We start from the raw sequence: 72,089 nt of genomic DNA, 5'->3' as shown, positions 1-72,089 counted from the left end.
ACAGAATGATGTCCTGCAACCTGTACACAAGCCTGTAGAGGGATGCCCTGCAGCCTGTATACAAGCCTGTAGAAGGAGGTCTTGGAGCCTTTACATGAACCTGCAGAAGGATGTCCTGCAGCCTATCCATGAGCCTGTAGAAGGATGTCCTGCAGCCTGTTCATGAGCCTGTATACCTTGCAGCCCATCCATGAGCCTGTAGAAGGATGTCCAGCAGACTGGCCATGAGCCTGCGGAAGGATGTCCGACAGCCTGACCACATGAGACTGTAGAAGGATGCCCTTCAGCGTGTGCATGAGTCTGTAGATTGATGCCCTGCCTGTTCATGAGCCTGTAGTGGGATATACTTCAGCTTTTACATTAGATTGCACAATAATTTCCTTAGGCCTGTACATGAGTCTGTAAAAGGGGGTCCTGCAGCCCGTCCAAAAACCTGTAGAAGGATGTTCTGCAGCCTATTCTAAAATTGGTAGAAGGATATCCCACAGCCTATACATGAGACTGCAGAATGATGTCCTGCAAAAAGTCCTCAAGCCTACAGAAGGATGTCCTGCAACCTGTACACAAGCCTGTAGAGGGATGCCCTGCAGCCTGTATACGAGCCTGTAGAAGGATGCCCCGTAGACTTTCCACAAACCCATAGAAGGATGCCTTGAAGTCTGTCAATGAACCTTTGGAATGATGTCCTGCAGCCTGTACATGAGCCTGTAAAAAGATCCAGTACAGCCTGGCCACAAGCCTGTACAAGAATGTCCTACAGCCCGTGTAGGAGTCTGTAGAAAGATGCCCTGCAGCCTGTGCATGAGACTGTAGAAGGATGCCTTGCAGCCTGTGCATAAGCCTGTACGCGGATATCCTGCAGCCTGTATAAGGATGTCCTGCAGCCCGTTAAGAGTCTGTAGAATGATGTCCTGCAGTCTGTCAACAAGCCTGTAGAATTATGTCCGGTAGCCTGAAAATATAAACACCAGTTATTATTTTCAGATTTTGTGGTCACGGAATGTATCTAAATGTCCTTCAAAAAGTCCATAATCCACCTGGAGGTAGCAAGAGGAATAAGCTAGTAGCTACTTTATATTCCAAATTAGTCACTTCTCCAGCATGAACAAATATGTAAGTTCACCTTTTGTGGCTCCTCCAAAGGAATAGTTGATCGACGTGTTTCGGCCTTTCTAGAATGGCGAAGCTCATCAGGACCGGCAGTTGACAAGTGACCATTTACTATAAACTCAAGAAATACTGGCGATAACAATTATCAGAATCCTCTTGTGCATTTCTACTTGACTTTAACCCAGAACATATGTAGCCTGAAGCCATTAGTGTCCAAAAGGAAGAAAAGGGAGACTAAGAGTCAGTGCCATCTTGACGCGCTTCTTAAAATGTACTCGCAGAATTTGCAGAAGGCTGTGCTGATATATCAAGCCTTGTTGTGCTATTAGAGCATAAGGCTGTAACTGCTTTTGCCCACCATGATAACGTTTCCTTGTATTTTCCAGAGCACACACGTGTCTATAATGAAAATAATGGCCCGCACAGGCATGCCTGCCCCAATAAGTCTATTCAAAGAGCCAAAGACATTTTTCCATTTTTACAAATCTTCTTGTGCTGATTTTTGGAAATGGAGATGTGCTAATGATCCTTTTCTGTGTAGTGTCACCGACAAGGACAAATATACCAATTTCCAGCCAAATGTCATGATTTTCTCATATTAATGCTGTAAAAAGATGGGCTAGAGTGCACGTATAAGCGCTGTATGTGTGGGCCAGCCACCATCTTAGAGGGGATATTTTTAAATGGCTAATGTATTGTACCACCACATAAAACAAGCATTTGCAATGCAATCGGTCTTGCATTTGGGACATTATAAGTATTTTATGATGCAGCATATTATCGCACATTAATGCAATGTAGATCTCCGTGGCTATAAATGTATCACTGTGTAAGCGTTCTGACAAATAATGAGATGCAGCCCCCTCTAAAAATCTATACCATGTGGTAGTTTAATGGCTAATTTAAAGTAAAATTGTACACCCATGGGGAGAGTAAATAAAGTGCAGAGGAGCTGTTGCCTAAGCTAAGCATAGATTTTCAGCTTAGGTGCCTTTAAGCCACACCCTTAATTACATTGGCCTTGCCCCTTTGCAAGACCCCCCAGTTTTACCATCCCACCTAAAGCCCTGTTTGTACACATATATATATATTACCTACTGGCGGTCGCCAGTAGGTAGTTATAGTTAGGACCCTGTTTCCATAGGAAATCCGCAACATTCTATTTTGAATAACTTTGGCGCCGGTCGACGAATCCTCGCAAATTTCTCAAAATAGGTGGGGCGCTACGCTCCGCTCCTACCCTGAAAGTCTCGGGGGGATTCGTCAAGCGGGGGCTGAGATAAAAGGGGGGTCCCAAAACGCGTTTTTCCCATGCATTTTTCCATAGGACCTTTAGACAGGGCTACAGCCCGAACGGCTGAACAGAATTACTAGAAATTTGGCAGAGAGGTAGTCCTCAGGTCAAGGAAGTGCCTTTTGTAGGTTTGGTGTAAATCTGTTCAGTAGATTCTGAGAAAATAGCCTTTAAATCAATATATATATCTGAGCCAGCTTACGGTACGCTTACCGTAAGCTTACCGTACGCGTACGGTGGCGTGCGCGAGCGCGATTCTGATTGGCTGTTAGATCTTAGTAAACATTCGAATCGGCCGAAACCAGGAAGCGGCGGCCGCCATTTTCTCTCTCGCACTCTGAGGGGGGGCTGTAAACAAAGGCAAAAAACATATAAAGGGGCTGTTTAGACAGCGCCCATGCACATAGCCATGTTAGTTGAGTCCTCAAAGATCCCCCAAGGCCAAAAACAGTAAATTTTTATTTTTTGAAAATTTCGCCGATTACGCTTACCGTACGCGTACGGTGCGCTTACGCTAAAAATGTTAATAAAAAAAAAAAAACACTCTCTGTGCATGGCATATTATTGTCATCACTTACAAATTAAATTTAACAGATTACCTATCACAAGGAAGCGCATAATATGTCCTCCATGTGCGCACGGTGCGTAACGTGGGCACGCGGTGCGCGTAGCGCACTGCGTGCCCACCTTGCGTGTACGGCACTAACTGCGTAAAGTGGGCGCGCGGTGCGTGAAGCGCACCGTGCGCGCACGGAACAAACTGCGTTAAGTGGGCGTGCACGCCACGAATGGCGTAAAGTAACTTAGCATTTAAAAAACCGTACAAATTCACTGAAAAAACCATAGGTTTCACACACGTTATAGTTAGGAATTAGCATTTAAAAAACCTTGCTAATTCAATGAAAAAACCATAGGTTTCACACATGTTATAGTTAGCTGGAAATTTTACTGATAAAAAACCAATGAAATTCCCCCGTTATAGTTACTGTAGGCAACTATAACTCACGCGACCGTAATCCTCTGGTGATGACATATGTGTCTTTATGAAAAAAAAAAATTTGTAAAATATGTATAGCTAAAATTTAATGGAAGAAGACATGGGCAAATAAGTGTCTAAATACAGTATTAGCATCAGCAGAGGATTACGGTCGCGTGAGTTATAGTTGCCTACAGTAACTATAACGGGGGAATTTCATTGGTTTTTTATCAGTAAAATTTCCAGCTAACTATAACATGTGTGAAACCTATGGTTTTTTCATTGAATATATATATATATAGTGACTATCCCACTTGGCGCAAATTCAATAATTAATTTTATCTAAAATTAATCAGATGGAAGAATTTAGGATTGCTATCTACCAATGAATTCAAATATATGAAAAATGACAAACCAGTAATTCCTATTTTATATTTTATTCCGAAGATTCATTAGGATGCCCGAGTGCCACCAGGCAGACCAATTATATCTGCGCGTAAAAGTCTACTTGAAAACACCTCCAGATACATTGACTTTTATTTACAAGAACATGTTCAAAATCTGGCTTCCTATATCCCTGATATCAAAACTGATTGACAATCCATGGCGCAAGAAATATCTTTTAATTACACTAGATGTAACCTCCTTGTATCCTTCCATAAACCACAGGGATGGAATGAGAGCTCTCAAATTTTATCTATCCAAGAGAGGAGTAGAATATACTCAACACAGTCAGATGCTTTTAAACATGGTAGAGTTTTGTTTGTGTAATAATTACTTTGTTTCAAAACACCCTATATCAGCAACTGCGAGGAGTAGCGATGGGGGTCAACTTTTCCCCCAGCTATGCCTGTCTACATATGGGCTGGTGGGAGGATCTGGTCCTGGCAAAAGAACACGAGTCAAGTATCAAGTGCAATGTAAAACCCTCTTTTTAATATGGCATGGGTCTACCAGTGAAGCACAGAAATGTGTACAGGCATTAAATACCAATTCTCTAAACCTACACTTTACTGCCTGCATTAGTGCAACCAGTGTTAACTTTTTAGATGTAGAGGTCTGTGTTGCAGATGACAAGCTTATAACTAAACTTCACAGAAAGCCAACAGCAGGCAACGCAGTATTACACGCTGGCAGTTCACACCCTAAGCATCTCATCCGAAGCATCCATTACGGTGAGATGCTCAGGCTCAGACGTATCTGCAGTAGCGAAAATGATCTAATTAGAGAACAAGAAAACAGCAAACAGCGTTTTATGGAAAGGGGATTTACAAAACAATGTATTGATTTGGCTATCCATAAGAGCAGAGCCCTTCCCAGAGAGACCCTCTTGAGAAAAGTCAGCGAGATATCCCGGTCCAACACAACAGAAACGACCAAATGCACTGTGGATGATGCTTTTAGATTCATCATACAGTACAACAAACAAGAAAGACAAATCAAAAAACTATTGACTAAAAACTGACCTTTGATCCTCAGTGACCCTATGATTGGACATCTACTCCCTAGGAAACCGGCTATCACGTATAGCAGAGCGATATCCATGAAGGATATTCTGGTTCAGAATGCTCCCATAGAGGCCAGTAAGAGTTCTTGGCTGACACAAAGGAAGGGTTTTTTCAAATGTCGGATCTATAAAGCTTGCCAGTACGGCAGTAATCAGACCACGTACGAAACTCCTTTCAGCAACAATGTGAATGAGATAGTCAAGTCACTCAATTGCAAGACTGATCATGCCGTTTATGTGATGGAGTGCCCTTGTTGGCTTCGCTACATTGGTAGCTCCATTCTACAAGCCCACAAAAGGGGTCTCCAGGACATAAGGGCGATAAAAAACCTAGATTTGACCTATCCAGTTGCACGGCATTTTAGTGAAGTACACCAAGCAGACCCCAGTAGTCTAAGATATTTTCTTATAGACACGGTCGCTCCCAATAAAAGGGGAGGTGACAGAGAAAGAGCTCTCAGACTACTCGAGGCACATTACATCACTAACCTCGATACTAAATTCCCTAAGGGTCTGAATGCCACTGAAGAATTACACACTTGTCTTTGAGATATTGTATCTGCAAGCTGATAGACTTTTACTTATGGAGTTTCAAAACAGTTTAATGATTACCATAGAAACTCATAAATTGTAAGACATCATTCAGTATTCTGATGAGTAATCAAAATATTCCAACCACCGCCTCCCATACAAATTCAAATTTATACACATTGGGTGAGTTAGTAGAAACGTTTTTATAGGGTTTTCTTATTTTAGAGGTTACATTTTTTTAACTACGCCTCTTTGCACAGCACTTGCACTTTTTTGGAACACAGAGGTGCCGATTCCGATCCGTTAAAAAAAATTCCCGTACGACTTGTATCCATATTTTTTTACGTACGAATCGTACAAGTCCCGTACAAACTGCGAAGTAAGATTGGTACATAAGAAATACATACGAGTCGTATCGGGAAAATGTCTCCGAGACGTACCCGGACAGTTTTACGTACGATTCGTAAAACTGAAGTCCGAGCGAGCTAGTCCGATCCGTACCGGCGTTCCAACTACTGAAGCGTATGGAGAACGTCCCGTACGACTCGAATGCCAGGTAGGCTTGTGCCCGGGTACGCGCCGTCCCCCCCCTATGTCTGCGCCGTACCCCCCCTATGTCCGCGCCGTACCCACCCCCCGTATGTCCGCGCCGTACACCCCCCCATGTCCGCGCCGTACACCCCCGTATGTACGGGCCGTACACCCCCGTATGCACGGGCCGTACACCCCCCCATATGTACGGGCTGTACACCCCCCTGTATGTATGGGCCGTACCCCAAGCGTACCCAAACCTTGTGTATGTACGGCCCGTACATACACGATTGTTGGGGTACGCTTGGGGTACGGCCCGTACATACGGGGGTGTACGGCCCGTACATATGGGGGGTGTACGGCACAGACATGGGGGGGACGGCACGGACATACGGGGGGTGTACGGCGCGGACATTGGTGGGGGGACGGCGCAGACCCCCTTATCGTCGTGCATCGCCGCGTACTTGGCTTTTCCGGCAGTTTTGGGCTCATGTAAAAAATGAGCCGTACGGACTGCTGTGGGTACGATTCGTACTTGCCGGTCCGAACAACGCTGCCTAGATCCATACAGACGTCGCGTTCACGCTGTCCCGGATCAGATTTGTACGTGTTTTTTAGCCGTACGGTCTTTTCTGCGGATCGTACAGAAACAGGTTTCCGTACGAATCGTACTTGCTAGTTTGTATGGGTTATTTACCGGGTATGAGTCGTACGGAGAAAACGCTCTGTACAACGATTCGTACCCGGTTTTTACAGGATCGGAATCGGCACCAGAATGTTTACATACAGTAACAGGAGATTTGTACAATACTTGCTAAATTTGCACAACAAATTAGGGACATGACTACCACAAAATTAGGTATTTATACCGAAATGTCCAATTTTTACATCATTTTAGATATATTTAAATTATTCCATTTTAAAATAACCAAGGAGATTGCCGCTATGGTATTTTACCGTAATGCAAGCACGAGGGTAATTATAATATTATAATATTCACTCTATGCATTGTCCTATGTCTTTGGTGCTATGGCATTCTCCTTCAGTGTTTCTAACTTTCGCAATGCACGTTTCACTTTAAAACACTGGTTGAGTAATGATATTAAATAAAGTTATTGTGAAATAATGGAGAAAAAAAGACAAAAAGAAATAAAGAGAGAGGAAAAAAATGCTTATAAAAAAACTGCTCACCTGACAGAGCGTGTCACGTGATCAAGGCCCAAGGTGGGCTGAAACGCGTCATGGCTGTAGAGGTCCTGGAGCAATAAAACTACAATTTGTCTGCACAGCGCTGTGGTCCATGCCCGTTTTTCCGAGAAGGAGTGTGTGAAACAGAGTAAAATGAATATATATATTATCTACTGGCAGTCGCCAGTAGATAGTTATAGTTAGGACCGTGTTTCCATAGCAAATCTTAAAATTCTATTTTGAATAACTTTGGCGCCGGTTGACGAATCTTCGCGAAATTTTAAAAACTAATGGGGCGCTCTGCTCATCTCCTACCCTGAAAGTCTCGGGGGGATTCGTCAAGCGGGGGCCGAGAAAAAATGGGGGTCCCAAAACGCGTTTTCCCCATGCATTTTCCCATAGGACCTTTAGTCGAAGGTACAGCCCGAACGGCTGAACAGAATTACTTGAAATTTGGTAGAGAGGTAGTCCTCAGGTCAGGGATGTGCCTTTTGCATATATGGAGTCAATCTGTTCAGTAGTTCCTGAGAAAATTGCATTTAAAAGCACATACATATCTATAGCCGCGCACCGTGCGTGCACCCTAACGTGCGCGAGCGTAATTCTGATTGGCTGTTACATGTCAGTCAACGTTCGAATCGGTCGAAATCAGGAAGTGTCGGCCGCCATTTTGTTTGTTTTCAGTGCGAGAGTGGAAAAGGAAGGTGGCGAACATGAAAAGGGGGCAGGGTAGAGAGTTCCTAACCCCCTAGCCTTTGTCAGAGGGTCCCTGAAGGACCCCGAAGGCAGAAAAAAACATTGACATATTTTTTTTTTAAATCGCGGGGGTGCGCGCACCGTGCGCGCACGGTGAAAAACCATTAAAAAATAAACAAAATGTTTTAATAAGAAATTTATTGAAAAATAAATATATAAAAAAAATAATACATTCATAACTTAGCATTTAAAAAAACATACAAATTCACTGAAAAAACCATAGGTTTCACACACGTTATAGTTAGGAATTAGCATTTAAAAAACATTGCAAATTCACTTAAAAAACCATAGGTTTCACACATGTTATAGTTAGGTGGATGTTTCACTCGTAAAAAACCAATGAAATTCCCCCGTTATAGTTACTTCAGATAACTATAACTCGCGCGACCGCCACTTTATCACAAGGATGATGTCATCAGTGATGTCCAGAGTGATGCCACTGACCATGTCATGAGTGATGTAATATGTGACGTCATGAGCAGAGGATTGTGGGCGCGCGAGTTATAGTTATCTGAACTAACTATAACGGGGGAATTTCATTGGTTTTTTACGAGTGAAATATCCACCTAACTATAACATGTGTGAAACCTATGGTTTTTTAAGTGAATATATACATATACACACACACACACACACATTAGCTAGGTTATTTATGTTAATGCGTGCCTGTGGCAGGATCGCCACCCTAAGCCCCCTGCCCTCTTCCCCACTCTGACTCCTCTGGAGCATGCAGCCAGCCTTCACCTGCGCTGTTCACAGTTAGAGGAAGTAGGAAAAGGGGTGCAAGCAGGGCCGGACTGCCTACAGTGCCTTTCTAAGTAAAGAATGGAAAACCAAATGATTTTAAAGTATGCTTTAAAACCATTTGTTTAGCTTTCTTTACTTAGAAGCAAATGCAGGTCCCCATCAACATAAATCAGCCCCCACTGCAGTAAAATCGGGCCCCAGCTTGGCAGCTGACCAAAATGCCCGGTAGCCAGTCCAGCCCTGGGGACAAGCAAGGAAAGAAAGGCAAGGGAGGCGAGGAAGAGGAGAGGAGCGAAAGCAGCAGAAGAGAGAAGAGGGGGCAGCGAAAGTGAAATGGGGTAAAGAAGAATTAGATCTGGAATGGGGCGAGGGGGTGAGTGATTGTAGGAGTGTAAATAGAATGAGAAGGCAGGCTGGGAGCATCTATAAGAGAATATTATATATATGTAATTTAGTAAAATCAAAAAGGTCTTGGCCAACGCCAGACTTATTAAACAAAGGCAAAATACTCTAATCTGCAAACATTTTGGCAGTGCGTATATGCAGATATGTGCACAGGGTAAACATAGGCTACTTGCGGACAAGGTACGTACACAGATTATTCTGCACAGTATGCATGCATTTTGATTATGCTGTGGAAATTGTACACATATGGCTGATGCTGTAAAGGAAACAAGTGCACAACTGGTTCTTCAAATGCTGTCGGTTCAGTACCTAAACTAATTGTGAACGGGTGTCCAAAATTAATTAAAGAGGGTCGGAGCTATACCAGATTTTCATGATATCCACTTGAATTTGGAGTGCATGTAAACCATCAATATTGGAATCATTCTTATATTCAGTGGTTGTCCTTAAACCCGGCATGGCTCCAGACCTTGTGGAGTAGCACTGTACATTGAGCTACATTCCTTTGCTGGGCTGGCGTACACGTTTCATGCTGAGCCTGTGCCTCTGGAGCTGGTTCTGCAGAGTGCGTGCCAGTGGTGGCTGGTGATATTTGGAAGTGGTAAGGCTTAAAAGTTGGGGACGAGTGTTAATCGCAAGGAAGCGACCTCAACTGGCATGGTGACATGACAAATGGTGCGTTTTAAAGCACATTTGAGAAAAACAGATTTATAAGGCATTTGTGAGACTTGTTTTTTGTGCTACCCTTTTTTCACAGTCCTTTTCATTTTAGTTATGTAACATTGATGGCAACACCCCCGATTGTTCCAGCACCACTTCAGCTTCCATAGCAGAGGAGAACGATAGACCGATGCACTTCCATACTGGGACTCATGGTGCTGTGAGTCCATCAGCAACATGAGGCTCAGAATGGAAGCTGCACATCTGCTAAATCCGAGATCACAAGAGCAGCGAGCGCATCAGAGGCAAGGCAGGGTTTCCTTCCCCGAAGTTTACAGCCTGAACCCATTGTTTATGTCCCGCAACCTGGATAAAACTGTGTTTTACCGAAAGCTGCCAGATGTAGGCAGTACAATGCAAATCATTTGTCAGGCCATAAACACAGGAATGGGTAAAAGATAAAATAAATATAAATTCCCAGTAGAAACAATAGAATAGCTGCATACACTTCCAGAATAAGTGTAAAGTCAAGGACCAGAGTTCACAAGAATAAATGAATTATGCAAGTATTAAACCACATGCAAAATAAGGGACATCTTTTGTGTTTAAATATCAAAACATCGCAGCCCCAGAAAATTGCAGTGTTGTTCAAATGTATGAGATGTAAGAGCACCAAGGTCAGCTCATTTAACAAATGATTCATATCTTTTAGAAAAACAATGAAGAGCCCAACATGGTCCATTGGCACATGTGCTCTTCATGCTTACTAGCACCACAAGATGTCGCTGCTGACCCCGTGTGAGCTCATCATGCACAGGTCCGAAGTGGCCCCGTGACATGCGTCCTTCAGACAGCCGCTTGTGTTCAGGAATACAGATGTATCCCTACCTGCTGTGAGAAAATGGTGTCGAAAACCTAATTGTCACCTCTTAAGCAGCACTCCCTGGATATGGGGGCAGTTTCAGGCATTACAAAGAAGGTCATTAGTGTGCGGCCTGAGAAATAGAATCTCCGGTTCTTGCTCAATGAGGGCTTCTCGTGCAGAGACTTTTCGGACCCTTTAGCGGCCTCGCTCAGGGCGGATGTATAATGGACCTGTGCTTTTGCACCCTGGATCCCCAGAACAACATACACACTTCACCCTATCTTTTCCTGTTCCAGTTTCTAGTTTTTTCCCCTGTACCCTTCTCTTTCATATCCTCCTCTCCCGACGCCACTCTTTTAAATGTTCCATCATCCTAAGTCCTACCTCCCTGTATACCGTTCCGTGCCTTAGCACCAGTTACATTACACAAGGTCACAAGCATGATTTGGCAGGAGGAGATTAAGGGATTTGCCCAGGGCCCAAGCAGAACCATAGGATGCTGAGCCCGCAGCCTCAAAGTCAGAGTCTGTGGCCGCAACGATATCCCCTGCCACCAACACTCACACCCTTCTCCCATTGTCCCTACTAAAATAAACATACACAGGCTGGCAGACATCAGACAAGGCCTCTGGCCCAGTTTACCTGACAGAAGTGGTAGGCTCAGCTCCCCATCCTAGTTTGGCACTGTGCAAAACGATGTGCAGCTGTCTATGCTGTGAACGGATATTCTGTACGTGCTGAAGTATGAGCAGAGCATCTTTTTACAGGATGCACGTGACCCGATTCTGTGACATCAGGTCACATGCCCTCAATCACTCACAGGCAGCATGTAGTAACCCCACCCTTTCCTTACTCGTCACCTTGTGACGACTTGAACAAGCATTTGCAATGCAATAGGTCTCGCATTTATGCGAGTTTAAGCTATTGGTATTATTTGCAATGTCAACAGCTCAAACTCGCGTAAATGCGAGACCTATTGCATTGCAAATGCTTGTTTTTAACATCAGTACCGGCACTTCTCTGTAGCCAGGGAGAGTGACGGTACCCTGATCGGCGGCACGGCAGGCTCAGGTTAGTTTTCTCCTCCAGTGCAGGGCAGTAATTAACTCGGCTGAAGCAGCCTTTGCAGATTTGCTGGCAAAGATTCCAGCAGCGCCCAGGTGAATGTCCCCAAACTGCAGGGGGGTGAGAGGGTTTGTGCCACGCTGTGATTAACAGGACAGGGTCTCTAGACAGACCCCGCACTGTCAATCGGGTGCGCAGCGACCATTCGGGTGAAAGTGCCATCATGACTTTCATTTTGTGTAATGAGTTAATCTGTTTTTTTTTTTTTTTTTGACAAACACATTTCTCATGTGTTTTATTTAGTATGTGCTGCAACTGGTACAGAATAATTATGCAGGATCATATTTTGCCCTTAACCCCGCCCCTAGCCCCGCCAACTTGCCACACCTCTATTTTAATGGCTACCTGCACTTATTTTTCCCCATTTAAAGCACTGGGTGACGTCAATCATGATGTATCTTCAGAGCGAGTTTGGGCTCAACTGTACTTTCCTCACCAGCCCTCATTCTAAAGAAACCAGGCTATTTATAGCTCATTCATTTCTCCCTCTCGAAGCACACAGCTCGCTGTCGTAGCTCCCATGTGTCTCTCTTTCTGCTTTGAATATGTTTGTTTCAGTCTCGTTGCCTCAGAGCTGGCCACAATGAGTTAAAGCCAGACCTGCCTGGATTGATTTCATGTTGAACGGTGTGCTTTGGGGTTCTCTCTTCTGCCCTGTTTGTTTGCATGTTTTTCGCCGCTCCTTTCTGTTCTCACGATAGAGAGAGTCTGTTGCTAACAGCCAGCATGAACAGACTCGCTTCTTTCATCTCCTCCTTCCTGTAGTCATGAGAGAGAAGCTGCCATTACTGCTTCGTATCGTTTCCGCCACAGTTAATTACGTAACGGAGGACGTTGCGCCGCGTACTTTATATAGGCAATGTCGACATTAAAAATGTATAATTTGTACTGAGATTTAAAAACATGGATCTATCCTTCTTTTCTTTATTAGATTTACAGTAGAGAGAAGTTTGGTGCTCTGATTCGGTCAACAAATGCTTCTGAAGAAGAGCATTCAATTACTGACACTGTCTCTTTCCTATAACTCCTCAAGGACTCGTCACTGGTAGGAAGCGCTATGTAAATGTAATTACAAAAGACTCAAGTGAGGGAGGGCGCTCTCGTGTGATTAAGCGCAGCCCACAGCTTTTATGGCCTTTAATTACCTCTGCTGGAGCCTGGAGTTTGAGACTCCTTTGACCCCTGGGAGGAGGAATGCTGCCCTGATGTCAGCTGAAGGGGGGGGGGGGGGAGGAGGTTGCAATCCTCTTTTAGGCTGTTGAGATGCTGGAGCTCCGAAGTGACTCCTAACTGAACCAAGTAACCTGGTGGGAGGGGTGAGGGACGAGAGCCCAAGGCAGAAGGAGGGAGGGGCTGCAATGCTTCGTGCCAGCTACTGCGCTGAAGCTGAATTAACAAGGAGAAATGAATTTGGCAGCTTTAGTGATGCTACAAACTGAGCGCGCTGGTGTGCCTCACTGCTGATCACACAAAGCAGGGGCTGGTACGGTGGTCTCCTGAAGCCATGTACTCGAGAGGAGAGGGCGTGGAAACCTTCAGAATAGCAGGCAGACCACCAGGAAATGACCGACCCCAGAAAGGTTTGAAGGGCGAGGCCCGCAGGACAAAGAGCAGAACCGAGCACTGCAGTTTACCTGATGCGAGAATAAAAATAACCTGCTGCGAGAATAAAAATAAAACACAAGTGGGGCAAGGGTGTTGTCAATGTTAAGGAGATAACCGTGTGATTACAGCCCAATTTACAGAAAGTGTTGTAGGGAAGGCAAGCTCAGAGCAAAAATGCTCTGCAAATGAAAAGGGAAGCTTGGCCAGAAACAAGCAGGAAATCAAGAGAAAACAAGCATTGGCCGTGAAACTGACACGACCGCGCAAATAAACAAGCCGAGGTGACAAGAAGGGCTGGGCAAGAAGGGGAGAATGCCAGCATCAAAGGAGCCTGAAGCTGACGAAAAGGGAGGGGGAGAAGGGAGGAGGGAGTGCGAGCAGCAGCTGTGTACGTGCACGTCATCGTGCACTCAAGCTTTAGGCCTGCCAAATCATGTGGGTAGCACTTTTGAAAGCCCACTTACAAAATGTCTCAAAGAGACAGCTTGCGCTGTCTCAACGAGACCTAAAAAGGGTGGTGCTGGCCTGTGCAGTGATTGACAGGCAGCCCCACGAAAAACAGGTCTGAGGTCCTACACGGCTGGGTCTGCTTGAAAATATGATGCTGCTGCGCGACATAAGTGCGTGGTATTTGAGACCTACATCCCCCTCCCCCCGGACTGCAGACCAGGGCGCTAGGTCAGCCCTGCTTAGCCTACTCACAGTGAAAAAAAAGTGAATGCGATATAGCATCACTATCTGTAAGGTGTCTGGCTGCCTGACTCTCCTATGAGGTCACGAGAGCCAGGCAGGCACTGAAAGCGGCAAGGGCTTTCCTGGTTAATGTAGAGAGCCACCCGGACTCTCTCCAACAATGTTGCGATACAACATGCATCCATACACCCCTCGGGGCAGGCTCGTCCCGAGGGGATAAATAAACGTGGGCGGGACCGCACGGGGTCTTCCGGCCCAGAGCGATAACCGGTGTCCGTGTGTCCTTTGCTGCACTTGCTACCAGTAACTGTGACACAGGCCCCGCCGCGCTACACTTAAGTGGATGGTAATTGCTCTTCAATTACCATCCACACCTAGAAAAGTTTGTGGGCGAAGCTCCAACCCCCTTTGAAAGAAACCGCTGCTGGTTGGCAGCACTACCTGATGGCCAAAAAATGTATATTAGAACACATGAGAGCCATCACAAATAACGACCCCAAATACCCCGTGGCAAGATATTTTCAGGCCAAACATTTTTCTGATTCATCTGTTCTCAGTTATTGCATACTGGAGCAGATCAACAGAAACCCCAGGGGTGGAGATAGAACATTAAGGTTAAGACAAAAGGAATCATCTATGATTATTGATCTTCAGACTAGGACACCAGGGGGACTTAATCAAGATGAAGAAATAGCCATACATTTGCGTACCATTTGAAATGTTCCCCTCTTTTTGCTATTTCCCTACATATCTGATGGATTTTATTGCTGTGTAATGAGATCGTGTAACGAAGATGTTTTTCCTTTTTTTTTCTTTTTTTTTCTTTTCTCTCTTTTTTCTCTCTCTTCTCTCTCTCCATCTTAAGTTTCCTCATACCTGGTTGTACTATGACAGAGCTTATTGTACATACACAAAGATCCATAGTTTTGAGATCTTTGTTTTTAACTTCTATATTTGTGTGTTTCTGTCTTGCAGGAGGAAAGGAAGGGACCCTTATTTTTCGTCGTCACTTAGCAACTTGAGCACGGGTCACCTACCCTTTTCTTCACTGCGCACTACGGTGGTTGGTAACGTTATTTCATATATTGCATAATGCACATGGCATAGAGGATATTCTGATCCCTTTTGATTTCATGCCATTCAATCATGTGGGTTTATTACCTGTACTGAACCAGGACAGGTTTTTTCTAACCGGAAGGTGTAGTTCCAGAGATTTCTTTGTCCCATTTAGTTTATTTCAGTGGGTTTCTCACTTGAGATTCATTACATGTTTGGGCAGTATGTACATTGTGAGCTTGTGATTCACAGCTCGTGTTGTAGACTTTTTTTACATATGACATGACTGAATTAACTACCCCCTTCCCCCCCCATTCTCTGTTATTGGGATGGACTGTTGACTATTGGTTGTTTGTACTTTTATGTGCGTGATGTACACTATGTATCACTGTGCATACGATCGAATCTACCACATGTCCCCCTTTGAGGTTTAAGACCATTACAATTTAACACTGTTTCCTGGGTTTGTTCCCCTATCACATTGCGACATTTACGCTTCATCAATGCGTGCATTACTTTTCTGTGCATTATTGACAACAGTGCAGGGTGTGTGGACCACGAATGAGCTGACGACACTGTAAGGCACTAGGCCTGTGATACCACCACGCTCATGCATCTGAGATTATAGATTTCACAATTTTGTGTTTGCATGTATTTGTCAATGTTGTTTCATTAATTGGATATCACTTGATAGTAGCAGACACATTGTGACATTCATGCTTAGTTACTCCTTATACAATTGGAGTACTACAGATGTGGGGCATCCTTTAAATATCTATGTTAGACATTCAAATATGGCCGCCACTTGGTCTAAAGTTTTGCACTTCCTGTTTTTCTGTCATCTGACCTTATTTAACCAACCCTGTACGCACACTCAATTACATGTGACCAAGACTACGGCGGTAGTCGAAACGCGTCATGTAATAAACACGCTTGCAAAGCGATACTTTGAAGACCTGATTACTTTGTCCTGAGAGCGCAATAATTTTGGATTGTACTTTGGATGTGACTTGCCGTTTTGCTCTATCGGCATTTGCGCCCCCTCTCACGGGTCCCGGTGGTACCGGAAGGAGCTGTCAGTACCGTGGATATATATATATATATATTACCTACTGGCGGTCGCCAGTAGGTAGTTATAGTTAGGACCACGTTTCCATAGGAAATCCGCAACATTCTATTTTGAATAACTTTTGCGCCGGTCGACGAATCCTTGCGAATTTTTCAAAATAGGTGGGGCGCTACGCTACGCTCCTACCCTGAAAGTCTCCGGGGGATTCGTCAAGCGGGGGCTGAGATAAAAGGGGGGTCCCAAAACGCGTTTTTCCCATGCATTTTTCCATAGGACCTTTAGACACAGCTACAGCCCGAACGGCTGAACAGAATTACTTGAAATTTGGCAGAGAGGTAGTCCTCAGGTCAAGGAAGTGCCTTTTGTAGGTTTGGTGTAAATCTGTTCAGTAGATTCTGAGAAAATAGCCTTTAAATCAATATATATATCTGAGCCAGCTTACGGTGCGCTTACGGTGCGCTTACCGTACGCGTACGGTGGCGTGCGCGAGCGCGATTCTGATTGGCCCTTAGATCTTAGTAAACATTCGAATCGGTCGAAACCAGGAAGCGGCGGCCGCCATTTTCTCTCTCGCACTCTGAGGGGGGAGCTGATAAACAAATGCCAAAAACATATAAAGGGGCTGTTTAGACAGCACCCATGCACATAACCATATTAGTTGAGTCTTCAAAGATCCCCCAAGGCAAAAAACGGTAATTTTTTATTTTTCGAAAATTTCGCCGATTACGCTAACCGTACGCTTACCGTACGCGTACGGTAAAAAAAAAATTAAAAAAAAAAAATCCACACTCTCTCCACCCCGAGTGCAAATGGTGGCCGAAGGCCACCATTTGTGCATGGCGTATAAGAGCACAGCATTTCCCCAAAAAATTTCAACAGATTACCTATCACAAGGAAGCGCATAATATGTCCTCCATGTGCGCACGGTGCGCGAAGCGCATCGTGCTTACATGGCCCATCTAGCGTAATGTGGGCACGCGGTGCGCGTAGCGTACCGCGTGCCCACCGTGCGTGCACGGCACTAACTGCGTAAAGTGGGCGCGCGGTGCGCGAAGCGCACCGTGCGCGCACGGAACAAACTGCGTTAAGTGGGCGCGCACGCCACGAATGGCGTAAAGTAACTTAGCATTTAAAAAACCGTACAAATTCACGGAAAAAACCATAGGTTTCACACACGTTATAGTTAGGAATTAGCATTTAAAAAACCTTGCAAATTCACTGAAAAAACCATAGATTTCACACATGTTATAGTTAGCGGAAATTTTACTGATAAAAAAACAATGAAATTCCCCCGTTATAGTTAGTGCAGGAAACTATAACTCACGCGACCGCAATCTTCTGCTGATGACATATGTGTCTTTATGAAAAAATTTATGGAAGAAGACATGGGCAAATAAGTGTCTAAATACAGTATTAGCATCAGCAGAGGATTGCGGTCGCGTGAGTTATAGTTTCCTGCACTAACTATAACGGGGGAATTTCATTGTTTTTTTATCAGTAAAATTTCCGCTAACTATAACATGTGTGAAATCTATGGTTTTTTCAGTGAATATATATATATATATATATATATATATATATATATATATATATATACCTGAATAATATATAATAATTTAAATAATAAAAGTAATATGTTTTATGTTAATTAATAATTGACACTACATTAAATATAACAAAATTAAAAACATTGCATAGCTAAGGGAATAAAATTAGTATTCACACTCCAACAAGTGCAAAAGTAGGGAATTTGTCGGATAGCGGGTGGGTACAAATTACTATTCCCACTCCAGTGAGTGTAACAGTAGGGAAAGTGTTGGATAGCGGGAGTGGAAAAATTACTATTCCTACTCCGGCGAGTGGAAAAGTAGGGAAAGTGTTGGATAGCGGGAGTGTAAAAATTACTATTCCCACTCCAGTGAGTGGAACAGTAGGGAAAGTGTTGGATAGTGGGATTGGAAAAATTACTATTCCCACTCCAGTGAGTGTAAAAGTAGGGAAAGTGTTGGATAGAGTAGAGAAATAATTTAGTAGACCCAGTCCTACAATTTAATTAAAATGAATTAACAAATAATTAATTATTTTAATTTAATTTACCTCCCATTATTTTCCCCTATAAACGTCACCTCCAATAGTCTAAAATATTAATAAATGAACATAATTAATTAACATTTAATTAATTACCTAATCATAATTAACAATAAAATTAATAATGATATCTAAATTAATTAACACAATTAACTGTATGAAATAAGTTTGATTACATTTTATATGAATATTAATAAAAAAAGTATTTTCAATTAATTGAATGCACCCCATACTCCCCTATACACACTGAACACACTCCTAAAACAATTAACATAATAAACATATTAAGACATTAATTATTAATAATTAACATGTTATTAATTACTAATTAATACAAATGTACACAATTAACATACTTATAAATTAATTACTAGCTTTTTAAATATTACAAAGAAATTAATTAACTTAATTAACAATATTAATTATTAACCATAAAATTATAAATTAATTAATATATTTTTTTTAAATTTAAATTAAATTACTTCCCACCCTATTCCCCTGTAAGCCCACAACCCGCTACGGAAGTAATATACGCAAAAATGAATTACCAATATTAATTATTAAACAATAGATTTATAATTAATACATTATTATTATTTTTAAATTTAAATTAAATTACTTTCCACCCTATAAACCCACAACCTGCTACGGAACTAATATACGCAAAAATTAATTAACAGAAAATTCATTATCTTAAAAAAATTGTAGCATATATTAAGAAAATATTATATACTTTTAACACATATACTAACATATCATACAATCAAAAAACAAATCGATATTATTACATTCTATATAAGGACATTCTTTATAATGAAATTCGATATAATGACATTCGATATTACTTACCTATATGTCGATGTTATTTCCAACTATTTTATGTCTATTCTATATTCTGTCCACTCGATATTTTGGAGTCGATAGTATGTCCTTTCGATATTAAACATTCAATATTTAGTCCGTTTACCATAGAACGCGCTTATTTGGAGGTGGGGTGACAGTAAATGTTATTGATGAATTCTTCTGTGCTGTTAAATGAGTCTGTAATGTGCCTTGAACTATTGTGCGACGTAACCCTTGATAAGAACTTAGAGAAGAGTTGAAATGGAAATCTGTTGAGGGTTTTTATTTCCTTTTTGTTTGTGTTTATTTGTGCCATGCATCGCCTGACGCTACATAATAACAGAGACTGTAAGAAGTATTAACCTTGTGTTGCCTGCTTTGTGAAAATCAATAAACAGTTTTTGCAACAAAAAAAATAACCTTGAGCGATTTACAGGAATGCTGAATTCAGAGTGGTGCCACATTTTGAGAAATGTAAAGCTCTCTTTGTTCCCTCATGGGTTTGAACAACTCTTCCGCCACAAATGTCAGAAAGGCAAAACAGAAAGTGGTGAAAAACCACTTAGAAAACTGCAAAAACTGTAAAAGGAAAAACATCTTTTTTCCACTCTGCCTGCTTTTGATAAAGTTATTAAGAAAAAAACTATGTTCACAAGGAACTCTTTTAACAAAAACAATATACATTCTGCAAGAAGATATAACTTGCTGGAATTAATCAAAAAAACAAAACATAAGGGATAAACGGAAAGATCATTTAGACAATATTAAATTGGTTTAGTAGCCCACAAGACAATGGATCTCAGTCGTGCTCACTTCAGCTGAAGTGAGTGTAACTTTATTTTGGAATTAAAGCAGTAATACGCACCACAGAAAGTAAGAAAAATATTTAAAGTATATACGATATGTACATTCTGAACTTGATTTGTGAGCCCCAGTAGTGTGACCATAACCTATCAGTGGTGTAAGAAAAATTATAAGATAACATAAGTGAAAAAAGTGGTTCTTGGAAGCATAGGGAAAGAGGAGCATTTAGAGTTTATGATACATTGGGTTGTATTGGTGTTTTTCAGGCTCTCTCGTTATGCAGTCGACGACGTTTCGACCCTCTCGAGATACGGGGTCTCTTCAGGACGGGAGTGCTGGGGACATATTTCAAACGGAGTACATATGGGTGAAGGTAATCCAAGGGCACTTGTCAAATCAATTGTTTCCACCGGATAGGGGTACCCGGTCAGAATAAAAATATGGCATAAAACACGGCGCCAAGTCTTAGTCAGATGGCAGGGTATTTCCAATTGCTTGAATTGGGTGTACGTGGGTGATGACAGCCGGTCCGCTAGTCATTTAAGGAGCACCGGACTGTATTCCGTTGAATAGGGCAAGCCCGATCTGGGCTGTGGTGCGCAGTAACTTAATTACGGTCGATGCGGCCGTCATGAGTTGCGGTACGTCACGTGTACTGGTGCAATCTCAAGCTGGGTCCTGTTGCTTTTGATAAAGCTCAGAGGAGAGAAACCTTACAGAAGCAAAGCTTTGGTTGGTGGTGTTGTATAAAAATACCCTTTTAAGCACAGCACCTTTTAATGTGTGCCTTGACAAATTGATACATTACGGCTATTTTCACAGTCTCTGTGAGGAAGATACAATCCTTGAATAACTATACATTCTCTCATTTCGTTCAAAAGGCTTTATTCATGCACAGAATGAGAGTGCATTATTTGTTTCTGTCCAATGAGACGCCTTTATTAATGTAAAGAAGTGCAGGGCACAGGTTGCATCGACTGGGAAACAAAACATCTCCCATTTTAGGAACCATCAACATAAAGAATGCTGTTTCTAAGATTTTTTTTTTTTTAAAACACAATTAAACAGGGAGATTCTCGGTATGGCATCAGTCACTGCCATTTGATCTTATTAAAATGATATGTATAACATACTTAAAGGAGCTCTCAGGCATTCCTCTTCATTCATTGGTCTGTTATTGTGTCATTCACATTTTTCTTCTGCCCACTACATATAACTTGAGACAATGGATCAGTCCGCTTCACCCATTGGCTAACTCCACTGTGAGTGGCAGAATTCTGCCCTTTCACACGGAACACATCCACACACAAAGTAGCTCCCTTCAGAGTCAGAAGCCACTATGGCAAAATGCGCTTTTATATTTTTGCAGTTAGCCCATCTTTTTTTCTTTTTAGATTGGTGAGGGACTGGTTTCCCAACAAAAGCCACAACAAAACAAAGTAAAAATTGGCAAAGCCAAAAAGGCTGGGGGTCAACGCCAGACACACCGGCTTGTGAGTGCTTGCTTAGAGGTTGTTCCCACTGGTAACTGAAGCTTGTGCAGAACCAAGGCATACCTGCAAACCAGAGGTGAGCAGGACACATGTTCTTGGGAGGAGGGTGTTCAGAGCACTGTAGGCCTCCTGACATCCACCGTAAACAAGGACGTCACCATAGAGTGCGCTGACCCTTGGGGTGGGCAATAGGCTCCTCACCAAAAACTGGGGTAGCGGAAGCCACCATGGCCCATTCTCAACCATCTGGTGTTCACTGCACTATAGGCCCCCTGACCTCCACCATAAACAAGGACGTCGCCATAGCGTGCGCCAACCCTTGGGGGGCATTAGTCCCCTCCCCAAAAACTTGGGTAGCGGAAGCCACCATGGCCCATTCTTAACCATCTGGTGTTCACTGCACTATAGGTCCCCTGACCTCCACCATAAACAAGGACGTCGCCATAGAGTGTGCTGACCCTTGGGGTGGGCAATTGGCTCCTCACCAAAAACTGGGGCAGCGGAAGCCACCATGGCCCCTTCTCAACCCTTTCTTCCTCCAGGGGACAACTTGAAGTTGGACTAGATGTTGTAAACCGTTCTCTAGTTTGATTATTCATTTTTCAGAGGAAGATCCCAGAAGGAAGAAAACAATGCAACATCTAGATAATACAAACTTTGGAAGAAAGAAAGGGGCATATTATCAAGCCAAATTCCGCCGCTTTAGCGGTCGTTTTCAACCAAAAAGCGGCAATATTTTTAACGCTCAATTATCAAGGACACGCTAACGCGTGTTTCCTTGAGTAAGCAGTCCTTTGAGTAAGCAATCCACTTTGCATGTTAGTGATGAATATCCCTAATGACATGCAAAGTAGGCGTTCCTTTCCATTTCTCCATGGAAATCCGCACTGACACGGCAGCGCAATATCCAAATCCAAAGAGGCTTTATTTCGACAAAGAGCATGTCTTAAAAAGCAATACATATACACACATTTTTTTTTTTTTTTAAAGATAAAAGGAGCCAGTTCATAACAAAAAATGCATACAATTCATAGTACGAAGGCGCCAATAAATTACATAAAAAGATACATTGTAAAACCAGGATTAAACAAGATACAAAAGCCTTTTTGATCTGATCAGCCAAGCCCAGCTTAAAAACTTCGCAAAGCCACAGGCAAAAAGGGGCCGTGAATCCGTTTTCAAAATTCGCAAGGCCTCCCTATGGTGTCTGGTGCCTAGCTCTCTACAAAGAGGTTTCAACCACCTGCGACGTGGAGCTTCATAAGCAGGGCATTCGAATAGGAAATGGGGAACTGACTCTATCCTTGTCACACAATGCGGACAAAAAGGAATCGTCTGGGCCGGGGCCTTCCGCCTAGCAGTTAGTTCACCCACAGGAAGTGTTCCTACTCTAAATTTAAAATACAATGCCCTGTCTCTGGGTTTTGATATAATATCAAGGTAGGGCTCGCAAAATGGGACCTCCTTCACTAAAAGAAATTCAGCAGTGGACGTACATTGTTTGGGATTAGTGTTTCGCCCGTCTAACACCCATCTCCAGTACAGTTTTTTCAAGACAGACTTGGGGGGAGCAGTTCTTAACTGCCAAGCTTCTTCTAGACCCAATTCTACCAGTAGTCGCTTGACTTCCCTCAGCCAGCTAATTTTGGGACAACCAGGCATCGATAGGACCTCTTTCAAACCGTCTGCGTAGCTGGCCAGTTCGGGGACTCTCCAAATGCGAGCCCAAAGAAGGAGAGGACGCCACCTTGCCAGATCACTAATGGGACAACTACCCATGTCAAGCAGTAGTGGTAAGGTTGGAGTGCTGTATGGGAGCCCCATTAAGTCCTTATGAAATTTATTTTCTGAGCAAGACAGCTGGTCCACATTTTGCGCAACCCAAAGTTCCGCCCCTTAAAGCGCCGCACTCACACCTCTTGCCCTATAAATATCAAGTACCGGAGCAATTGGTTTAAGGGAGGAGGCCCGTTGTTCTTTAAGTAGTGCCCCCGCCACCCTCTTATGGCTCAACAGCATCTTGTGGAGGTGGCAATTCCATCTCATGGTGTCACAGAGGCGAATTCCTAGATAGTCAAATTCTTTGACCCTTTCTAGGGGGACTGATTTTAATATGGGTGGCCTACCAATCTTCTTTGGGGGATTCAGGACCAAATACTTGGTCTTTCCAGTATTAATTTCCAATCCCCTCGAGTCACAGAAAGACTGGAAGCTAGATAAAAGGCTCTGTAGCCCTGCCGGGGTCTTGGAAATCAGGAGGGTATCGTCTGCAAACAGAAGGGTGGGTACCCTCCTGCCTGCCAACGATGGGGCATCTGAAGGGGTTTGTAAAAGGTGGTCCACCACACCGTTAACATACAATGAAAACAGAGTGGGGGCTAAAACGCATTCCTGACGGACACCTCTATTTACAGGTATTTGTGATGTCTTTTGACCCTGGTTTCCCCACCTGATCTGCGCAAAGTTTTCAGCATGCAACTTGATTAACAGGGACAATAAATATGGGGGCAAACCCAGCCCAGATAACACCCTCCAGAGATGGCTACGGGGGACCAGGTCAAAGGCAGTCCGCAGGTCTATAAATGCAAGGTACAGACTGCCTTTGCCCAGAACAACCACTTTCCAGTAGAGCATCATCAACCGGAATATTTGCTTAATGGTCCCAGTACCTGTTCTAAAACCTGCCTGGAAATCGGACAGGATACCCTTCTCCTCTACCCACTGCAGAACCCTTCCCAGGACCACCTTTCCTGCCACCTTCTCCGTGGAGTCTAGTAAACTTATAGGGCGATAATTTGCTGGGTCGTCCCGACACCCTTTCTTGAAAATCGGGACGACCTCAGCACCCCTCCAGGATTCTGGGAGAGCTGCGTCTGCAAAACTAGCATTTAATAATGAGGCAATGAGTTTCCCTCATTCTATCGGGCTGCTGCGTAACAGGTCCCCTGGTAGGCCTTCCGGCCCGCAGCTTTGTTTGGGACAAGACACTTAATTGCGTCCACCACTTCCTTGACCGTAAACAAAGAGCCTATACTCCGTTCAAGGTGGTCTAATAAAGGGGCATCAATAGAAACTTCCCCATTACCTGTTACCACATTATATAGATGGGAAAAGTGGTCGAACCACAAGGCCTCAGGGATATTGCATGTTATGAGCGAGTCCACATGTTTGTCTCTAGCTCTAATCAGTTCCCAAAAGCCCTTCGAGTCCCTAGCGGAGCTTGCCAGTTTCAGATCACACCAAAACTGGTTCTCCCACTCTAGCTTTGCCCTAGAGATGGCACCTCTATAACTTTTCCTAGCAGTACTAATCAAACCACCGTCCTTAAGTTTAACTGCATTGATTAGGTCCCTTTTAGCGTTACGAAAGGCAGGCGAATACCAACCAGGATTGCCCTTAGGGCGACATCTGTTGTTGGCCCTAGTGCTTGCATTGCGAACTGAAAAGAGGTCGCCTAGGGTTTTGGTAGTTTGGACAAACAACGTGGAGATGTCGTGGGCGCTAATTGTGGCAAGGTCCAAACTGGACGTTTGCCATGGTTGATCTTGCTTCCAGCATCTTGTCCTCATTGCCAACAATATTCCTCCATTTTAGCCTCCTCCCACAATTTGAAGGGCATACTTCGCGTGTTGACTTCCAATCATGTGGAGTTTGTTCATTAGTCCCTGCCGACCACAAAAGGGACAGTGACAAGGACAGGGGATTGTGGTCGCTATCAGTAGAGGGGAGAACCACCATATCCATCAAGTGCCCCCAAAGTTTATAGTTCAACAGGATATAATCAATTCTGGAGGATTGACCTACCCTGTTGAACGTATGTGCCCCGCAAGAATCTGACTTTGTCCTGCCATTTGCAGCCCTTACATTGTGTTCCAAGGAGAGGGCATTAAGATCAATGGCGCTTTGAGTCCATCTCTTAATTGGTGATACTGAGAGATGGGGGATGCCTCTCCTAGCGTCGTCCTCCTGGGTGCCCAGTATATCTTCCGCTGCTAGGGGTTCAAAGGTACAATTAAAGTCCCCAGCGAGCATGACGAACGAGTCAGAACCACATGATCTAAGCTCGTCATCAACGCCCGTAAGGGACAATGTCGGCAAACCACCCCTAGTACCTCTAACATAAATGTTAAGAATCTCAAGCGCCCTCATCCCACGTGGCCCTCTAACTGTTAGTCTCTGTAAGTCCAGGGACTTAGTATCTATGCACCGAATAGAATAGCCCAAGGAAATGTTTACTCAGGTTAGTAGGCCGCCGGAAGGGTGACCTCTCCCTCCGGGCGATGGGATAGCCGGTACAAAGTAACTAATGTAGCCCACTTTGTGTCGGGGCTCCAAGCACCAGGTTTCCTGGAACATACATATCCCGAATGATTCAATAAAGGAGTTCCATTCGGGTATGTCGATGTTGCGAGCCAAACCAGCTATGTTCCAGCTGACAACTTTCAAGGCCCTGTTGCCATCTACAGACTGCCCCGGTGAAGACCCTTTTGCAAAAGAGCTATCCTGAGGGCCAGAGTTAAATGTCACACCTGTAATTAGGCCCTCCCCGCTAGGGACCACCAAGATGGGTGTAGTAGGCTCAGGATGTTCAGTACACTCCCATTCTGAAAGGCCGACATTGGTAACAGGAGGTGAAGGATGGTAAATAAATGGCCTCACTACTTCCATTCTTGTGGCTAAACTACCGCAATCGTCCTCCCCAAGCACTGCAAATGGCTTCGCTGTTGATTGGCAGACAGCGTGTCAATAGCCATGCCATGACCAATTGGGCGGTGGACATGGATTATTACGAAACAGGCTAAATTGTGACAGGTTAAGGTGGGCTTGTCCACCGGCCCATCCCTCCCAAATGGGGGTTCTGACTGGCCTAGCAAGGGTTTTTCGGGGATTAAAGTAGCTGAGGTCATATATGCCAATATCTCCGCTACCTCAAATTAAACTGCCCTCTCTAGTGGAAATACTACACACATAGCTGACAACCCTAGGATCATCAAAATTAATTATAATGCAGTCCCCCCTTATATCTTTTGGCCTAGTGCCAATCCAGCTGACCCTCCTTACGTGGATGACCCGGCCACCCATCGAGCTAGGCAAGGGTCTATTTTCCTTTAGCCAGAATACTGTTTTGTTCTTAAGTTCGGCATAAGTCTCGTATTTGCTTGGTTTAAGGACTGGCACCCCGGTAAGAACTGCCACAAAAGGCTGGCAGTCAGGGGATAAATTGACAGTAAGGGCCGGCCCTGCGTCAGAATCCATTCCTGGCTGTAGGGTAGGGATTATCATCAGATTGTCTATACTAGCGTTATTCGTCTCAGGGCCATTACTATTTCCAGAATTCTTTGAATTGGCTGGACAACTGCTACCAGAGTCCTTTGACCGTGCGGTCCTTTTAGTAGGGATGGTACTAGCCTTAGGAATCGTGGGTCGCACTATGCCATCCGTTTTGGCCAACCCTGACTTCCGGGCGGCCCCAGAGGAAGCCACAGGATGTACAACGGGAACATTTGCCACGACCACCGGGTACTGATACGGCTACAGTGGTGGGGCCTTGTAGGGATGTAGGTGTCGCCCAGGGTACAGATTCCCCCCCTAGACCATCTTCCCTAATTCTTGAATGTAGTTTAATAAGGGATTTTATGGAGAAAAAATTGTCCAGGGTTACCTGTTCAAACCTATCCAGCCGCTCTGTGAGCCCCTTAACTCTCTCCAGAACCGGAATCAATAATGAGTTCATCATTTTCTCTAGATTGGCAATGGAGAGAGATTCGTGGGATGGAGCCTCAACAGAACCAGCCATCAGGTCAACACAGTTATTCTCTACTATAACACATTGGGGTACCTCCCCCTGGGGGCAACTAACACCCTGCCCTACTCTCTTAAGGGTCCCGCCCCCCCAGCACCTGACCTCCTAGGCTTCTTATAGGGTTTGGCATGACTTCCTTTGCGTGGGCTAGCAGTTCTTTTTCTTTTGCTAAGGGCTGGATTGTTTACTGCCAATGTTGCCAATACTGGCTGAGGGAGGGAAACCCCATTGCTAGAGGGAATAACAAGAGGGAGCATGGGGACTAGGGTCTCACTAGGGAGTGGGTCTGGTGCAACATTATCATCGTTAAGCTGTACTATAGCTGTTAAATTCTCCAGCCTGTCCAAGCTGGCCCTTAGAGCTGTAACCCGTGGATGATCTGAAGTGGGTGTAGCAGCCACCAAGGGATCAAGTGGACGTACTGGGGATGGCACTAAAGCCAGCGGACCCAGCGATGACCGTTTGTCAGCAAGATGTTCCCGAGAAAGACGCCGCTCTGTAATGGCGATTTCCTTCTCGATAACAGTGACAACACGGGTGATAAACTGGTCCATGGTACCCGTTACACAACCAGGGCCTCCCCCACCACTCCCTCTCAAACTCTTACCCGAGCGGGTAGACATTAGCTTGGCCACTCCTGCAGTCTGTCCATAAGCCTGTATAAGAATGTCCTTCAGCCTGTCCACAAGCTTGTAGAACGATATCCTGCAGCCTGTACATGAGACTGTAGAAGGATATCCTGCAGCCTGTCCATCAGCCCATGGAATTATGTCCTGCAGCCTATATATGAGACTGCAGACGAATGCCCTGTAACTAGTCCACAAGCCTGTAGAAGGGTGTCCTGCCGTCTGTCCATGAGCCTATAGAAATACATTCTGCAGCCTGCACATGAGCCTGTAGAAGGAAATCCTGCAGCCTGTCCACCAGCCTGTAGGAGGATGCCCTGCAGTCTGTTCATGAGCCTGTAGAATGGTATTCTACAGCTTGAACACAACCCTGTAGAATGATGTCCTGCAGCTTGTTCATGAGCCTGCAGAAGGATTCCCTGCAGCCTGATCATGAGCCTGTGGTAGGATATCCGACCGACGGACCACCTGCCTCCAGAAGGATGTCCTGCAGCCTGCACATGAGCCTGGAGAAGGATGTCCTACTGCCTGTCCAGAAGCCTGTAGAAGGATGTCTTTCAGGATGTCCACAAGACTGTAGAAACATATCCTGGAGTCTGTTCCGTGAGCCTGAAGAAGAATATCCAGCAGCCTGCCCATGAGCCTGTGTAAGGATGTCTTGAAGTCTGCACATGACCCTGTAGAAGAATGCCCTGCAGCCTGTCCATCAGCCTATAGAAGGATGTCCTGCAGCCTGTTAATGAGCCTGTAGAAGAATGCCCTGCAGCCTGACCACGAGCCTGTAGAAGGATATCCTATAGCCTTTTCATGAGCCTGCAGAAGGATGTCTATGAGCATGTACATGATCCTGTATAAGGATGTCCTGCAGCCTTGCCATGAGCCTGTGGAAGGATGTCCGACAGCCTGACCATCTGCCTGTAAAAGGATGTCTTGCAGCCTGTACATGAGCCTGTAGAGAGATGCCCTGCAGCTTCTATATGAGCCTGTAGAAGAATGTCCTGTAGACTCTCCACAATCTTATAGAAGGATGCCTTGCAGCCCTCTCATCAACCTGTGGAATGATGTCCTGCAGTCTGTACACGAGTCTGTAGAAGGATCCACGACAGCCTGGCCATGAGCCTGTAGAAGGATGTCCTGCAGCCTGTATATGTTCCTGCTGAAGGATATCCTGCAGCCAGTCCATGATCCTGTAGAAGGATATCCTTCAGCCTGTTCATGAGCCTGTAGAAGGATATCCTGCAGCCTGTACATGAGTCTGTAGAATGATGTCCTGCAGGCTGCCAACAAGCCTGTAGAATGATGTCCGATAGCCTGAACATAGACACAATCTGTGACCACAAAATTTGAAAATAATAACTCGTGTTTATAAATGTCCTTCAAAAAGCCCATGATCCACCTGGAGGTAGCAAGAGAAATAATCGAGTAGGCACTTTCCAAATTAGTCACTTCTCCAGCATGAAAAAATATGTAAGTTCACCTTTTGTGGCTCCTCCAAAGGAATAGTTGGTCGACATGTTTCGGCCTTTCTAGAACAACAGGGCTCATCACGGCTGGTGGTTGACAAGTGACCATTTGCTATAAATTCAAGAAATACTGGCGATAACAATTATCAGAATCCTCTTGTGCATTTCTACTTGACTTTAACCCAGACCATATGTAGCTTGAAGCCATTAGTGTACAAAAGGGAGAAAAGGGAGACTAAGAGTCAGTGCCATCTTGATGCGCTTCTTAAAATGTACTCGCAGAATTTGCAGAAGGCTGTGCTGATATATCAAGCCTTGTTGTGCTATTAGAGCATAAGGCTGTAACTGCTTTTGCCCACCATGATAACGTTTCCTTGTATTTTCCAGTGCACACACGTGTCTATAATGAAAATAATGGCCCGCACAGGCATGCCTGCCCAATAAGTCTACTCAAAGAGCCAAAGACATTTTTCCATTTTTACAAATCTTCTTGTGCTGATTTTTGGAAATGGAGATGTGCTAATGATCCTTTTCTGTGGAGTGTTACCTAGTCACTGACAAGGACAAATATACCAATTTCCAGCCAAATGTGATGATTTACTCATATTAATGCTGTAAAAAGATGGGCTAGAGTGCACGTACAAGCGCTGTGATGTGTGGGCGAGCCACCATCAAAGAGGGGATATTTTTAAATGGCTAATGTATTGTACCACCACATAAAAAAAGTAACTGAAAGAGTTTTTTTAGGGGATCAATTATCTGTTACCAGATCAAAACGAAGAGATTAATTAAACATTTTGGGCCTCATTTACTAGAAACTGACGCATCGGCATTGATGCGTCACTTTCCTTGCGCATGAGCCAAATGTCCTTGCAACATCATGGATGCGCTGTATTTACAATACAGAGCTCCATGGCATAAAGATTAAGTGATGCGTCAGAAATTCTGACACATCTGTTGGTGCAAAAGCGACGCTTTGCTGGAGTTGGTCATAAAACTGATGCAACTCCAGCAATGCTTCAGAACACATTGGTGAATCCCATTGTAAAAGCTCTGTGTCATTACTTACGCCTGGTCTGTGCAGGTGTAAGGTCTTTGATGCAGTGAAGTTGTAGAGTGATGTAGTGAAATGCTGTACAGTAGAGGCTTAAGTCTGCATAGGAGTCCGAAGCAACTGCCAGCCACAGATTCCATCTGTGACTGAAAAGTTAGGGCACAGTCAAACCAAACACCCAAGCATTTTACAGTTTCCTTAGAGGGTGGGGGGGCTCCCAGCACAGCAGGCTACCAGCCATCATTCCATAGATGCCTGGCTCTTCCTAGAAAAAGAATCTCAGATTTATTTGCATTCAACTGAAGGCAGTTGGCTGCCATCCATTCTACGATGGCCATCATGTTGTTCCAGAAATTGGCTATGTGTTGATCAGAGTTGTTAAATAGAGAGATCACAAGCTGAGTATCATCAGCGTATGAGACCATGGAAACCCTATTTTTTTCATCTCCCGCTAGGGGTGGTATGTAGATATTAAATAATGCTCAAAGCTGAACCCTACGGGACTCCGTGATGTGTGGAATACACCTGAGAGCCATAAAGAGGTGAAGTCACTTGAAAGGATTTGTCTGATAGGAAAGACATGAACCAATTAAGAGGGGCAACTCCTAATCCAATTTCTCTTAAACGTTGCACCAGAATTTCATGTGATACAGTGTCGAAAGTGGTACTGAGGTCAAGAGGGATCAAGGTAGCAGTGTGTCCCTTGCCTAATAAACTCTGCAGATGTTCAGTCACTGCCAGCAGAGCTGATTCAGTGCTGTAGCCGGGTCTAAAATCATTCTGCATGGGGTCCAATATATTGTTGGACTCAACAAATTTGGTCAGAATGGAGTTGATGTAGGACTCAGTGACTTTAGCCACAAAAGGAAGCAGTGAGATTGAGCGGAATCTTTCTGGTTTGAAATCATCCAGGGTAGGCTTTTTTAGCAGATGGATAACCTTGGCATGTTCACATGAGGCAGGTACAACTGCAGATGCTAGAGATAGATGTATCAGCTCATGTAGCATAGGTAGGAGATCCGGTAGAAATTGTAAAAGCTGATCTGGTTTAAGGGAGTCAGCTGGTGATCCCGATTTAATTTTATAGCAGAGAGTCCTCAAAACTTCATAGGATAGCACTGGGAAGGAGGATAGTAAAGTACATAAGCAACTAGATTGATTGATATGCCTTTCAGTGCCAATCACAGGAGGGCAGGAGGTGTGGATGTCATCAATTTTTTTATCAAAAAAAGTGGATAAGGCCTCGCATTGACAGTTAGAGGTGATGGTGGGTGCACTTGCCGAAGAGGCATTTCTAACATCATTCAGCAAGGAGAAGATACTTTTGGCAGGATTACTGCTGTTTTTAATTTTTCTGCGACGTAATGAGCGAGTCATTTCCGTAAAGATTTATTTTAGGCCTTAATAGCTAAACGATATTGTGTCTTGAGAGTCTGGTCATATCTTCATCTCCAGGCGCGTTGTAGAACTTTGCAATTTTGACTCATCTGAGTTAGGGTCTCATTAAACCAAGGACTTGTCTGTATTCTGCGGCAGGGCTTACATTTAGTGGTATATATTTGTCAAGGGAGTGCGTGAGCCATTCATGAGAGTGCCTACTAGCTGCTTCAAAATCAGCAGATGGTTGAGGCGTTTGGGAGAGATTGGCATGAAATTTGGGCCAAGGGCGTTTCATGAAAATGAGAAAATGGTCTATCCAGGCCATTGGGAGGGGAGAAAGCTTTGAAAGAAGGTATACTAGTAAACACTGGATCTAGAAGGTGGCCAGCAAGTGTTTTGAACTAGAGACACATTTTAGTTGGAGTGGAGGGAAGCTATACACTCGCATTCACCGGCAGTAGCTACACTTCCGGCTTAGAAGCAGCGCTAAGGTCAGCAGACCAGTTGTTCCTCTCCCCCTCCCTACTTAAGTTCCATGCCGGTCGCCACGCGCAATGGATGCGCCGCGCCTGGACCGTGCCTAGGGCCACCCCCCATGGCCCATTCGCCAAAACCCTAGCCCCTCACGCCGAACCTTTATCTTACACCTCTGAACAGCTCAAAACTATTATGAAATCCAACAAACACCACGTAGCTGCCATGCTATCATACTCGAGCATTTGGGCCAGCCATCTTTCCACTGCCCCACCTGTTCTCTTTCCTTAAACATCACACTTCTTCCATCTTTACTATTCTCTAAGCCACAATCCACACCCCAGGAATTCATCCGCTCAGCTCCTATAAACGCTCGGTCCTTGCCTTGACACAAATACGAAATCCTAAATCTCTTAGAGGACCTCAAATTAGACCTCCTCTTTGTAACCGAAACCTGGGGAGACCCCTCCTGCGGCCCAGGCATCCACACAGCAACTCCTGTGCTTTTTACGGCTAGCAGATTTGACAGAACCTCCCAAAAAGGAGGAGGCCTTGCGATCATTCATCGGGATATCTACACAGTGTGGACTGCACTCATTCCCACAACGATCTGTGAAGCAATCAGCTTCACTATCATGATACCACACTATCTTCCATTTAAAGGCATCCTCCAATATCGTCCCCCTGGCTCCCGAACAGAATTTCTCTCCTCTATGGGCTGTCTATTAGAACTAGTAGAAGGAGAAAACAACTTCTCCATCCTCGGAGACTTCAATTTCCATCTTGAAGCCCGTGACGATCAAGACACCTCAGCTCTCCTAACTGAAATTGAAGCGGTAGACCTCAAACAACTAGTCTCCTCCCCCACACATACCGCTGGCCACACTTTAGATGGCATTTTTTCTAACGATCAGCAAATTTCTCTAGGGAATGTTATTCCCCTGCCATGGACGAACCACTGAGCAGTCCTATTCGAAATTCAAACTATTACCATTCCCCTCTTGCCCACCAAACCCATATCCCCCAGGCATTTTAAAGCATGGAGCAATATCGCCCCATTAGAATTCAAAGCCAATTTATGTGCCAATCAGCAAGCTGTTCCTTCCGATCCTGATTTAGCCGCTGACCTCTACACCAAATGGATCTCCGATGCCAGCAACACGGCCGTCCCCATCAAAAAAATCTCCAACAATAGGAAAACCCTGTCTGCCCCTTGGTTTGGCGAGATTCTTAGGCTCCAGAAACAAATTTGTAGACGCCAAGAACGACTCTACAAGATTCGGTCAAACATATGTATCAGGTAGTCACTAGGTTGTCTGGACAAAGTTCCATCTCCTCTACAGTTGCCTCCCAAAATCTCTGTGACTCTCTGGCAACCTTCTTTCAAGAAAAAGTCAGTAACATATATGCCAAATTCACAAATCACATCTCTAGTGATACACAGACTACCCCTTCTCAAAAAAAACCCACCTGCACTACCAATGCTTCCCCCATTGACAATAGTTGCTCGCCTTCGCTCCAGGAATTCACCTATGTTTCCCCAGATCTGGTATCCCACCTACTCACCACAATTAACTCCGGCTCCCCTAATGATCCCTGCCATCCGCCTATCCTTAAATTGTTCCCTGATATCATAGGCACTAACTTAGCCGACATCTTTAACTCCATTTCAAAACTGGCACTTATCCCTCCATCTGGAAAAAAACAGTTATCAAGCCCCTGATAAAAAAGACCAACCTAGATCCTTTAGACGTCACTAGTTACAGACCTATCGCCTGCCTTCCCCTGCCAGCTAAGATTGCCGAGAAGATCATGAAAGTTCAGCTATCACACTTTATCGATCAAAACAATCTTCTGGATGAAACCCAGTTTGGATTCTAAAAGGGCCATGGCACCGAAACTGCTCTTAACAAGGCCTCTGATGAAATCAGAAGAATACTTGATGGTGGAGGGGCCTCCATCCTGATTTTGTTGGATCTCTCGGCGGCATTCGACACGGTCGACCACGTAACTCTGATCGACCATGTCGGGGCCCTTGGGATCTCTCATAATGCTAGGGCTCTCCTGGCTTCCTTCCTCTCTAACTGATCGAAATTGGTCACACTTGGTAACTTCAACTCACCACCGTTCGCCTTACCTTGTGGTGTTCCCCAGGGATCCTCGCCAAGTCCGACTTTATTTAATATCTATGTGACTGACTTGGCAAGGGTCATTTAATCCCACCACCTGGGACTAACCTCCTATGCAGACGATACACAACTAGTCTTAGCGGTACACAATGTCTGTGCTAAAATTGCACACAACGTACAACAGAGAATGCTTGCAATTAGCACATGGATGGCAGATAATTGCCTTAAATAAAATTCCGACAAGACGGAGGTTATGATCTTTGGCAATCTCCTCCCTGCCTGGTCCCCCATCACAGTTGGGGCCACCTCCGCTACCTGTCGCAAAGGTAAGAAACCTAGGGGTCATTTTCAATAATAAGCTATCATTTATGCATCATGCAAATGCAGTCGTCTCTGCATCCTTTTTTATCATCAAGATGATAAAGAAACTCCTCCCTTTCCTCCCCACCACTGCAGCTAAGACCCTTATCAGCACATTAGTCATGTCCAGGATTGACTACTGCAATGGCCTCTTCATCAATGCCCAGGAAAGAGTCCTAAATAAACTACAGCTGGTGCAGAATGCCGGTGCCAGACTGCTGATGGGCACCCCCAAATTCAAACCAATTTCCAACGTGGTGCGACAGCTCCACTGGTTGCCCGTCAGAAACAGAGCTAAGTTCAAGGCCCTCTGCATCGCTTTCAAAGCAATTCATGCCACTGGACCAGAGTTCTTAAAAACGTCCCTATGCCCCTATACTCCCTTAAGATGCTTACGCTCTTCAACAGCAAACCTCCTCACGGTACCACGAACAAAGAAAGCTTCCTGGGGCGACAGAACTTTTCTAGTCGCCACCACCAAACTTTGGAACAGTCTCCCGCAACATATCAAGACTTGCCCTTCCTTACTTTCATTCAGGAAGCAAATATAGACCTGGCTCCTCAACCAATAGTCATCTGTTCTTTCCGCCTGCAAGCTCAGTCTACAGCGCCTAGACACCCACGGGTAGTTGTGCGCTCTACAAATTGAATAAATAAAATAAATAAATAAATAGTAATTTACAGGCTGCAATGTCCGCCAAAAAATAGGTAATTTCACCATCTTGGTGGTTCTCCAGGCAAAGGTTGCGAAAATTAAGCAGTCATGACAGAGTAAGATTGTGGTTCAGTGTAATTTAAAAAAGGCCGCTTTCACAATTGGCAACCGTCTCATTAGTGAAACCACAAGCATAGTTCGTTTTACGGATGGCCACTATACCTCCTCCCCTGCTGTCCTCTCTACTCAGTTTCTTCATAGAGTATCCCTGAGGTACCGCCAGCTGCGGCTCAGCCACTGTATCGGAGGTGAGCCAGGTCTCTGTGAGAAAGAGAGCATCAGGTCCCTCCTCCTGGATCAGGTCATACACATCAGTGTGGTGGTTTACTAGTGAACAGCAATTCAAACTAAGGAATTTAAAGGTATGGACAACGGGCGGCACACAATGGCAACCATTTCTGATTTGCTATTCGCAGTTTTCACAGCAGAATGTGCCATCAATCCGGGACCCAGACCTGATGAAAACAGGGATTCATCAAGGCTCTTAATGATCAGAGCTCCAAGGAAGAGTTGACCTGTCTGTGGAACTCTGCATAGGCAGAGTGCTTGGTGCCTGGCAAAGCGCAGACACAGACAGGCGCAGACGGGTTTACCTTTTGCTCGCCCACTGCACACGTCCCCTGCGTGTCTGAACTGCAACCGGCATAAAGTAGCCAGGGGGCACAACTGGCTCCTCCCGACCTTGCTACTGTTTCTGCGAGACCACCCAATCAGTTCAAAGCAATGCCGCAGGCAGAATAGGGACACAACAATTAAAACAGTAGCAAATCACTGCGTACTGTGCACTTTCTAGGGTGTTCCATATGCACTGCGGTGGGTGTTTACACACAACACCCATGGATTTGAAGCTTCTCCATATTTACAAGACCAGGTAAACCCGAGGGATTGCCAAAACCTTACGCTGCCTGAGGTGAGGCGGAACAAGGAGAAATAACTTTATTTCCCCTCGTTTAGTCCTCTTTCCTTGTATGCTGCATTCTATCTCTCAGGATTGTTATTGTGCAGGAAGGGGATCCCTACTGCACAACAACAATCTGCCAACAACACACACACCCTTGCATCATGGAGTAAGAGTGCCTGCATTGGCGCTAGGCTGCCAAAATTGCTGCTGAAAAGGCGCCAATGCTGGGGGAAGGGACAGGAATACATTGTATTAGATAAATACGGTGCATTCCTGCCATTTCACTTTTATGGAGGGCAGAACAGCAAGGTGACTTGCTATGCTGCCCTACATCAAATTCCCATAAATGAGGGTCTCTGTGCCAACTATTTATCATGCTTAAATATTAATGTGTATCTGGAAATGTTGTATGTTTTAATACTGGTAGTTAAGCTAGTACTGGATTATAAAGAGAATGGTTGTATTGCAGAGGGCAAAATGCCTCAACGTGTGTATTTTAGAGGTGTGGCATAAGGTGGGTGAAGCCTGATGCATAAAAGAGTAATCCACTCTAAATAAATATTATTAACATTACTGAAACAGCAGAAGAAACAAATATCACAAAGGCGGACACTATATTAAGGGACCGATTCCGATCCTGTAAAAGGCAGTACGAATAGTCGTACGGAACGTTTTCTCCGTATGACTCGTACCAGGTAAACTCATCTTACAACCTAGGAATTACGATTCGTACAGAAAGCCTTTTTCTGTACGAATCGTGCAAAAGACCATACAGCTAAAAAATACAAACGATTCTGACCCGTAACTGCTTGTACGCGACGTCCGCTCGTATGTAAGCAGCGTTTTCCGGCCCAGCAAGTACGTTTTGTCCCGACGTCACTACATACCACGCTTTGATTATGGGAGCGAAAAACTGCCGGGAAAGCAGAACCCTACGCCACGGAGCCCCGGTACGCGACGTACAGCCATGAACCCCATCGTACGTGTCATCCCAGTCCTCTTGTCCTACGCACACGCCGCAGAAGGTGAGAACACCCAGGGGCCAGGGTGGGGGTGAGGGGCAGGAAACATACCCCATACTCAAATCCAAACCTATAATATGGAGGCCATACATTACCACCTGGGACTGGTCACTTGGGGGGCATGTCCAGCAACCCCTGTGTACCGCAACAACGGAAGTGGACGTGTACGGTGAGAACCACACGTAACTCTACGGCACCATGACAACTCAAGTATGGACCGTACCCACGCATACATGCATGGGTACGGTGCGTACCTAAGTTGTCATGGTGCCGTAGGGGTATACACCATACCCACGCATTCATGCGTGGGTAAGGTGCATACCCCTACGGCACCATGACAACTCAGGTACGCACCGTACCCACGCATACATGCGTGGGTACGGTGCGTACCCCTACGGCACCATAACAAGTCAGGTACGGACCGTACCCACGCATGTATGCGTGGGTACGGTGCGTACCTGAGTTGTTATGGTGCCGTAGGGGTACGCACCGTACCCATGCATGAATGCGTGGGTACGGTGCGTACCTCTACAGCACCATGACAACTCAGGTATGGACCGTACCCACGCATACATGTGTGGGTAGGGTGCCTACCAAACGTACCCCGTTACGGCAGCAGTAAATTATGGATACGAGGTGTACACACGCCAGGAATGTGGGCCTAGTGGACTGGCCCAGCATGTTACCTTCATATTGGTGTGTGTGTATGTCCTGCACAGCAGTGTACAGCTCCGAGGGGGTGCGTGGGTGGGTTCATATGACTCCCAGCAGTGTCCAGACATATGAGGGGTGGGTGCATATGACTCCCAGCAGTGTCCAGGTATATGAGGGGTGGGTGCAGAGGACTCCCAGCAGTGTCCAGGCATATGAGGGGTGGGTGCATATCACTACCAGCAGTGTCCAGGCATATGAGGGGTGGGTGTATATCACTACCAGCAGTGTCCAGACATATGAGGGGTGGGTGCATATCACTACCAGCAGTGTCCAGGCATATGAGGGGTGGGTGCATATCACTACCAGCAGTGTCCAGACATATGAGGGGTGGATGCATATCACTGCCAGCAGTGTCTAGACATATGAGGGGTGGGTGCATATCACTACCAGCAGTGTCCAGACATATTATGGGTGGGTGCAGAGGACTCCCAGCAGTGTCCAGGCATATGAGGGGTGGGTGCATATCACTACCAGCAGTGTCCAGACCTATGAGGAGTGGGTGCATATCACTACCAGCAGTGTCCAGACATATGAGGGGTGGGTGCATATCACTACCAGCAGTGTCCAGGCATATGAGGGGTGGGTGCATATCACTACCAGCAGTGTCCAGACATATGAGGGGTGGGTGCAGAGGACTCCCAGCAGTGTCCAGGCATATGAGGGGTGGGTGCATATCACTACCAACAGTGTCCAGACATATGAGGGGTGGGTGCATATCACTACCAGCAGTGTCCAGACATATGAGGGGTGGGTGCCTATTACTACCAGCAGTGCCCAGGCATATGAGGGGTGAGTGCATATCACTACCAGCAGTGTCCAGACATATGAGGGGTGGGTGCATATCACTACCAGCAGTGTCCAGACATATGAGGGGTGGGTGCATATCACTACCAGCAGTGTCCAGGCATCTGAGAGGTGGGTGCAGAGGACTCCCAGCAGTGTTCAGGCATATGAGGGGTGGGTGCAGAGGACTCCCAGCAGTGTCCAGACATATGAGGGGTGGGTGCAGAGGACTCCCAGCAGTGTCCAGACATATGAGGGGTGGGTGCATATCACTACCAGCAGTGTCCAGACATATGAGGGGTGGGTGCATATCACTACCAGCAGTGTCCAGACATATGAGGGGTGGGTGCATATCACTACCAGCAGTGTCCAGACATATGAGGGGTGGGTGCCTATCACTACCAGCAGTGTCCAGGCATATGAGGGGTGGGTGCATATCACTACCAGCAGTGTTCAGGCATATGAGGGGTGGGTACATATCACTACCAGCAGTGTCGAGATGTGAGATGGACTAAGCCACGCCCTATTTACAACACTAAGTTAGCATAACCGAGATCATGGTTAACAAGCAAGCTTGTCGTTTCTGCTGCGCTGCAAACGACACTGTTGTTATGTGTTATTCATTTTGTAAAATGCTGACTCGTCTTTTCCCTACAGAATAACAAACGGTTGTTATACATTCTTAACCGTGAAATGTGCCCTTGGTCTGTACATCATGCAAAGAACGCGTCTGGGTCACTAGAAGGTACAGAGTGTTGTGTTTAGATTGATCGTAGACACTTGTTAGACATATCATGCATACATCTGCCAATGTTTGAAGGACGAGCGTCTTTAATATTGCAGAACAGTTTGGTTTTACATTCATTCGAACAAGAAGAGCTGATGCATGCTGTGAGAGCTGATCCTTTGATGTGATTCGACTAAGCTGATCTATACGGTATGGGGTCCCCCCTGTTAGCCTAAGAGACCTTCTAATAGTCTAATAATAATAATGTATTAGATTATAGAGAAAGGAGTGTGGCCATATACCACTGTCATTAATAGTATGATTGCTCCTTTCATTATATATGGTATTGTAATAATGCTCATGATTCTGATCTGTATTGTTAGACTGCTGGTGTTAGCCAAAGTACTGCATCTTAGGATGCGAGGTTTATAAAATAAACTCTTTAAACTTTACCGTGTCTGTATTATTCAGTTGTGGACTAATAAATAAGTACGAACAGGTATTTCAGATTCCCACCACTCCTGAGAAATAACTAAGTCGCTTGTTCTGGTTTGTCTATACATTGGGACCACCTAGCTAGATCAAGGTTAACGAATGAGATACTAAGCTAGTTGGATAAGGGGTTCTGGGTTCTGAGGAGGATTTTCTGGTACACCACAATTCTTTGAGGTCCTGGTCTCCTGTGCATAGTTCTGTGCAAAAGCAGAATCCCTGCAACATGGCGCACCTAACGTTTAGTCTTAACGTCTGAGACGCTTTAGTAGTGCTGATTTTAGTCCACAACAACCCTCGCTCTCGTTTCCGGAAAACTTGGGTGACGGTTTAACCTACCTAGGTTTAGACTAAAGGTTCTATCAAGCTTGAAAATTAAAAAGGTTATAATTTTTGAGCCGAAGTGCTACTGAGTAGATCGTTGTTCTTCTTTTAGGAGTCCTTATGGCGGTTAATATTCCCGCTCATAGTCGGGTTCCTCTGCGCACTCATCTGAGGGCGTATGGGGTACCTGATGACGGGATGTCCGTAGTTTTTGTGGTCAGTGCTGATACCACCTACCCATATGAGTTGTTTTACTCATGGGTAACCTTTGCGGAGGTGGATGCAGACGATAATTTGTTCCACGAATATACAGCCTCGGCTGTACCTGCGGCTTATGCCCCATATCGGACTCTGGAAATTCCTATTACTGCCTGGCAGCATACAATTTGGTTTAATGGCGCCCTCCCCCATGAGGTCATACCGGCGAGAATGGGCCCGTTATCAATTGCGGGAGCTACATGGCCGGTACTGGCCGGATATACTCCACACCCACGTTACATGACAATAGGCGTGGGTGATTTACGAACACTACACACTGCCCTGATTACGGTCCATAGGGCTTTAGTGCAGTATGTGTCACGCACAGTTCAGGTGGGAACACCTGCGGTTGCTGGACACGGGGCGGATCACCATCACGCGGTGGTGATAAGCCCTGTTATGGTTAACGCGGTTGTCGGCAAGCGCCCCCTCAGTAAGGATGAATTTCCTTACTGGCTTGCGGAAAAATTTGATCAATTAGAAGCCGTGTTTCCAAACACTACACCTGTGGATAAACACAGGATACTCACCATTACTTTGCCCAAAGACCTGGTCCCTGAGCTTGTTGATTGTGACAATTGGGGCAAGATCTTTGCTGCGACATATTCGAAGTGCTACGGCACTCCGTCTATGGCTGTACTACCCTCCGTTATCTAGAAAGTTCAAGAAAGTCATGGTGCGGAGGCAGCTATTGAGTTGGGAATGAGGCTTGTCGACAGTTTCGATGTGGTTTGTTCCATGGTAATGGGCAACCTCAAAGGAGATGCCATGCAGTTCCAAGTTGGCAATATGCTGGAGCTTCTGGCTGATGAAGACAAGCCTCGGCAATTCGCAAAAATTATTGCGAAAGCCTACAGGATGGTTGGACGTAGTGCCTTAGGTGTAAAGCCCACCATCAAAATTCCTGATGTAGTACAACAAACTAAGGTGAGTTCGTCTACAAAAGACGAAAAGCCCAACTTTCCTAAACAAAGTTGGCGAGCCAAAAAACAAGAGAAGCAGCAACAGAAACAGGTTTCTCGTCCTGCCTCACCAGTTCAGTCGTATAGTGAACGCACTTATGATTTGCGCGATCGTACTCGTATTAAGTCACCTGATAGGTTTCAGGTTTCTGAACAACGCTCTCCTCGTTCTTCACAGGAAACATCGACTTCGCACTCTGGTGGTGGAGAGCGTGGAAGAGGACGGGGCACTCAAAGTCGAGACCAGCCCCGCCAGACTGACGGTATAGGCAAGCAGGAAGACGCTGCCAGACCACGTCCACCGTTTCAGAAAAAGAAAGTTGCTGCTATCTCAGCGAGATATGCCTCAGATGGTCAGGACACAGCTTCGGAACCTGACATGGGCACTAACGCTGCTCGACAGCGCGGCGGAAGTTACAGTAGTGCGGGAAGCATTGCGTCCATTTCTGGAGGCGACAGCAACTGACATTTATGTGACAGTCGAAACTGCTGATACTCGCGTAGCCCCCCCAGAAAGATTATTTGAAATAGTCCTTAATATTGAGAGTGACATACAACGCAAAATTAAAGCGGTTTTTTGGGATAATCTTACCACCACATATGATATTCTTTTGGCGGAGAAAGATTGGCCTCCGGCTTTCATTTTAGACGCCCCTAGGGGAGAGGAAATTATACTTCCTTCCTTTGGGCACGTAGTGCCCACGGAGGAGTCTACTAGGTTGGCCGGGGAGTGGGCGCAGGTGCTTGCGCCTGAGTTATATCGTAATCAGGTTGGCTGGGACAAATGTTCTCCCAATCATGAGATTCCATTGCGATCCGATCCCCAGCCTCAACCACAATATCCCATGCGTCGCGAGGCTAGACCTCACTTCGCGTCAATCCTTGAACAATTGGAATATCAAGGAGTAATTGAGACATGTGTGTCACCCATGAATAATCCTTTATTCACTGTAACGAAGCCTGACGGAAAGTACCGCCTAGTTTTGGATTACCGGCATTTAAACTCACATTGCCGGACGTGTGCGGTACAGAATACTCATAGTTCGGCTCTCGTAGATAGTCTTGTGAGAAAATGTTTCAAAACTACGCTCGACTTATCCAATGCCTTTTATTGCCATAATCTGTCCCCTCTCAGTTATGAGTGGACAGCATTTACCTCGGGTGGTAAACAAAAATTGTTCAAGAGGCTCCCGATGGGCTATAAGAACAGCCCTGGAGTTTTTGCCGCTCGCGTGGTCTCTCTCTTAGAGTTGGTAGACCCGGAAGCATACTCGTATGTCGATGACATCTATCTGACAGACGACGAGTTGCTTCCACACCTTGCTCGTGTGGATAACATAGTGACTATGTTTGCAGACTTCGGTTACAAGTTTAACTTTAAGAAGTCGCACATTGCTGAATTTACAGTGTTGTTCTTGGGGTACGAACTCAATAATGAAGGTCGAGGCTTGGCACCGCAGTTCCTTGAGAAATGCGCAAACCTTCGTATCCCTACGACACTGAAAAAATTACAATCCTTGCTGAGTTTTCTGAATTTCGGTCGATCCTACATTCCTGATTATGCCCAGCGTATCAAGACACTGTATGCCTTGATACAACCAACTTATACCAGATCTTGCTGGCTGCCAGAGCACTCGTTGGCATTATATACTTTGCAAACTGATCTTCTTACAGCTAAATATCTCAAAACTCGTGACAATCACACCAACCTGGTCATTAGAATTGTTCCAGGCGCGGAAGGTTTCACGTACTTAACGTTCAATGAGGGTGACACAGTCCCCATTGCTTACAAATCTCATCTGTACACTTCGGCTGAGCTGCGATTTTCCACTGTTGAAAAAGTTTTGACAGCAGTTCAGATGGCGATCCTGAAAGAACGAGCGCTATTGCAAGGAAAGCGCATGCTGTTGGTAACACCGTTTCCTGCTCTCGAAGCAGTCACTAAAGCTAGTGTACCAAATTCTAAGGCTTTGCATCCGAGGTGGATACAATGGGCGACCTCCTTAGCTTCGCCTGACGTCGAATACATCTTTGACGCAGCGTTGCAGACTCAAGAGAGTTTGGAGTATGAATTCGTTCATCCAGCTCCACAGTCGTTGCGCCCTATCGAGGAATACCATTGTGTCATATACACTGACGGGTCGGCGCAACCCGCAACTGGATCAAGGCACGCTTATTCAGCGGCTTGCGCAATTGTAGTCGGTACTTTCGTGAATGGAGAGTTCAAATCTGATGCAGTGCATACGCAGTCATTGGGTGATTGTACCGCGCTACTGGCGGAGCTACGTGCTCTGGTGCTTGCACTTGAGTTTGCTGATCACCGAGTCACTACTCTTATAGTGAGTGACTCTTACTACTGTGTTCAATCTTACAACGACAATATACTTTTTTGGATTATGAATGGTTTTCGTGACTCCAAAGGTTGCTCAGTAAAGCATAAGACAATTTGGGCTCGAGTGTCATAACTCAAAGGGAGTTTGCCACTTGTGGATGTAATTCACACTCTTGGTCACCAACGAGTTGGTGTCCATGCTGTCGGTAACAGTTTGGCTGACGAGGCAGCTAAAACAGCAGTGGCAACATATTTAGTAGCAGCAGTTACAAGATCAAAATCAAAGATAGATGCAGACATCTTAGCAGCTATTGCGGCAACAGAGACAGGGAAAAACTTCCCTAGACGTTTCCCTTCTCGATACCATTATCACTTAAGTCCTGGTAACGTCCCGTTAGTGAGGATTAACGACGTTGGTGATAGATTGATTCCCAACGCGGACTGCAGACCAAATCTGATAACAGCTGCTCACGAAGGTTTTGCGTCTGCGCACGCTGGAGTGTCAGCGACTGTTTCTCTTTTGCAGCAACGTTACTGGTGGTACGGTTTGTATAAACAAGCACGGGCCTATGTACTTGATTGTGACATTTGCCAGCAGATCAAACCTTCTTCTGTTGCGCGTCTACCTCCAACGCAGCTGCATATATCTAATCAACCACTAGCGTGTGTTTATTTAGATCACTGCGGTCCTTTTACCTCTGATACTGCGTACAAGTACATCTTGGTTGCAGTGGATTCGTGCACACGTTTTCTGTGGGTGTGGCCACAAAGGAGTGCTGATGCCAGGACTGTCATCAAAGCATTGCGTGTCTTTATAGGGAGTTTTGCGTGTGGTACCCTTCACTCTGATCAGGGCCCGGCGTTCGCCTCTAAGGCTTACAAAGAGGCTATGAGAAGTTTGGGGGTCCAAGTCAAATTTTCGTCTCCATACCGGCCTGAGGGCAATAGTGTTGTGGAATGGATGAACCGTGACCTAAAGCAATCATTGACAGCCAAGGTGTTAGGTACAGGCCGGAACTGGCTTGCCCACTTGTATGACGTCCAACGTGCACTTAATAACCTCCCTAGAAGGTCTCTGGGTGGGAGGACCCCTTACATATGCTCTTTGGAGTGAGAATGTTTGTTCCGGACCTTGATGGTCTAGACATGGCGGCGGCTGCCGCCCCTTTTGACCTCGATGACCACTGTGCTGTATTGCAGAATCTACAAGAAGCAAGAGACACTCTGGCAAAAGAACACGTGCCCTCTGCATCAGAAGAAGCGCTCCTGATTCCGGTGGTCGGCTGGCTGCCTCGAGTTGGTGATCTGGTCCGTGAGAAGGTGGAGAACAAGAAGGAGTTTGGCCCCTCTTATCGTGCACCAGCCCCAGTGCTTGGAGTATTGGGTACACGTACAGTTGTTTTACCACCACTTCCTGGTCGCAAAGAAAAAAGGTACATTTCAATTGAAAATGTCAAGCTACACAGGGTGGCCGATTCTACATAGTATGACACCTTCGGTTTCCTGCCCTTCAATGCTGAGAAACTCTGTTGTGGTGCCACCCTCTGTCATCGTGCCTGAAGTTTCCATTGAGATGATCACAGTTAATGATCCGCCACCTACTGCTGGTGGTTTGCCCGCTGATCCTGAGTATGCTTATCCTACAGAAGTTGCTTTGCCCCTTTTAAATACAACAACACTTGCCCAGTCCCAGTCTTCCTTTGAAACTGAATCATTGACTTCCACTGTCCCTTCCAAAATCTCTATATTTTTTGCCTGGTTCAAGAGACATTTTTTGGTTGCACCTTGGACTTACATCTGGTTGGTGCTGATTTGTATTTTTTTATTCATGACAATTGGCTTTGTGGTAGTGTTTTTTATACTTATCAATGGACACTTCCTGAATGAACGTTCTACAATTCAATTAATTGATGGAACTTTGGCCCCCCATTCCTCATCACACATCATGAAAAGAGACCAGACGTTTGTGAACATCACCGCCTGGCCTGTACGTGATGGGATTGCTTGGGATGCGGTGAACTTTCAAATTCATGGTCCCACCGAAGTTATTAATGTGCCAACTGTTTTTCGTGTTTCTATGGGTGATGTAGTTAAACAAAACATCCGCTCAGATGATTGGGATGTACAAGCAATAGAAGCACTGTTTTCTGATTTAAAATATTATGCTGCATTTGATGCTGAAGATCTGTTTTTAAATACTGCAAACTATGAGGAGCAGTATTTTTTTCAACATTATGGCACACATTTCCTACACAGAGCAAATACTTTCAGAAATGTTGTTAATTACACCCAATGGGAACATTGTCCTGTCCCTATGCCTGGCAGCTCGGCCACTTTATTGAAAAAATTCACATATTTTTCGGATTTTAGTGTGTCAAACCCTGAGTCTTTTTACTTTAAGGTGGCGGGAGAACCCTCTTCTAAAGTCAGACTGACACACACAAAATTATTATATTCCAAATCCTTTATGGAGGAATTGGCTATTGGAGGTTATGAGGTATGGAAAGCTACTATCGATCTTAAATCGGTTTGGGGAAATAAACCGTGACAGGTACAAGGAACAGAAGCTTTACATCGTGCCTGTCTTATCCCTAACCATATTTTATTTTTAAATTCATCTATTTTTCAGACAACCTGTTTTGGATTGGCTATATCTAAAAAATTAATTTCCCCCTCGATCCCTGATCTGGGCGCTTATCCTGGTTGGGAAAATCACTCAGATCTGTCCCTTACTGGGTTGCAGTCGCTTGTTTCCAATGGCACCTTCAATATTTCAACATTGAATACTGAGGGTTGGCTAGTATGGCAAACAAGCTCAGATTCCTGTCAACGTTGGTTTCTGGATTTGACCGCGGGGTATACACAACTTAGGGTTGACCCTCGTTTCACATCTTCACACACAGTGACTACCTACTCTGTAGGTAAGTTATGTCAGTCATGGCTGCAACATTCCACCTTAACTTCAGTTAAACTTCATTTGTCACGTTTAAATGAAAAAATAGATTTGAATGATTTCATTAAGGGTCCTGTTAATGGTAGATCTAAACGATGGGCTTATGCTATTTACAATGAAGTTTGGAAGTTGTCGCAAATTGAGGCTGCTTCTAGACTACGTGCTATTGACCAGGCCAATATGGAAAAAGTATTGGCTGTGATAGATAATAGTATTAATGCGTTGTCTTCAAGAATTTATACATTAGATAATATCGTTTCTTCTGTTGTAGACATTGTGCAAGATGATGTATCTGTTTTGTATCATGGTCAAAATCAATTGCGTTCAATTATGCAGTTTGCATGGACATTGCAAACGTTAAAGGCAGGGAAAGTCCCTTGGGATTACATGAATATTTCATCGTTGTTCCTTCCATTTAATTTGACTGACAAGCAGCAGTTCATGTCCATGAAAGATGCTACTTATGCATTGCTGCACATTGAAAAATTAGAACCTTTGCCTTTTTCTATAGCTGAGTTAAATTCAGCCGTGTGGTTAGTACACGGATTAGTAACTTTACCGTTCAGTTTGTTTAAGTTTGGTTTGTGTATGAAACATTATGCTATCGGCAGATACGAACAACTTGGTGATGCGTTTCTGCATGAAGTTTGGTCACTTCCGTTCACTTACAGATGCGTGAGAGATGGCAAGGAAGTTTACTTAAAAGGTGAAGAATGCAGTTCCGCTCCTGATCACTCTGTTGTTTGCAGACATATACAATTACATGGCGCTTGCAATATACACGCTCCTAATTTAGCTTGTGTCTTAAAGGGGATTCCAATGCCAGTTATAACGTCTTCTTTTAAGCTGCTTGCCAACGGTTGTTATTTGCTTTTAAATAGTGAAGCTTGCTGTGGGATGCTAGTGGGTATTCCGTACATAGTGACTGTTACACAAAAAGTAGTTTGCTGTAATAACGTCCTTTTCCCACCCCCGCAAGGCCGACTCGATATATCCATCTGGCCAGCGATTCCAACCTTGAACGCGGAGTTCAATAGGATGAGCAGAATAAGGGCTCTTTTGTCTAAAAAGGAGGTTGCGTTAACTTCATCCCGTGAAACATTTCTTCTTAATGTTGCAAACACACAAACTGAGGTACAAGCTCTTTTAAATACAGACCACCCCCTCCATTTTGGAACTTTGATTCAAACTATCTTTAATGCTTCATCTACGACTGGCCTTGTTCATTTTTTTTAAATTGTGGGCTCCGGCCTCTTGACATCTTTCCAGACTGTTTTTGGTGTGATCCCCGCATTTTTACATTCTATTTTTTCGAGTGTCTTCAGAGGGTTGCCCTTGCTCCTCGCTTTGGTGGCTGGGATCCTTTTGTTGATTTGCGCTCTTCGCTATGGCTGCACACCGGGAGCTGCAAGACAGAATGATGCGCTTGCTCCATCTTCGTAGCCGGATGCTTGATTTCTATGGCACCTTACCACTGGCGGTATTAAGCGTCAAGTATGGATTGTCTTTCCGGTTTCCCTTTTTTACGTGTGTGCAACCTGTTTTTCATTGCCTAGATTGTCCCTTCCAATGGGCTCTGGACTTGTGCCTGTCAAACTTGGCGTCGCCTGACCCGGATTTTGATGAACTAATGTGTCCCTTAGTGGCTCACGAATTCGACTGTTCTGGTGTTGCGTTTATGGCTTTGGGTGCGGCACACGGAGTCCGTGGAAATTGGGATATTGGAGAGGCAGCTATTGATTTCCTTAAAAGGAGTTATATTGAGGAGACTGACAGTTGTCCTATCATGGTGCTGGATGCTCCGATAGTTGACGAACATGTATGCTCCTTTCACTTGCTCAACTGGATGGCTGATACTTTTGCGGGACGCTCCAATGATTTCCTCTTGGAAGCAGTCGCAACTTACGGTGCATATACCTTCATGGATTGACTGATTGACATTGTCAATGCAGCTTGCATCCAGAATTGTTAAATTTCTACAATAATTTGGCTTACTTTTTGTCACAATATTTTTTCATTTTTTAAACGAACATTTTTTTATTATCGGACTTTACATTTATCTTGTATGTCCTTGAGTCCGTTCTAAGTCACTTGAACTCTGCGTTCTTGATAAATGTATCCCTATTGGTTAGTGCTCCGATCATGGGGGGGTGTGAGATGGACTAAGCCACGCCCTATTTACAACACTAAGTTAGCATAACCGAGATCATGGTTAACAAGCAAGCTTGTCGTTTCTGCTGCGCTGCACACGACACTGTTATGTGTTATTCATTTTGTAAAATGCTGACTCGTCTTTGCCCTACAGAATAACAAACGGTTGTTATACATTCTTAACCGTGAAATATGCCCTTGGTCTGTACATCATGCAAAGAACGCGTCTGGGTCACTAGAAGGTACAGAGTGTTGTGTTTAGATTGATCGTAGACACTTGTTAGACATATCATGCATACAGCTGCCAATGTTTGAAGGACGAGCGTCTTTAATATTGCAGAACAGTTTGGTTTTACATTCATTCGAACAAGAAGAGCTGATGCATGCTGTGAGAGCTGATCTTTTGATGTGATTCACCTAAGCTGATCTATACGGTATGGGGTCCCCCCTGTTAGCCTAAGAGACCTTCTAATAGTCTAATAATAATAATGTATTAGATTATAGTGAAAGGAGTGTGGCCATATACCACTGTCATTAATAGTATGATTGCTCCTTTCATTATATATGGTATTGTAATAATGCTCATGATTCTGATCTGTATTGTTAGTCTGCTGGTGTTAGCCAAAGTACTGCATCTTAGGACGCGAGGTTTATAAAATAAACTCTTTAAACTTTACCGTGTCTGTATTATTCAGTTGTGGACTAATAAATAAGTACGAACAGGTATTTCAGATTCCCACCACTCCTGAGAAATAACTAAGTCGCTTGTTCTGGTTTGTCTATACATTGGGACCACCTAGCTAGATCTAGGTTAACGAATGAGATACTAAGCTAGTCGGTTAAGGGGTTCTGGGTTCTGAGGTGGATTTTCTGGTACACCACAATTCTCTGAGGTCCTGGTCTCCTGCGCATAGTTCTGTGCAAAAGCAGAATCCCTGGAACAGAGATATATGAGGGGTGGGTGCATATCACTACCAGCAGTGTCCAGACATATGAGGGGTGGGTGCAGAGGACTCCCAGCAGTGTCCAGGCATATGAGGGGTGGGTGCATATCACTACCAGCAGTGTCCAGACATATGAGGGGTGGGTGCATATCACTACCAGTGTCCAGGCATATGAGGGGTGGGTGCAGAGGACTCCCAGCAGTGTCCAGGCATATGAGCGGTGGGTGCATATCACTACCAGCAGTGTCCAGGCATATGAGGGGTGGGTGCAGAGGACTCCCAGCAGTGTCCATGCATATGAGGGGTGGGTGCAGAGGACTCCCAGCAGTGTCCAGACATATGAGGGGTGGGTGCAGAGGACTCCCAGCAGTGTCCAGGCATATGAGGGGTGGGTGCATATCCCTACCAGCAGTGTCCAGACATATGAGGGGTGGGTGCAGAGGACTCCCAGCAGTGTCCAGGCATATGAGGGGTGGGTGCAGAGGACTCCCAGCAGTGTCCAGACATATGAGGGGTGGGTGCATATCACTACCAGCAGTGTCCAGGCATATGAGGGGTGGGTGCAGAGGACTCCCAGCAGTGTCCAGGCATATGAGAGGTGGGTGCATATCACTACCAGCAGTGTCCAGGGATATGAGGGGTGGGTGCATATCACTACCAGCAGTGTCCAGGCATATGCGGGGTGGGTGCAGAGGACTCCCAGCAGTGTCCAGGCATATGAGGGGTGGGTGCAGAGGACTCCCAGCAGTGTCCAGACATATGAGGGGTGGGTGCAGAGGACTCCCAGCAGTGTCCAGACATATGAGGGTTGGGTGCATATCACTACCAGAAGTGTCCAGACATATGAGGGGTGGGTGCAGAGGACTCCCAGCAGTGTCCAGACATATGAGGGGTGGGTGCAGAGGACTCCCAGCAGTGTCCAGACATATGAGGGTTGGGTGCAGAGGACTTCCAGCAATGTCACACTCCCAGGAGTATGGATGTCTTTCACACACTGCATGACACACCACATGTGGGTGTGAGGACATATAACACATGCATACCCACCCATGGCGGATGCAGCACAATACACACCCTGATTTCATGTCAACAGACTGTATAGTCATGTAACTGCATACAAAACTAAGATAGCCAAAGGGAACACACACTGTCACGCACATCCCAGGACTGATAGGAATGTCCAGGTGCTGGTCCAGCCACCAAGATGTTGTCTCACATGGAAGGAATAGGGTTCAATTCCACTAGATACAATGCACACAATTGGGAGTCAGGTGCCCAAATACCCTGCATGACAAGTACCATTTGTGTGGTAGGCCGTGATGACACACATGCATAGTGCTGAAAAGGGTCAATTTGTCCCTGATGCCATTCCTACATACCCAAAACACAAGTACAGTGACTAGCAAGGATGGCAGAGACGATTCTGCAGGAGACATCAGTGAGCAGGCATGGCCATTGTTGAAGGGATCCGTCACCAACAAAGGAAATGTGGACACAGGTCAGAACAACAATTGTGCAACTGTTTGCAGGGACGATGTCAGGTGCCACAGAGGAAGGAACACTCCTTGGGACAATGTCTCCAAAGGAAATGAACACACACTACCAATGATTATTTGCACAGACATTGTGATGGCACACAGATACCATGGTCCACCTCATGACCATCATACAAAAACATTTCTCAGAACCCTAACACCTTACCAGAACACCAACTGCATGAGCCTCATCAACAACATCAAGTACCTGAAATGCAATAGTGTTGAAAGGAAAAGAAAAGGCTTTATTCAGCACAGAAAAATAATAAATTAATAAGACTATGTACAAAGGCCACTGACCAGTCCATTTTTTGAGTCCAAGGGTGGACGTAGGGGACCGCGTCCACCCCTACCTTGCTAGCACAAACGAACCATAAGGTTTGTCGACCGGGGAGGGGGCAACAGCTGTGGCAGGGCCAGGCACCGCAGGGATAGGAGGGGGTTGGGTAGGTGTGGTGGGTGCAGGGGTGGACGTCTCCACCACAGGGGGTGGGGCAGCACCAAAGGTGGAGGTGAACACGGCGCTGCACACTTCTACTAGGGCCTCCAACCTAACCCCTGCACCTGAAGATACCCAAGGACCAAAGGAGGGTGTGGTGGCCGAGGGATGGGGTGCAGCGCTCTTTGGCGAGGGGGGGACATGGGGGGGACTCAACTCCCCTGCCCGGGGACTTCCTCACACGCTTGTGGGGTGGTGTCACAGTGGGGCTGAGGGCCAGACCAGCCATGTAGCTGTCCTTGGGTGACAGTTTGGCAGGGGAGCTAAGGGGAGTGGTTTTGGAGGAACTGGGTTGTGAGGACTGCGGACTCTGACTGTGGCTGCGTGTCTGTCGTTTGCCGCCAGACCCTGTGGGTGTGCCTACATCCCCCTGAGTGTGCGTGGCAGGATGTGTGCGCTGTGCCTTACTTGGGGGTGTGCTGGATGTGTCTGTTGGGGTGCGTGCCCGTGATTGTCTGGGAGTGCGTTGGCCAGGCATGGGAGAGGGCAGTGTGGATGGGTCCGGGGTAGGGGGGGAACGGAGCGCTGCAGGACAGTAACTGTTGCCATCAGTGAAGAGTCCATGGACCGCAGAATCCTGCGTAGGTCAGTCATCGTTGCTGACATGCCCTCCATGAACGACACCACCTGTGTCAGCAGTCTAGTGTGGTCATGGAGGACATTCAGCACCGATGCCTGCCCAACCTGCAACTGCCGCAGTATGTCCACAGACTCTTCACTGAGGGCAGCAGGGGTGACAGGTGCAGGGGGTGCGGTGCCTGGCACGAAGGAGACATGGTGGAGCAACTGGGAGGGCGGTGATGGGAATGGAGGAGGCGGGGACAGATGTTTGGATGCTGCCAGTTGTTGTTGCAGCCTTCGCCTCCTCAGGGATGTCAGCATCGGACCCGTCAGCGTCGTACATGCTCTCGCCTCCAGACAGGTCCTCCGACTGACTCCCCTCACCCTCTGTGCCACTGGCTCCTGCTGACACCACAGCACTGGTGGCACTGTCGCTGGGTCCCTCCTCCAGGTCCATGCTGTTGTCTCCCTCGGTTTCGGTTGATGATGCTGTGGGCAAGGAGAAGAATCCGAAATGCATCAGTCACCTGTATACATCTGACACATGAGCACAAAACAATTGGTCACAGTGCATATCCGGCAATGCATCATGAGTAAAAGCTAGATCACTCCGCACATATGTAAGCCCTGTACTGGCCAGTTGGTAGACCCACTATGCCACTTGGACACCAGGAAAAAAAGAACACACCAGGCCACAACTTGGATGAGAAATACACTGAGAAGCTAGTGGCTGTGAACCGGTGAGCACAGCAATACAATGAAGTCATGCCACCTCTTGTTTACCCTCAAAGTAAAAGTAGTGGTGCACCCAAGGTAAACTAACACACCTCAATATTCAAGGTGTCACCACACTCGGAGACCTGTAAGTACTTTGGAACACTAAAACAAAACATGTTGCTACCTTGGGACTCACAATACTTTACACAATCGACATGTTTTGTACGTTCCAATTCGCCATCTCGTGAAAAGAACACTCATGTGCCTGGATGAGATATGTCGCACAAGGCAGTGCACACAAAAGTACATTTACCCTGTCATTGAAGAAGCTGCCACCTTTTCTAAGAAAAGTTAGAACAGAAGTTGCGCACTCAAAATTTCTCCAGGTCAATATTTTAAGCAAAATTAGTTGGTGCAAACGAATTAATCCCCCTGAGTAGGGAATTCAAATTGTAGATAATGATAGCACGTTCCTGAATAGGAAAATGTCTTTCGTTTTGCACTCAATCTCAGAGATATGATCTCTTTTGTGAAATTAAACTCAGGTAAACCGATTTACCTGAGTTTAATTTCACAAAAGAGATCATATCTCTGAGATTGAGTGCAAAACGAAAGACATTTTCCAATTCAGGAACGTGCTATCATTATCTACCTTTTCTAAGAAGCCACTGTTAGAAAGAAATGGTGTTGCAGAAAGTACATATACATGTGCCTACGGAGGTCTTGATGTCTTGAGACTCTTTAGTTTGTATCACCAACAACAAAGGAGTCTCACAAAATCAAGACCACTGTGGGAACATGTATATGGAGAATCTGCGACACCAATTAATTCAAACAGTGGCTCCTTTGAAAAGGTGCCAGTGTGTTCAATGAAAGTGGAAATGCCGTTTGGTGTGCACTTCTTTTGGAGATATCTTTCATGCAGGCACATCAGTGTTCTTTACACAAATCATCAAATTACCACATTTAAAACATGAGTAACTGTTGACAAGTGCTGTGAGTGCCAAGGTACAATTTCTTAGAGTAACAACTTGAATAATGTCATTTGTCACATGGCTATCCGTCACATGATTACACAGTTGGCTACACATATGACCTACTGCCTGTCATCTGGAGTGGCACACATGTCCACACCCAGGACAATGCATAAGCTAATGGGACTGCAATTGATTTGAAAAAAAACCTAGCTGTACTGTGGGGACACCCTCATGGCAAGCCAGAATGTACCCACAGATGTCAGCACACAAAGTCACAACTGCGTAGCATCTGAACCACACACAGGTGCAAACAATGTATGAGCAGGATACATGTTTGTCAAAAACTGACACAGGCTGCAAAGCACGAACATTAAGCACTGGCCAACATCACGGGGGCACTGCACGGTGATTTTCTGTACAGCGAATTCTCACACACAAGTCAGACCTGGCAATGAAAAATCTGGGTTGCACATGTATGCCCCTCCCGCACCCCCCCCCCCATACCTGAGTCAATGTGACTGATACCGATCAAGAAGTGACACCTCTTATTCAGGGTTACAATAACTGTGCTTGAAAACTTGCTTCATTTACACAACATCACCTTGTGGGGCTGGCAACACATATTTGTGACAAACAACCATCAACTGATTATTGTGAATATCCACACAGGCACTGCCCAGTGTGAGTATGCAGAGGCAAAATGGTGTATCCCTGTCCAGTGGAAACATGTAGCACACATTTGAAAAATACTAACTAGGTCAGGGAACAATGCCACAGAGGTAGACCTGTGCGGAACCCACAGTGAATGTGCACAGTGTTGGATGACACACATGATTCGGAGGGCAAGCTGTCTCAGGGGACTGTAGTGGGCACACTGCTCCGTGGTCCTGGAATGAGCTGACTGTACCATGTTCAACCGTCATGGCACTATGCATATCTCCCACTCATGCACATCATGTCTAAGGCCACAACATTGGTCATGCATGCTGCAAGGGTGTTCAGTTGAAAGCTCACACTCCTATGTTGAGAATCATCATCAGTGACAACAAATATGGACCACCAACATAGTGAACAGGTCATGGCACAGGCAAGGTACCAACACAAGTCACAGACCACCCTCCCACATGATGCAGAAAGCTATGTGCACTGAGATTTACTGGCACCCTAGATGAACATGCGCAAATGTTATTACACACAGACCAGGGAACACATGTCAAGGAGGGGAAGGGATGAAAAAGAGCCCCAGGTGACATTGGGGAACAAAAAATGCACTGCACATAAAAACTCTGGGAGTGTATTCATGCAAAATAGCACTTCCTAAAGCTGGCGACACATAACGCGACAAAAAACCATGTACCTACCCCCTCCTTGCTGCAGTCTCTCCTGTAACTGCCTATCGAGGTCAGGGAAGACCACCGCCAGGACACGTTTCATGTGGGGGGTCAGGCATCGGCGGCAGCTGTGGGGGTGAGGAGGGTCAAGCTCCAGCTGGACCTGGGCGATCCGCCGGGTCCAGCACCGGATGTCTTGCCACCTCTTGCGGACCTGTGGCAGCTGCCGACTACACTCCCCACAGATCTCACAGCCCTATCGACGTTCCAGATCACTTCCTTCTCGTAGGCAGTTACCTGTCAGGATAACAAAGTGACACAACTTCAATACACCTGCTCCATGTCCCAGAGACACACAATAGAACATCTTTGAAATGTTGAACTGGGCATAGAATGCTGACATGAATAGCCTCATTCACAACAAGAAATTGGCCTGTGTGCAAGCGCCAATGCAGTACATGGCATTGGAAGTCAACAGGTGGCATGAGGGGTGCAACACACTCACTGATCATGCCACACACTGTGCAGCACATGCAACAGCAGGCTGATGGCCAGCATGTGCCCAGCAGTCACATGTCCCACTCCACTGACGCACCCTCAGCAGACTAGACAGACACATCCAGGCACAGATCATTCGCCAGTCATTGACAACAGCGGATACAACCCTCAATGTGCCATTTGCCAGTGGGGAGTCACAGGTGTCGTGCTAGCTCTGCAAGTCAGACACAAAGCTCGGCTCACTTGTCACATCAGATGGGTAGATCTGTTGCCTCCACCATGCAGCTGTGGTGCAACACTTCACATAGACACTCACCCACATGACAAGGAACATTCACACACATCAATGTCCATGAGGTCGTAAACATCATTTGGACACACTCACCACAGGTCCACTCAACTCATACACATCTGTGGGTACAGTCATCTGTCACACCGGGGGGACCACTGAATCACCTCAGGACCACAGGAAAAAAAGCCACAAAGGATTTGCCAGGCTGAATGTGTCATGCACTATGCAGTGAAAGTCACTGTAAGCACTATGCAAGTGAGGAGTGCACACAGGAACTACAGAATGCTCTGCATGAGAGACATAAGCATGACCCCCCGGGACACACTCTAAACAACATTGTATGTGTGTCCCACCTGGACACAATATTGACAGTCACACAACAGGTGCATAGGCAAAGCTAGTGGACTCAGCACTCACCTGCTCCCCTGGTCTCCCATACAGGCTGGGGTACTTTGGGAGGAGGGCGTCCAGCAAGGCCTCATTCTCCTCCTGGGGGAATGGCTGGGCCCTCTCCACAGTCGGTGACATGGCCAGAGGAAGCAGAGACAGCAGCAATGTTGTCGACTGGAAAGTTGTGCAGGCAAGTGCCCTCTCATGGGTTCTGGCGGCCTTATATCTGTCTTGCTGAGGGGCATTCATTTTGAGGAGTACATAGTGATTGGTCTGAATCATTCGCATCACACATTTACTCCAATCCCTTTAAACATACACCAGTGACAGCATTTGCATCCTTCAAATTTTGAGCATCATGTCAAGTCAACAACCACTTTGCAACATTGTATTTTGTGGCCAACTGACTTTTCCAGGACACCTGATGGAAAAATTTGAACTAAAAACTCTGTCTCCATGACAACCAGCATGCATTTTGGGCCTAATACTTGTCCCTTATGTGTCCCCTATGTAATTTTGAAATCCACACACAGGTATGGTGCATTTCACACGTACCCCTACGGCACCAGTTGTACAGTGCGTTTGACCCTTATGTGTACGCACTAGTAGTACACGTACGTGTACTAAGGTAGTACACGTACGTGTACTACCTTAGTACACGTACATGTACTACTAGTGCCTACACATACGTGCATGCACTGGTAGTACACATACGTATATGCACTGGTAGTACACGTACGTGTACTACTAGTGCGTACACGTACGTGTACTACTAGTGAGCACACGTACATGTGCGCACTGGTAGTACACGTACGTGTACTAAGATAGTACACGTACGTGTATGCACTGGTAGTACACGTACATGTACTACCCTTAGTACACATATGTGTACGCACTGGTTGTACACGTACGTGTACTAAGGTGAACTGAAAACTCTGTCTCCATGACAACCAGCATGCATTTTGGGCCTAATACTTGTCCCTTATGTGTCCCCTATGTAATTTTGAAATCCACACACAGGTATGGTGCATTTCACACGTACCCCTACGGCACCAGTTGTACAGTGCGTTTGACCCTTATGTGTACGCACTAGTAGTACACATATGTGTACTAAGGTAGTACACATACGTGTACTACCTTAGTACACGTACATGTACTACTAGTGCGTACACATACGTGTATGCACTGGTAGTACACGTACGTATACGCACTGCTAGTACACGTATGTGTACACACGTACGTGTACCCACTGGTAGTACACGTACGTGTACTACTAGTGAGTACACGTACATGTGCGCACTGGTAGTACACGTACGTGTACTAAGATAGTACACATACGTGTATGCACTGGTAGTACACGTGCATGTACTACCTTAGTACACGTACGTGTACTACCTTAGTACACATATGTGTACGCACTGGTTGTACACGTACGTGTACTAAGGTAGTACACTTACGTGTACTACCTTAGTACACGTACGTGTATGCACTGGTTGTACATGTACGTGTACGCACTGGTAGTACACGTACGTGTACTACTAGTGCGTACACGTATGAGTACTAAGGTAGTACACGTACGTGTACTACCTTAGTACACATACATGTACTACTAGTGCGTACACGTATGTGTATGCACTGGTAGTACACGTACGTGTACTACTAGTGCGTACACGTACGTGTACTAAGGTAGTACACGTACGTGTACTATCTTAGTACACGTACGTGTACACACTGGTAGTACACGTACGTGTACTACTAGTGCGTACACGTACGTGTACTACCTTAGTACACGTACGTGTACTACCTTAGTACCCGTACGTGTACTACTAGTGCGTACACGTACCTTAGTACATGTACTACCTTAGTACATGTACGTGTACTAAGGTAGTACACGTACGTGTACGCACTAGTAGTACACGTACGGGTACGCATTTCACACGCTTACAATGGTAATACAGGCGTACACATGCCAGGAATAGAGGGCTACGAGTAGCACATGGATGTCCATCAAGTACTTGTCATTGCATACTTTCATGTGCAGGCCCTAGGTGTGTTAGCCAGTGATATTGCACAGGTCATCTCATCTAGTTGCACAATTGATGTGTTATGACCTGTGGACACATATCATGTGTGATGGGGCACTATGTGGCACACATCACCTTGACACTTGCCACATGTGTGTCTGTAGTACAACTGTGTCATGCACAGCAGCAGTGGGTGACACAGTCATCAACACCCGCACCTGTCTCCTGATGCCAGGGACAGGGACACTCTATCAACTGACCTGTCATGATCAGCGTGCCCCTTTGGGACTATGTCAAGTGTGTGTCATGTGTTCCCATGAGCTTGATGTCAGTGTCCCGTCAACTGCATCTGCTGTTGGTGCATCCAACAGGGGTCTGTGTGGAGATGGGCATGGAACACATCTACGCACACCATGCCACATGTGGATTCCCACGGCTGTAGGGTCTGTGTGCATCGGACATCATATTTTTCCAGTCATACATGTGTACGTTGTCTCCATGGCTGTGTCTTTGTGTTGTCACGTGTACCCCTTCATCGCACTGTGTTTGATATGTACATTTGACATTCCATGTGACCTGTGCGTTTGCCTTGCCGTCAGCTATCTGGATGAGATGACATCCTTCCAATGCAGCTATGTGGTTGTGTGTCACTCCGGTGATATCTCTGGCTGTTCACTCAGACTGTCCACCAAATCATTTCAGGGCATGTCATGTAGACTTGACAATCAACAGGTGTATCAGGCTTTTTGTAAGAGTGCAAGCATGCTGGCATAGGTGTCCTGTATGTATTGCACACACCCGACTCCATAGTTACCTGAGGTGTATTAGCAGTGTAGCATGTGCTCTGTTCATTGACATTGATTATGGCCGACTCTTAATCTTCATTCTTCCAAACTATGTTTTGCAGGGCACCACCTGTCCCAAGACTAATGCCCGACTTGGATGCCATGAGGGAACGTGCCTGCATCCGCCGTTACAGATTCACTCAACAGTTGATTGAGGACTTGACACACAAGCTGGCACCACACCTCCAACCGCAACACAGGTATCCTACTGCGCTGACCCCCAAGATGAAGGTGATGGCAGCCTTACATTTGTTTGCCAAAGGTAAGTTTCAATTGACCATAGCTGATGTGGGTGGGATGTCACAGACTATGTTCAGCCGTGTTCTGCGTGATGTTTTAGCAGCCATATTGGAGCACCTTGATGAATTCATCAAATTTCCTACTCCAGAGGAGTTGACAGACGTCAAATATGATTTCTATGCCCTGGGTGGGATGCCCCATGTAATTGGGTCCATTGATGGTACACATGTGGCTTTTGTACCACCACAGGCACAGGAACAAGCCTATCGCAACCGCAAACATTACCACTCGATAAATGCTCTTGTGGTGTGTCTTGCTAACATGCTGATTTCCCATGTCTGTGCACGTTTTCCAGGATCAGCACACGATGCCTACATCATGAGGCGTAGCAGGGTGCCACAAATGATGCTGTGGCTGCACAACGAACGAGCATGTCTTGTTGGTGGGTATACTCTTTTTGTCCTATGTGTTGCAGTATCTTTGTCTCTTACGGCATCTCCTGACCCACTTATTTACATGATGTTTCCATGTAGGGGACTCTGGCTATCCCAACAAGCCATGGCTGATGACACCTCTCCGCAACCCAAGAACAGCTGCAGATCACCGGTACAACAATGTACACGGGCAGACCAGGCGAGTGATTGAGAGGACGTTTGGACTCCTGAAGAGCCGATTCCGGTGCCTAGACAAGACAGGCAGGTCCCTCCCTTATGCCCCGGAGAAGGCCTGCCAAATCTTCATCGTGTGCTGCATGCTGCACAACATGGCAGTTGAGAAGGCAGTGCCACTTATCCTGGATCCGGATGAGCAGGAGCATCCACCCGTGGAGGATCAAGGGCTTGCTCACGAGGCTAGTGATGAGGAGGAGGAGGGGGATGATATCCGGAGTCAGCTCATACGCAACGTCTTCTCATAATGGTGGGTCACTGGGTATGAGTGGGGAAGCTTGTAGCATTGAGTGGCATGTGTTGCAATGTGTGTGTCCAGCTGACTGAATGCAAAGTGACTTGGATGTGTGTTCTGATGTGTCACTCGAGTGATGATGTCATGCAACGCAGTTCTGCGGAGAGACTTGATTTGCAATTTATTTTTGTCCAACATTGTTCATGTTTTGGAAATGTCCATGTGTGCGGTGAGAATTGTTTTAGGTGACTTCTCGTGTGTCTGTCATTCCCAGGTATTTAGTGCCTGTTGTCTGCTCGTGTCATCATTGTCCTCCTGCTATTCCTCATGAGGATTGCAACGTGTGCTGAATCAGCGTTCCATGCACGGACATGTCGAAATGTCAGTTTGGGTAAGGATTGCAGCAAGGCTTTTTGGTGGTGGTATGGGTTGGGAATGTGTGGTGACTGCTTCAGTGCATGTTGTGGTACCATGCATACATGTCTTCTCACCATGGAGCATAGAACATGTAGCATCACTCCCATGACATGATAGTCACCCTTCTTGACAGTCATCTGTAGTGGAGTATGGCGTCTGATGAAGGCATCAATGTGTGTGAACCTTGCCTCTGAAACATTGCAGATGCTACGGGTGGACATAGTGGGGGACATCACAACAACAGGCTCCATGGGGAATTGCAGCCTCTCCGTGTGCAGCAGGATGTGTTTGGCTCATCCCCTTACCTTGAGTGCCAGTTCATTGTGATTTACATCATCCGTGTTGTGAAGGGGGGTCCAGCGTATGTCCCACATGTTCTGTCAACTGACCTGTGAGTCTGTTAATATGGATGCATATCCCTTTGTGTGTGTATGTGGAATAAAGGTGTTCAGCACAATCCAAAGTGCCTCATCTCTGTCACTGCAGATCTCTTGCCAGTTTGCATGCATCATCTATGGCATAATTGTGAAAGATTGAGCATATGAGTGTATGTGTACTTTGGCAACATGCATGCAGTGCTTTATGGCTAATGATCTCTATTGTGCATGAAGTACCTGGTTGTGTATGTATTTGTGCAGGTTGCTCCCCACAACAGGACGTGAATGCCTGCTGATGGTGTGTCTCCTTTGCGCATCTCTGCATTTTTTTGCCTGATACAGTGGCTGTAATTTATGGTGATTGTTCATACATTTTCTCGGAGTGACCCATGAGTGGCCTGACACTCTTTCCTTTACATACACCTGTTGCACTGTGCCTAGCAGACCTCCTTTTCTTTGTGTGCTAATTTTTGCATAATTTCTAACCCCTTCCGCCTGCTGCTGCCTCACCTGCATCCCCGCCACCCCGAGTGCCCTGATTCTGCAACCCCCACGCCTCAAAAATGCTCAGCCCTTCCCCCTCCACCCATTTCGAAATGCAGCCAGCAGCTTTTCTGTGCCACTGTAGCCCCAGCGCCGTGCAAAGGCAGGACCGTCTGCGTCTGCAACATGCACAGTGCACGACCCTCTAGTCTTTGCATGACCCACGTCACACAACAGGCTCATGCTGCAGCCACTCTCCAAGCAATGTCCTCGTGACAATCATCCGCCTGCTATCAGGCAACCCCTAAGCACACACACGACACCTTCGCATGCTGAGTGTGCTACTCCAACTGCCTACACAGTGCTGCCCAGCCTACCAGACCCTGTCCGAACAACCAGGTAATGTGCCTCCTACTCCACACCCGCTCCATCCACCAGCACGCCATTGGACACTGTTACCTCCTCAACACTACAGCCCCACACATCACCTTCATGACAGTAACCTGGACAAAAGCATCCTCAGCACATGACAGCTTCATTGCCATCTCAGACGGATACAAGATCACCCGCAGGGACGGCAACACCAATCCCGGGGGCTGAATTGCTATTTATTCTCAAGTACACCCTCAGAGTCACAAATCCTGGTTCGCAGAAACTCCCTGGCAACCCTCGGAGTAACACTCATCTACAGATCTGCAGGCATACATCCACGATTCCGCTAAGCCATCACCACGTACATCTGCACGCACGACCTCACCTCCACGGGCTACATGTGGCTGGGGGCCAGTAACTTCTTGCTGGAGGGGAACCACACCACCATCCATCATTGGTCCATCAACATTTGAATCCACGTCTCCAACAAGCAACACAGTGCCACACACCCCGCTACCGATCCCCAAAGATGCTTGATGTAAGTCGCCACAGACAAGCTGTGTGGGACACTCGAAACAACACCACTGCCACACCCTGCAACCTCACGCACTGGATCAGCAACAGATCCAACAATCGTGCCACATTGACGGACTTTCCTGTGATGCACAACAACAGTTAAGGCACCTGGGACAAGGCAGACCTACTGGACTCCTACAGACCTAGCTGGACTCTTGTGCAAACCTTGCAACACAAAGAGACATCATTTTCCTTACAGCCCTGGAAAACACCACATACAGCCATCACCATATCATCAGCAAGGACAAGTAGAGATACTTCAGATAGTGCCGAGACACCCAAACACACGACATCAAGGAGCTCATCAGCATTGTGAGTGAACTGACAGCAGATCTCCATCCAAGACACCCCACCCTTGCAAGGCAGATCCCATCCCTTGCAACTTTGTACCACTGCAAGCTCATTGCCATACACGACAGCCTTGGCACACAGAGGCAGACAGCACTATTATCCGCAGGACAAACCCCCCTCAGGTTCTGGACTCCCGTCAGCAGCAAGTACACAACCGGGCTCATGTGCAACATACACTCTGGCTCTCCATCAGGCCCCTTCCCACACAACATCTCAACCACATCATTCCACATCCTTGAAGCCCACGTTGAGCGCGTCATGAATGTCTCCTTTGAGTTTGCCACATTCCATTGGTGCAGGAGGCATGCAGAGCCCAAGGCCCTTCTTAAACAACGGATGGCAGTACCGCAGGATCTCCTGGTACATCACCCTGCTTTCCTACCCAGCAAATGTCATCAGGAAGACACTCAACAAGCAACTGACCAATTTCCTCCATGCAACCAGCTCCAGCCAACCGGCACCAGACCATCTTCCACAGTAATCACACCACTGCAACCTTCATCATTGCCACCACCAACGGCAACTTTGCCCTGCTCAACAATGGTGAGGCCACCACCCTTGACCTCTCAACGCCATTCTACACCATGTTCTACCACACTGTCAGCTCACACATCTCCAACACTGGTATCCAGAGGAGTGCCCAGGATTAAATGAGAAAGTAGCTCACCAGCAAGGCCCAGGGAGTCTGCCTCCACCCTGCAACATGTAGTATACTGGGTTCATCTGGCCCATGCCACAGGGCTCTTCTCTCAGCGTGACGATCTTCAATGTCTCCATGACCCCCCTCTCCACCATCACATGCGCACACAACCTCATCATCATCTCGAATGCCATTGACACCCAGCTGCTCCTCAAACTCACCAAAGAGCCAGCCATTGCCAGATCCAAACTTCAAGAAGGCATGAGATCCGTTGATGAATGGCTGAACATCAGCCACCTGAGACTCGACTTGGACAGGACAGAGGTCATCATCTGAGGATTGTCCCCTTACGGCTGGGTCAACTCCTTGTGTCCCACTGGTCTGTGTACCGCACCAGCACCCAGTGGCCACGCACGCAAGCTGGTGTTCATCATGGACCCATCGCTCACAATTACCATGCAACTCACCGCCATCTGTACCTCATGCTGCAACACCCTCCACATGCTGCAAATGACCCACAGATAGATCCACTCCAAGGCAAGACAGACCGTCCCCCTGGTCCAGGACACCAGCCAGCTCAACTACAGCACCGGCCTCTACGGAGGACAACAGCAAAAATACAGGAGAACTTATCCACATCCAGGGTGCATCCGCACACCTCATCTGCAACATCCCCCACCCCAGCCACATCACCGTCCACCTGAGATAAGTACAATGGCTCACTGTGTGCTGCAGGATCACCTTCAGACTCCTCAACCACACTCAGGAGGCAGTCCACAACCCCAAACCCAAACCGAACTTGGACGTGTGTCATCCAACACCCTGTTGGCCCAACTCCATGCAGCCCACCTTGCCCTGGCCACCATTCATCACATCCACATAAAATCTGCATGCAGGAGACAGTTCTCCCACCTGGCAAAACAGACCTGGTACTCCCTCCCCGGGCACATCAACATGACCCATGACCTCTACACCTTCATGTAACTCTTCCAAATTGATCTGTCTGAGCAATATTGCAAGCCCCCCCTCAGCAGCTTGAGGCCATCACAGGTGAGTATTGGGCTCCATGTCTGTATTTTGTGATACATTGTGACCCATGTGTGTCCTCGACCGGACTCAGATCCAAGTGTATGGATGGCTGGAGTTAGTTCCACACTCAGGCATACTTCGACATATCCCCACATGTATGTTGTGGACTCATGCTAAATGACTGCAACATGAGATTTAAATTATGAATTTTTTAATTTCTAGCTCTGGGGCGTGATTTGTGCACAGAAAAAGGGGCAATGCAGGGACCATAGAATCCAAAGTTCACAGGGGGAGATGGGATCCTTGGCATTTGAAGTCATCTGAGTACAGCCCACAGTGTTTGGCATCATTGGTCAGACTGTGACCAGCAAGTCCATGTGGCAGATGATGTCAGTCAATGAGGTTATGCTGTCGCACATGAAGGCCAGGTGCTAGGCCAGGTGACCTGGGAGATGTGGATGGGCCACTGCCTCTCACGGTCTTTTCCGTGGACGACCAACCTTCCTCGCGGGACCCTCAGATGCAGGCCTTGACGATGCTTGGGACGCTCCGTCGGACCAATCCTCCTCCTCCTCCCTCCCTGTGGCTGGTGCTGGTCTGCGCCTGGTGGCACAGGGAGGGTTGCCCATGTTATCAGCGATCCGACAGAGTGAATGGCTTATGTCCCTTTGCACCTCCAGGAGCTCAGCCAGTCTTGCCTCCATCCGTCCTTGGTGTTGTTGTTGACTGGCGTGTTGCTCGGCCTGCTGGTTTTTGATCTCTGTGAGGGTCACCACTACCTGGCTGATCTCCCTGGTGTCACGCTGGTATGCCTCCTTGATGTTGTGTATGTGTGACATACCGGTCCCTTCAGCTGGCTGGTCAGGTTCTCGCCTCCGCCTGCCTCCACTCCCACCACCCCTGCCCACACGAGCCTGGCCTGCCATTGTGGGCACATCGGGACTACAGGACCCCTGAGGGACGGCAGTGATGGTGTTGTCTGCCTCCTCCTGGGTGCCCGCCGCACCTTGTCCTTCCTGGTCAGACTGGCTCAGTTGTTCACTGCGGGCTGGGCTCCTCGGTGTCTCCTGGGATGTGGCAGGAATGGGGGTGGTGGTTGGCACAGATATTCCTGAACCAGGTTCTGCAGGGGCTTGGACACCAGAGGGTCCAGGTCGGTCGGGATCATCCACGGAGTGTTGAGAGGCGTCGCTGCCGGTGGGATCAGGTTCCTCCCGAGCCTGTGACTGTGATTCTTCACCCCCATTGTTGGGGGGATATTCATCACGTTGCCCTGTGTGTGAGAGACAGACAATGTTAATGCTGTTTCATGCAACATGCATGTTTCATACTCATTCAAGTTGGCACTGTTCCTCCAGGTAGTTGTATGTGCCTAGCATTCTCCTCAATGTTCACTTGTGTATGGGTATGTTGCGGGGCACAGATTGATATTTTCTCCTGAGTCATCATCATCAAATAACTTTATTCCAATGTAATCTTTACATTCATAAAAGTACATTTCATAGACATACAAACATAAACACATTCCATAGATATATAATAAAAGAAAACCATCCATTTCATTTATGAGACAAAAGATAATGTGCAAAGATGTTGTAGAACCAGAGCAACAGGCAGAGTAAAACAGGTTAAGAATATAAATAATTATACAAAGTTAAAAAGGTTAAAAAGTACAACGATAGTAGCAGCATAATTAACCCTCCATACTTTTCCTGAAAGTAATAGCTAGTTTCAAGAAGCTGCATACAAATAAAGTGCAGTCACAATTCAGGAGTTGGAGGTAATAAAGTGCTGGTTTGATCTGTGTAAATTGTAGATCTTTTAAACAAGGCTTTAAATACAACTTCCGAGGTACTGTATAGTAGGGGCAGACAAATAAAAAGTGCGCCAAATCTTGCAGAGACTTCCCGTCGCAGCCGCAAGCAGGTAGCACTTGACCTCGATGGGCTCCTCTTGGTATTGCCAACAGGAGATGAAATAAGTCAAAACGGAACCTTGTCAATAAATAACGTTCATATCCAGACATAGGCCAGGATAGATACGGTTCCATTTGAAAACGTGTTTTAAGTAGGGCATGTTTCCTAACACTGTCTTTCAACAGCTCACCCTCCTCCCGGGCAAGATACCTAATAGACATAAATGTTTTTTTCACGAGGATAACATCAGCTTTGGTTATAGAATTTGGGGATGAGAACAAATCCGGCCGTCCCATTTCAGTGAGACGGTCGTTAATATACCTCAGCCACGGAACCTTGAACCTACCTTCCCAAGTTAGAGCTTCTTTTAATATAGCATGAGTAAGAGGTATATCGTCGTTTAGCCAGGAGTTCAACCAGCATAATAGGGGATTTGCTGCTATTCTGTCACTCAGAAATGGTACACCTAACTCCTCGTGTACCGAAAAATTTCCGGTTCCCCTTGGCAGCCTCAATACCTTCTTTAAAAAATTATTTTCTGCAACCTCCAGGTCTCGCGTCTGGCTATAGCCCCATAGCTCGCTGCCATAGCAAGCAATGGCAACACTCTTGGCTTGATATAATTTAAGCAGGGCAGCCACCGGGCTATTGCCCATTTTTCTTGCAAAGCCAAGTATGGCTGCATTGACGCGTATTACTTCACCCTTCTTTTTAGCAACAGCTGGGCCCCAAACTAGTTGGTCATCGAGAAGGACCCCGAGGTATGAGAAGGTTTTGGAGTTTGGAATTTTTTCCCCGTTTATGAAAAAAGAATTAGGTTTGCGCGACCCCTGGCCTATTTTCATAGTGTAGGACTTTGAATTATTGATACTTAAGCCTCTAGACTCCATAAATTCGTGAAAAGAGTTCAAGAGTGGTTGGAGACCAATTGCAGTCCTTGAAATAAGGACAGCGTCATCCGCATAGAGTAAGACTGGGACACCTTTTCTACCTACATGGGGGTAGTCTACGCCTGTTCTCAACAAACAATCCTCCAGCTCATTAATATACAAGTTGAAGAGAAATGGCGCTAAAATACATCCTTGACGGACACCCCGATTTATTCTGATGTCCCCTGTCACTTTCAAATCTTGGGAATAACGGACGTTGGCTCTTGTGTCTGAGTGCAAATCGATCAGAACATAAATTAAGTTCTGGTCGATGCCCATCTTTAGCATAATGTCCCATAATTTACCTCTATCCACACAGTCAAAAGCGGACGATAGGTCCATAAAAGCCATATGTATGGTTCCCTGGCGGGCCAGAGTGTATTTACCTACAATTAAATACAGGTTCAGACACTGGGTTACTGTTGAATGGCCAGGTCTGAAGCCGTATTGTATTGGGGATAAAACATTATTCTCATTTGCCCATGTTGTGAGCCTGTTCAAAATCACACCCCCTACCACTTTTGCTACAGAATTGATTAAGGATATTGGTCTGTAGCATAACGGGCTACCACGGTCGCCCTTTTTGAACACGGGGACAATAGTTGATTGCCCCCAAGACTTTGGGCACCCAAAAATTGCAGCTGCATTTATTACTTTCGTGAGAACAGGGGCCCATAATGGGATGCAAGATTTAAAAAGATCCGGAGGCAAGCCATCCGGACCTGGTGCCTTATTGCCAGTTAGCCCTTGGATAGCCTTTTCTACTTCATTGACTGAAAAACATGGAGAATTCTCCATTGGAGTTAAGAAGTCATAATCTGACTGTTGATCGTGGCTTTTAAAAATTGCACTAAAATGGGTGACCCAGTCTGCCTCTGGGATATTTGTACCTATTGCAGTATCACTTGGGTTGTCAAACAAAGGTTTGTTGACAATCTCCCAGAATTTACTGCTATTTCCCAGGACTGTTGGGTCAAGCAGAGACTCCCAGATACTGGCCTTAATTTCCTTTTTCCGTTTGTCTAGTGTTTTTTTATAAATCGAACGGAGATTCTTAATTTCGCCTGGATCTCTAGGTTCGGTTTTTAACGCCTTTCTTAAGTCTCTGCTTGCCATGGAGCATGCGTGATCAAACCATTTAGGGTTACTACCAACTTGCCCGTTCACTGGAACTAATAACATAGAACTTACTGTTAACGCTACACCTTCAAAAATAGCTAAAGTTTGCTTTGGGGACATAAAAGTTGAAACACAGGCCGCTAATTCCTCACCACATAACTTGTTGATATCATTGTAGAAATCTTCTTGGTTTACCCGGTGCCATTTCAGACGACGTTTACCATTTGTACATTTTAGAATTCCCCCATCTTTACAGTGTTTTCGCAATTCAAATACACCCCCGTTCAAGTTAATAGAAATGGGGTTGTGATCACTGTAGATGTTCATTTGGATAGTAAAACTAGAGGTCTGGTTGACAAGGTCAGCAGATAGTAATATGTGGTCTATAAAAGACCCATGACCTGACCCTTCAAATGTTGGAACATCATAAACTTTAGACTCTGGGACCAAAGACATGGCTACAAACAAGTTATTTTCATTTAGCAGATCATTGAGGAGAGATCCATGTCTAGTGTGATTAAAATGGAATCCATCCATGCTGTTACACCTCAGGGATCCCATAGGGGTATCACGAGGGTTACCGCATGGATGTACATTGAAATCTCCTACAATCAATACATTACAAGGCAATATGCCTGCTCCTTCTTTCAACATTTCATTCAACAACAATATATTACACTCCCCTTGACTTGATGTGGCGTTATAAAAGTTAACTAAAGTCAAAGCATATTTGCCTCTCTTCAGTATTAGCACTTGAAAGTTACTATTATCATATTGTCGGTTAGTTATATCACATGAAAGGGCCAAGTTAATAAAAATGGACAGGCCCCCTTTTGCTCTGCCACTAACTGAGGGGGCTGCTGGCCGAAGAAAGCTTTGATATCCTTCAATGAAGGCATTATTTTCTTCCAACCATGTCTCTTGGAGGCATATAATAGCATATTTTTTAACAAATGCCAACCAGGCAGAATCACGTATCTTATCCGCCAGGCCTGCAATGTTCCAAGAGACTAGACTCGCGTTACAAACATCATCATTCTCTGTATTAATAGGAACCTCGGAAGTGGTAAATTCTGGTAACCGATTTAGTTGTTCAACGATTGTAACTCCCGTGGTTTCTACTACAGAGAGTTGTAATTCTACATGAGTTGGATGAAAATTAGGTACTTCAGGCTGATAATGCAATGTATTAATATGCTCGCAATCAATTGATACGGACCTGGCTAATAAAAAATCTGTATCTGGTTCTACAAGGTTATTGCTGTCTGATTCAATAATTGGGGGGGAAATAATAACATCGTAAACAAAGTTGCTTAACGAGGAATCAGCAAGCGTAGGTGTGGCTGCTACAGCATACAGTCAATCAACCCCCTCCAAACCATTTTGCTCATAAAAAACGTCAAACCTATTAGAGGTAGGTACATTATAGTGAGTGTTAGGATGTGTTAATTGAAAATGATTACAATAATTATGTGATCCATTTGGGACCTCCCGTCTCACGTAATAAGTTGCTTGGTGGTTGGCTTTTCTAAACCCCCCTGATATATCACTTCTATACTGTCTGTGGTTACCTATGGTATAAAGATCATGATTCCTTGGTATTTCTCCGTTAAGATGTAAGTTATAGGTGGCATAATTTCCCTCGTCCTCAATACTAGGATGTAAAGACATTTTATTGATACTATAATCACTTGAGGGATAAAAGTAACTTAAATCTTTAGTGCGGATCAAACTGTTGATCAGATCATCCTTCCAGCTAATAATATGCCTTACTGCACGATTATCAGTAAAAGTAACAACAATGCAGTCTCGCTCAGTAGATTTAAATCTATGGCCCACCCAATCGACCCTCCTGACATTTGAGATTTTACCACTAATGTGTCTGGGAATCGGTCTATGGGTGGTTAACCAATGGCTTACTTTATTTTTCAAGTCCCCGTATCTCTCCACCTTACCCTTTTCTAATTGCGGTACACCTATCATTACTATGGTGTATAATTGGGATTCAGGGGGGAGATTAATATGAATGGGTTTTTTATTTTGTGGGGGCTGCATGGAATTTCGCGCTAGTCGTGTGTTAGTGGCAAGGGATACTGTTGGTGGAGTCCTAACGAGCTCAGCCTGATCGTCAGGTAAAACGTGAGATGAACCTTCCGTGGCCCATTCACTCTCGTCACTATCAGCTATGGGACACACCAACATAGAGGGTACGATCGGCAACACTATTAATTCTTTTTGTGGTCTTGTGTGTTGTAATGGGTCATTCTGATCATTAGCTCCCAAGAGATTGGTAGTTGTCATATTGCGACTGACAGTTTCTGTATTGTCAATCTGTGCAGAGACAATGGGAAGTTTAAGGGTACCAATAAGGTCCTTATCTTGATGTTTCTCAAGTTGTACTAAAAGTTGCTCTATGTTAGTGATTTTCTCACTTACGGGCTGAAGAAGAAGTCTAACCAACCGTTCTAAATCTGTCAAATAAAATGTATCCGTTATGCTCACCCTTTCAGTCTGAGTTGTCTCATCTATGTGAGTTTTGGTAGTCTTTGGCTGATTTTCTTTGGATAATGGTACGTCTTGCTTGACAGATGTTATAGTCATATTAGATGTACTCGTTGTAGGTTTAGCCAATCTAAAATTAAGCCAAACATCTTTAGCTGAGGGCTTATGGTTGCCCAGAGGTTTATAAATCTTCCTCATGATAGATTTGGTTTTTTTTCTCCCATTGCGCCATTTCTTCTTTTTGGGAGAAGGAGACTTATCTGCTACTGTTATGCTAGTCAAAGGGGAACTTTCTGCAAGTACTTCCCCTGGGGAGTTTATTGACATATTTCCTGGTTGTACTAGACACAGACTAACCCCATCATTAGAAACAGATAAAGGGCTTCCTTCAGTACTATTTGGGATGATTAAGCCTGAAGGTGTATTATTTCTACAGCATTTACCACTGGGTAACCCCGAAAAGGATTGCAGCAAAAGTGAACCATCCACATTAATAGTGGACTCCACAGTGTTATTATGCTCAGTGGTGTGCATTGAAAGATTTGGAAAGCACATATTCGGAGTCAAGGAGAGACGTCTCTCCGTATTTTGAATTGCATCAGCAACTACACCAATGGTTTTTTGTAACATGAGGTCAATAGCTGTAAGAGATG

This window comes from Triturus cristatus, chromosome 5_1, assembly GCF_964204655.1.
Source record: "Triturus cristatus chromosome 5_1, aTriCri1.1, whole genome shotgun sequence".
Lineage (NCBI taxonomy): Eukaryota > Metazoa > Chordata > Amphibia > Caudata > Salamandridae > Triturus > Triturus cristatus.
The sequence above is the reverse complement of the archived record's forward strand: the minus strand, read 5'-3'. Positions refer to the sequence as shown.